General features: G+C 36.5%; 2 protein-coding genes across 5 annotated transcripts; both read right to left on the reverse strand.

Annotated features, from left to right (window-relative positions):
* Window positions 1-13092: 13092 nt before the first annotated feature.
* On the reverse strand, window positions 13093-17539 carry LOC107842480 (superoxide dismutase [Cu-Zn]). 4 transcript variants are annotated; one of them, NM_001398339.1, is made up of 8 exons: window positions 17278-17346; window positions 15955-16043; window positions 15774-15875; window positions 15592-15687; window positions 15215-15246; window positions 15059-15134; window positions 13686-13739; window positions 13093-13428 (listed from the first exon to the last, which is right to left on the reverse strand). In NM_001398339.1, exons 2-8 carry the CDS (start codon window positions 16028-16030, stop codon window positions 13406-13408), a joined length of 459 nt encoding a protein of 152 aa, NP_001385268.1. In that variant the 5' UTR covers window positions 16031-16043; window positions 17278-17346; the 3' UTR covers window positions 13093-13405. The 4 variants fall into 4 exon arrangements, with proteins under 4 accessions (NP_001385268.1, XP_047263695.1, NP_001385269.1 ...); XM_047407739.1 differs by lacking the exon at window positions 17278-17346 and adding an exon at window positions 17164-17270; NM_001398340.1 differs by having other exon boundaries at window positions 13194-13428; window positions 15955-16066; window positions 17278-17349.
* A 17622-nt stretch (window positions 17540-35161) lies between these two features.
* On the reverse strand, window positions 35162-37690 carry LOC107842475 (acyl carrier protein 1, chloroplastic). The gene is made up of 4 exons (XM_016686344.2): window positions 37380-37690; window positions 36465-36560; window positions 36125-36247; window positions 35162-35546 (listed from the first exon to the last, which is right to left on the reverse strand). The coding sequence occupies exons 1-4, from the start codon at window positions 37431-37433 to the stop codon at window positions 35421-35423; spliced, it is 399 nt and encodes a 132-aa protein (XP_016541830.1). The 5' UTR covers window positions 37434-37690; the 3' UTR covers window positions 35162-35420.
* Window positions 37691-72089: the final 34399 nt, after the last annotated feature.

A 72089-nucleotide genomic window follows, 5' to 3' on the forward strand; every position in this document is an offset into this window, starting at 1 on the left:
AACTGTTTTATAAAAATATGTTTCGATGAGATTGTAGACATTGAAAATTTATGGACTCTACAAAAAGAGAGTGCTTGGAATACTTTATCCTAAATGTAGCTTGATGATTACTCTATCTAAACCCCAAATTACGCTTATATAGAGGAGCCAAATATCCAGGCATTTCGTAAATATTCCTTTAAAAGGCATTTGAAAAGTCCCAATAAATTCATGGGATATTAATAAAGATCAAAACCCTCTCTTCTTGATAATCAAATACATCAACAAGACAAATACAGACAAATACATCAAGAAAACAAACCCATACATCAAGAAGAAAAACCCTCCTTTTATGGAGGTCAAATTCAAATGTTCCTACGTTTGAGAAATTCATATCCAAATCTTCCTACATTCGAGAAATACGCTACTAACGACCGTCGAATTAAGGAGAATCCAAATGTTCCTACGTTCGAGAAATACACCACTAACGACCCTTGAATTATGGAGAAATTCATATTCAAATCTTCCTACATTTGAGAAATAAGCTACTGATGTCCTCGAATTAAGGAGAAAATCAAGAGAGAAGAATCAAGGGAGTAATAGATTTGTACTCATATGTTTATCATAAAAATTGTTGTTTCTTCATATTTTTATTTGTGGGTGAAGTTTATTTTTCATGAATTAAATTATGTTGAAAACAGAGATTATATAAGTTTAGTTGCGAAATACATAAATCAAAAATCAATAAATCAAGAACATATAGTGCCAAAACAAGCGTAAAAGTTTTCCTCCAAATTAAGTGTTTTAGCGCCAAAATTCCATCGCTTTTTGTTTTTTTAAAGGATTAGAGGATTAATTTTCTTATTTTAATTTTTTTAATCGTTAATTAAAAAAAAAGGGAATCTCACTAAAAAATATTATAAGGAGGTTATGATTATTTTTCAATATGTGAAGGGAATATCATTTTCCAAATCATAAATACTATTAGAGGTAAAGTAAAAGTCATTCTTTTTCTAATTCTATTAACTGTACCAAGTACGTAAGTAAAAGTATAGCTTTAAGGAACTTAAGTAGAGATACGTTTTAGATTTTGGGTGAAAATTTTACAACTGTACAAGATGAGGATAATTGAGAGGCAACTTGGTGGAAGATGCATTATAATATAGCCTCACAAAAATAATTCCAAATATGAGAGGAGATGCGCTTTGTACTCATGCCTCACATTTGTCATAGTCACTAAGTTAGTTGCAGCAAAAGAGTAAGGCACTTTAAAAAGACAGTACCCTTCAGACACCTGCATTCTATGATGCTTTTCTTGAAAAAAAAAAAATAATTCAATGGCCACTCTAATTTTTCTTGTAATTTTTATCCTTTCAAGCAAGGGCGGACCTACATATAGCCCATTTCTCAGAAAATAGTATACACAACGGAAAAGACTTTCTATAATCATACTGTTTATAGTAAATTATAGACCACAAATGTAAATATGTACTTTATGTGGAGTGTGTTTAAAATTAATCAAGAAATACTTTTTGAGGCATGAGTAAATATCTTGAGGCAAGTTTGTCTTCAGTTTCGCGGCCTCCTACAGTGATGTCAAATTGACAGTTGAACTCTTTCAATACTTGAATGGTCAAATACTAAATAAAAAAATTAAATTTCTAGGTTAGGACTTAGAGAATCCTATTTATAGAGAGATACTTCTCTCAATTCGAGGAGGAAAGAAAGCACAAGCCTTTTTTTTTTTAATAAGAACATCAATGGCTTTTTTTTTTTTCCAGAAATTAGAATTTCGAGTTCTAGTTTAATATGGACATGGTAGGAATAACGAAATTAATTACTGGTGCTCCTGTAATGAAAATAATTCAAAATTTTAATTTGAATTATTCTTACCATAATACATTACAAATTATTCCACTAAAAATTCGTAATTACACTCCTCTATTTTTTAATTCAAATTTTCTCATTAACACTTACTTAACTTTCAATGTTAAGATTACATATGTAAGTTAATTTACGGATAAATTTAATATAATAATTAATTTTCTTTAGAGTAATGTTTAAATTATTTCATATGTCGGATTTATAAATCCACCGACATGGTTTACACATGAAAACTTAATAAGTTTCTTATAAAAGGCATATCACCACATCAACTAACTTATTATTTCACCAATATATAATAGTATCATCCAATCTACCAGACAGATTAACTCATCTCAAAGATCTTAGCCTTTAATAGATCAAAACATTAAATAATATATACAAATCATAATAGTTATATCAAGTTCGAGAATATAAGTACAGTTAACATTTTCGATAATATATCTTTAGCTGTCAGTCTAAACCAATTATCTCTACGGAATTACATTGAATGCATACAAAATGCACTTGCATGAGAAGCTAGAACAATACCATTTCCTAAATCAAGATAAATTACACTTAATTTCATGCTATAATCATTCTGATGGTTTGTCCGAATTTTCATCTACGATTGTGAACTATAACTCTAACTTATAAGAATCGGTGATTCAATCTTTTGTGTATAACCTTAAACTCTATACATTAATTTATCTACTATATAAGTTGAGGGCACATATATGACAAAGCAATCTATTTAATGTAACACTTTATTGAGTTAAATAAATAAATAAATAATTATTTAATAAATAATATTATATCAAAACGCATGGTTTATAGTATATCCTAATACCATTACCCTGATACGAACTTTGCATAATTATATAAAAAAAATTCAAAACATAGATACATATATCAATTCTTTTTTGTCGTAATGTTTGTTTTGATATTTTTGACTTCCATTGGAAATGTTATTATAAAAAATATACAAACATAACATGAAAGATCATGAGGTCAACACCATCTACCTTTGCCTCATTTCATAGTGTAGGAATGCTACAAACCTCAAGAACTTCAGACATATTGGACTTTGTAACACCCACTACAAAATCATCACGAAGCTCATTGCCAACAGGTTGAAGCCTCACATTCCTAATATAATTAGCAACACCCAATCCAGTTTTATGGCCAACAGGAGAGTTGCAGACAATGCCACCATTGTCCAGGAATACATCGCTCTTTTCTCTAAAATGAAGGTAAGAAGGCTAATATGATTCTTAAGATTGATCTTGAGAAAACCTTTGATAGATTAGAATGGTCCTTCATCATACAAGACCTCCACTTTTTTAACATTCCTATTAATCTAATCAGGCTCATTATGTCTTGCATCTCCTTTTTTAAAATTTCAATTCTGATCAATGGGGGGAAGACAAGCTTCTTCAACCCCACCAGGGGCATTAGGCAGGGAGACCCTGTTTCACCATACATCTTCATAATATGTATGGAACTTCTTTCTAGAAGGATTGATCATGAAGTGGACCTTCTGAATTGGACCCCCATTTCCACCTGTCCGAAAAGCCCTAAAATTTTCACTTATTTTTTGCTGATGATCTCACCTTATTTGCCAGAGCAGATGGAAAAAACTGTCAAACCATCATGAATACCCTTAATGGTTTTAGCCATCACTCTGGCCAAAAAGTAAACATCTCCAAGTCAAAGGTCATTTTCTCCCATAACTGCTACCCTGTAGAGAGAGATACTTTAGCCTCCAAAATGCAAATCCAGGCCAGAAAAGAGTTTGGAAAATACTTAGGATTTCCCATTTTCCATTAGAAACCTCAAGCTAAAGATTTCAACTTCATTTTGGATAATCTCAATACCAAATTGAGGGGATGGAAAACTAGATTCCTTGACATGGCGGGTAGAACCATTTTGGCAAAGGCTTCACTTGGGAGCATGCGAAATCACATTATGCAATATATAGACATCCCCCAAAAATCCAAAAGCTAATTGATAAGACCATTAGATATTTTATCTGGGGATCCACCAAAGAAAATAGGAGAATGCACCAAATCACCTGGAACACTGCAACTCTTCCCAAAAGGGAGGGTGGTCTTGGTATTCAAAAATCCAAGCTCAAGAATACCTCTTTGCTCATGAGTCTGGCTTGGAGATTCATACAAGACCCCAACAACCTTTGGACTAGAGTTTTGAATGCCAAGTATAACTCCAAAGGTTTAGCAAATTCTACTTCTGGCACAAGGACCTGGAGGAACATTCTGAAAGGCTGGCATGACTGTAAGGAAGCTAGTATCTAAAGTGTCAAAAATGGCCAAAGCATCAGCTTTTGGCTTGACCGGTGGACCCCTAATACTTCTTCTCTTAGGGAGACCATCCAGGGCCCGCTCAATAGGAATGAAGAGAACAACAAACTTTCAGATGTGGAACAACAACTCTTGGAATTTTGACACACTCTCTATACAAATCCCTCAAGACATTAAGCACAACATAATAAGTGTTTTCTTTACGAACCACAAAATCCAAAAAGATACCCCCCTGTGGAGACTTAATGGTGATGGTCTTTTTTTCTAGTAGTACTGCTTACAATCATCTTTTAACTAGGAATGGGAAAGAAAAGACAGTTTTAGAGGGGAATTGGACCTGGACTTCGCTATGGAAAATGCACACTCCCAATAAAGTTAAGTTGATCTGAAATTGCTCCATGACATGCTACCCACTAACAAGAACCTTGAGAAAAAGGGGATCAACATTGATCCAAAATGCCAAATCTATTACAGCCCTACAGAGGATACCAACTATATTTTTTACCACTGTACCAGTTCAAGGAAAATATGGAATGGTCTGCTGTATAAGGCTAACCAATCTACCAGTTTTAAACTCAATCTAAATGACTTTATGCCTGAGAACTGGAGGACTACCTAGGAGTTGATAAAAAACAAGCGTTACGATAAACTGGTCCTTTGGGCAGAAATCATTCCCTTTTGTCTTTGGTCAATTTGGAAGACGAGAAATGATAACGTTTTCTATCACACCATGAAGGATGATTTCTTTGATCATGTGTATGCTCATACTGTTGAGTATGCACACCTCAGCACTAAGGGCAAAATAAAAACTCCCATTACCTCTACCATCATTAAATGGGAGCCACTGAAGCGAGACACCTTCAAATTAAACATTAACGATTCTTGTTTGGGAAATCCTAAAAAAGGGAGAATAAGGGGTGTGATAAGAAATCATGATAGGGACTGGATGGTTGGTTACAACAAAATCATCCTCAATGATTCTAACAACCAGATGGAATTACTTGCCTTACTTGAGGGATTAAAAATAATCAAACAATTTAACCTCATGCCCATTGAAATCAACACGGACTCTATGAAAATTATCAAGATGCGCACTGATAATAACCTTCTATATGCTGAAATTATTGATGATTGCAGGTACAGGTTAAGAAAATTGGGGAAAGTTATATGCCACAGCTTTAGGGAACAAAACATGGTGGCGGATGCGCTGACAAAGATGAGAGCCAACTCAAATGTTTTTTAAAGTACTAGACTTTTGAAAGTTCCTCCAGTATGTGCTTGACATGCGTTATGGGCAGACACGATAGGAACTACTTTTGAAAGAAGCATCAGATGTAATATTGGTAGTCCATCAAAACTTGTCTACCAGTTTTTTGATATCAACCCAGGTTGATAACACTGGGTGTATGTAAACTATAAGCTTATGCTGCTTTTTAGTTAATTAATCTTATCCTCTTTACCAAAAAAAAAATGCCGATGGTTCGATTTTGGTTGCGTCAAATTTTTTCTTTTTACGACAATCTGCTACTTTGCCTTAATTTAGTGGGCAATTGTACATGAAACTAATTATCATTTACTTTATTTTGATTTTTCAAAAAGTTGAGCTGAAGCTGGAGTTGTGTTTGATTTTTTGAGATAATAACTATTAGTTGAATGACTATATGCGAAATCAACTCCTACAATTTTCTGCAATTGATAAAAGATTAAACTATAATTTGATTATTCACTTTATAGAAGTATTACATGACTTATGTCGCATAACTTAATTCCTTATTCTCTAAACTTATACCAAACTAATTAAATCATAATAAGGATACTTTGATACACAAACTTTCATTAAATGAGCAGTATGGGCAAAAATAACCAACCACCCTGAAATTATATATTTTATCAATATTATGTGGTTAGGAAAAATTACTTAAAACTACTCTTTAAGTTACTATATTACTTAAAATTTCAACCCTCAAAACTAATTATAAAAATCACTTTTCACACTTTTGATCTCCAACTATCTGATACATAACCCAACTCCCTATTTTAATGCCTAATGCTCTTCAAACAACGCCTAAAATCAAGGACATTATCCAGAGGATACTCTATTAACATCTTCTTCAGTTTTCTCCTTCCGTTAACTCCATCAACAAACACATTCTTGTTCCGTTCAAGTCATCACCACGAGCACCACCGTTGCCGCTATATGAACCACCAGAAATAGCCGCACCATCAGGTCCGCTAACATCAACAGCCTTAGTACGTCCATCGCTACTATTTTCCACCTCGTACTCAGCGATTTTACCTTCAGCTAAACTCCTAAAACCCTCAGATCTGATACCCGACTGATGTTGCAGATACGAGTGGTCGGAGAGAGGTCCACAACAGTGTCCTCCACCATTAGATCTTGAATATATATACAAATCTAGAATGACTCATATAAAATTCATACACAGATCTTGAATTTCACCATTAGATCTCGAATTCACGACGTCCTACACCATCACATCTCGAATCCATCCACAATGGCTTACAAAACAATTCAAAGCCATGATGAATTTTGGAGTTTAGAAATTCGTCAATGGAGGTTGAAAATGATGATGTTATTGAAGATACATAAGAATGATGTATCTTTTAAGAGAGTTTGGAGATACATAAGAATGTTGTATCTGGTAGAAAAATATAAGAAGATACATCATGCGATTCTCCACCAAATGTACAAAAGCTATTTATCTTACCGAATATTAGGTTACAGATACATAAATTGAAATTCTACAAAAATCACATATCGAAATATTTTTTGTGCTGCTAATATATAACACTTATGTATCTAAATGTATCTCTGTGATATTAATACTTAAAGAGTTATGTACTGGTATTTAAATATCAGATGGTGCTGTATCAGAGTCTTTCTATGTATTGCGACAATGAATGAAAAATTGAGATTTTACGTAAATATAAATAGTCAAAATTTTATGGAAAAAATACATAAAGTCACCCCTGAATTTGTCTGATTTTTGCAACAAGACACCTAAACTTGCGGGCGTCCTATTCCCCCCTAAACTATTGTGAATTGATATTATTACATTATTTCCGAATCAATTTTAATTTTTATAAGAAAGTGATAAACACTCATCAATTATTGTTTTCCACGTGTTAATTAATTAAAATATATTTTTATTTTTTTAAGAAAATTCTCTTTTTATTTATTTCTCTCTTATCTTTTGACTTTCTCTCACCCAATGCATCTTATCTTTTTAATTTTATTGCAAACTCAATTGTTTGTGAATCAAAGTGGTGCCCATAATTTGATCTTAATCTACAATGTAATAAAAATGTAACTAATTTCACCTTGCAATTTGATGACATATTGCTAGTGAATGCTGTCATTGGCAAAGCAAAATCGCCAAAACATCGATCAAATTTTGACAAAATTTGTGCTGACTACACCACTGAGGTTTGTTTGCGATCCTCAAACGTACCTCCCCAAGGAATTTCAGCCGACCCTATCGGCAAAAACTCCGACGAGCTACTGTCTCTGGCTGTCGGCGAAGCTACAGTGGGCCTGACGTGTGGGGGACCAATGCCAAAATGGATGCCGAATCACTGTGAGCACACCCGATCAAGAAAAAATGGTGGCTAACATACCATCTCTTTTTTACCTTCTTTTAATCTTCTTATTATTTTTATCAAATAATAAACATCGACCACGATAATATCCATCACCATCGCATTAAAAGAGAAGAAGAGGAAGAAAACAATAAGACTCCATTGATAAAGAAGAAACGAAGAAGAAGGAGTAACAAAAGAAAAAAAATAGTAAAATAGAAAAAGAAAAAAGTGAAAACACTTTTTATTACACGTGGAGTTTTTCAATTTGCTGGTGCAATAATTTTTCCCCTTCACGCACCTCCTCTTGAGTGTTAAAATAAATAGTCTGAAAATGGATCAAAAGGAATTATTTTTAATGGTCTTAACTAGTTTTGTGGGGTAATGGGACGACCGTAAAGTTTTAAGTGTCTTTTTGCAAAACTTGGATAAGTTCAAGAGTGACTTTATGTATTTTGTCAAATATATGTAACTGCATACTAAACTGTTGATATTTATGAAAATTATCCTTTTTTTTTAAAGCATTGTTCTCCATAAAGAAACACAAAATTACTTTTAAAAAAGTAAAATTATAAAACCCAAATAACTTTGAGGGATAAAAAATATGAAGATCAACAAGTGAAGATATAAATGTCAACTCTTTATTTTCAAAATAAATTTTCAAATTATGTTTACCTTCACAATGTTCTCACTTCGTAAATACCTAATAAGATAACTTGTTACTTGAGTTACTCAATTTTCATATTTCAAAGATTACTAATGAAATTTGAGTGTCAATTGTGCAAACTAGAAGACTTGACACACGACTTGCGAATAGGGGTGGCAACAAGATGGTGGGGTGTGGGCGTGTTTAAGCATATGCGATGCAGGGCGAATTGAGATAAGTGCGGTTGTGGTGCGATACGGATCAAAAGTAAAAATAATTTATTTTCTGCGGAACTGGTGTGGGTTAGGGCTTCAGATTTTTTTTTGGGAGGGGGTGAGGGGAGAGGGGGCTTTAGAAATTTAAATCTTAGAAAATGCCCTTTTGTTTTTCTTCTGATACCATAATCTGCTTCAGTTTAATTCTTCCACTTTGAGCCTTTGTGCCTCTATTTGATAAATAGCTTTAGAGTTTACGGAATTAGTAAGGGGCCTAAGGCCCTTGTGTCTGAAAAAGTGATTACATAAATTCTACTATTAGAGTTACATGCCATAACTTTTTTGGGAAAAGTAGTTCCTAGTATGTCTGCTTCCATTTCTTTGTCCATATATATAGGAGGAACTAACAAACCTTGTGGCTTGTCCAAAACTGCACTTTTGGCCCTTCTTTTATTAGTAAATCTGTAACTCTATTTTATTCTCTACATGTGTGTCTAAGATCCGAAGCTCCCAACACCTACGTCAGCCACCTGCACTCCAAAATGATGTTAGCACACATGATATATACTATTGTCTAATGCTTATAATGAACTACATGGAGTCAGTATTGATTACAAAAGAGGTTAGATTCCTATCTAAAGCAAGTTTTAAGCATTCTAGGATGGCCAGTAGTTTTTCCTAGAGAGTTGAGACGTGGCTGTAGGCTTTAGTGAAACCTATTATCCAATCACCTCTTGAGTTTCTAATCACACACCTTATCCCACCTTTACCTGGTTGTCTCCTAACAACTCAATCTATGTTGAGTTTAAAGGTTTCAGGTTCAGGGGGTTTCCATCTGACTTGGATCGTAATGGTGAGGTTCTTGCCTAAAGGGTGATTATCCACAAGGAGGTAGAATTTAGTAGTAATGGCTATAGTGTGGGCTGTAGAGATCTGAGAGTGTTTGTTGTTTAAAAGGTTATTATTCCTATTAAGCCAAATGTTCCACAAGCAGAAGGAAATGATGTGATCCCAAGTAAGCTAGCTATTGAATTGCTTGTTCTTGATAGCCTTCCAGTATTAAGCCAGTTAGCATCTGTTATGGCTGTAGAACCAAAGTTTTGGATAGAGACACTAATGCTGGCCATCTTATTCCAAAATGTGGTGGTGCTTTCATATTTAAAAAATATGTGATTAATATCTTTCTCTTGGTTAGTGCATTGAGTGTAGTGGTTATTAATGGGTAAGCCAATGTTATGGAAGTAGCTTTCAGTGGGCAGTTTCTTGTGATGGAAAAGCCAAATAAAGATTTTCACTTTGTTAGGAGCTTTGAGATGTCAAATCCACTGGAAATCTTTTCCTATAGGTCTATGGTGAGTCTGTGAGTCATCAATGGAGTGGTAAGCAAGCTTCATGAAAAATTTACCATTCTTGGTATTGTTCAAGAAATTTTCCTATTAGTATGATTAGGGATGGAGTAGTTCTGAATAATACAAGAGAGTTCAACGACAATTGGAAGGATATAAGACCAAGGTCACATTTACTATTAGAGCATATGGAGTGGACCCTAAGCTAGTCTTCACCTTTGTTGAGGGGACCCTGAATTTGGGATCTGATGGACTCCAAGTTGGGAATCCATTTATCATGAAAAACCTAATTCTATTCCCCTTATTAATGGTTCATCTAATGTTCTTCTGACAGATGTCCCACCTTGCTTGATGCACTTTCAAACATTAGAGGATATTTTCCTTCTTTGTTTGTTGTTATGGGGTCTACAGTACTTATTGTAAATCATTTTGTTCAGGAAGCTTGTGTATTGTGATACATTGTCCAAGCTAGGATGGCATGCTGCGCTTTGTTTTGGAGCTCACTTCTTTGGATACCTAGGCCACCTTTATCTTTTGGGAGAGTAAGAGTGTCCCAGCCTACTAAATGGATTTTTTTTTTCAGCAATATTACCCCAGAAAAAGTTACCACTGGATTCTATTAATAGCCTTGGTAGTTTTGCAAGGGAGACTGGTGAATTGTGAGAGGAAACACTGCCCAGGGTGGCTTTTGCTAAAAATGATCCTGCCAGTCATATTGAGCATTTTAGTTTTCCATCCTGCAAGCTTGATATGCATCCTATCAATAATGTATTGGAAACCATTATTGGTAATTTGAAGATTCAAGTATGTGTCTCTCTCTCTCTCTCTCTCTCTCTCTATATATATATATATATATATATATATATATATATAATGTCCTCACCTCTTGTTCTAAAGAAGCAAAAAAAAAAAACTACATTAAATGCTTTTGATAAAAATTATAATAAAGTTAATATATTTGTTGATGTCATACAGGATCATAATTTTAAAAAGACCAAACACATTGTCAGATATCTAAATTTGATCTAAACTTTTACTTTGACATTTAAAGTCGACGTTGTTCATTTAAACACCTAAATCAACCTCTAATTCTGTCATTTTGACATCTTTTGCTGACATGATAAAGTGAGGATCATACACTCATTTAAAGAGCGTGAGAAGCTTATTTAGACGATTTTTATTTTATTTTCTTTTCCATTTTCAGCCACCGTTTTTGATTTCCTAAAACTTAAACTTTTTCTATGGTGAATGAAGGTGTTAAGCTATTTAATGCTTCATTTTCAGCCCTAGCAACATGACTAGTACTAGATGCGCCTTTAGTACTTGAAGCACAATAATCACTCACTTTAAAAAACTTTATTATTTTTTTTGGTTTAAACCATCTAGTGTTTGATATTCGTTTTTTAGAAGTCTGACTATATCCGAATTCATTCCGTGTCGGGCTCTATTTGGGAGGAGAGCTCCCAACAGAGTGTTTGTTCATACCCAGGATCAAACGCTCGATCTCTGGGTAGGTTGGGCAGCCCCTTTCCGCTGCTCCACTTTAAAACACTTTGAATAGACGGAAAACTAGTTATTTTACAATAAACAAGTATTTGAAAAGGAAGACTATTTTTAACCGAGGAAGAAACAATTCCTTTTCCAAGAGGATTAACGAAAACACAATACATTTATCTTTCAGTTACATCCCAATTAAGTAGAAAATCTCAGAGATTGAATTGCAGTTTATTTTCTTGCTCAATTAGGGTTGTGGAAAAATTTGATTATCTCATAGCTTTGAACCATGATCCGTGTGAATTGTTCATCACAGAAGATGGATGACCACAAAACTATGGTCTGCAGATGTGAGAATTGTTCAATCGAAAATCTTCCAAAGTAAATTGTTCAATTGAAAATCTTCAAAAGTAAATTATTCAATTGAAAAATCTTTCTCTATGAAAACTACCGTAGAGGAGACGAAAGCAAAAAACACAATTTGAATTGACTTATTTGAAAAGGTGAATTAACTGCAACATGATTCATGGGAAGGGGGTGGAATTGTTTCTGCGAAAAAGAAAATAAAAAGAGAAGGTATGTTGAAGGAGGAGATTGGGGTGGGGTGGGGTGGCGTGGGGCGGGGGCTAGAAGATTTTAAAATAATTTCTTGAAGAAAAAAAAAAAGAAGTTAAAATACCACGTGAATTATTTGATTTGTTGTTTTCCACGTCATCGGATAGTGTATTTGCACTCTCCTTATTTGTTTTATTAATTGTCAAAAGGTGTTAAAATAACACACCAAACACTACTTTGAGTGTTTAAAATGAACAATGCTTAGTTGAGACATCAAATTGAGTGTTTAAAATGAACAATGCTTAGTTGAGACATCAAAATGAAAGTTGTCCCAAATTTAAGTGTCTGATAATGTATTTGGTCTTTCAGAAATGTTGTTATACATTGACACTAAATAAATTTATCTTGCTTTTTTTTAAAAAAATAAACATAAATTTCCTAATTAACATTATAAATTTCAGTGAAGTTACAATTTTTTTTTTTTTCAAAAAGGTAAGGCTGTGCAATGCATAGGTATGAGTATGGGCAAGTTTATGCAAATTAAAAGGTTCTACGGTGGGTGGGGAGGAGTTAAATTCGAGTTAGGAAGAAACCCACACCACAGCCACACCATCCCGCCATCCCTTCTTGCAAAGAAACCAATGGGTGAACTCTTAAGCATATGTTAAAACGTGTTTAGGACGCACCGATGCTTGGGGCGTAAACCTAACAACACAATCTCCCACACGAGGCCCCAGCACATTTTGCCCGATCAGGCACGAGTCCAGTCGAAGCCCAAAAAGCAACATAGTGGGTTTACAGCTTAAGCAAGGAAAAAACCTGAGGAATAGTTTTTCGACACATGGAAACTGGAATAGGTCGATTTCACTGGAGGCTACAGCAGTAAGTGGAAAAGAGGCGCCTTCTTACGCAAATTCAATTAAATTCTAGCAAGCCACGACGACAAATTTTTGTTATGGTTTTAACCAGCTGTCTCATCAGTAGATGGTGGAAACCAGCTGAGAAGCAGTTAAAATACAAACTGTCAAAGAGCTGAACTCTCCGCGTATATTACCATTTGCCATCTTAACTCATTTCACGCCAACCAACAGAGTATGATACCATTTAAATATTGCAGGCCCCATGAATTGTCTTGTTTTGAAGCCATGCAATTGAAATGACCACACAGAAAACAGCAATGCTAACGGACTACGTTTTATTACAGTTAATGATTGTCCACAAGAACTAGTACACACTGAAAAACAGCGCTATAATCATGTATGGTTGGTTCACCCTAATACAGAAGGCATCACATGATAAAAATATAGATAGGCTCAGCCGCTCCAATGAAACTTTATTCCAACACACCCTTCCACTAGCTGCTAAATCTTCACCGCACGGGAGTAATTAACCCTGGAGGCCGATAATACCTGACAAGAGGGACAATACGACATGTTACTACAAACATAATTATGGACATACTTAGATATGAACGCAAAAGAATCTTGCATGTTTCTATTTTCACTTGAAACAATTAGCCTAAAGAATCAATTGAAAGAGAACCACAGAGAGATTGAACTAATGACTATAGCTAACCTCCACTGTTAAAATGACGAAAAGCAGATCAGTCACAAAAACAACAAATCTAGTCCCAGAATGTAAACAACGGAAGACAATTAGTACTTACCACAAGCAACCCTTCCGCCAGCGTTTCCAGTGGTTTTGCTGAGCTCATGTCCACCTAAAACAGCAGGAAAACAAATTTTATGCCAGATTACGTGATAGAGGGTTTCAAATATGTGTTTAAAAGAATTTATATTCCAATCCTGTCCTCCTTTTATTCCGTAGTTTTGATGTTCCTACACCAGGCACCAGGTTTCTTTATCCTAATCTCATAATATCATTGTATGCCCACTATATTTACTGCAACTATAGTCCACTTCCCTACCTTCTATGGTAGGAAACAAATTGATACTTGCTAATGCAGATCATCGTCTTCAAATATTTGCATTTGCGGCCTCGCGATCTGCAAAATAAGGAACATCCTTCTTGCAGTCCAACCACTCCGAGCACACACATTAAAAGGATAACCTATAGGTCTTAATCCAGCCTCAACCCCGAAGGATTTAATAGTAATTTTAGATGGATAAACCAAAGGCCTCGCAATGACTAAACAGTAAGCAAAAAGAGCACTCAAAAGCTTATCTTTGTAATATATTCTTCTCATTAGTTCTTTCAATCCACCTTTCTTTCAATCAATCACACATCCCTATTTCGGGCTAAAATCAATTTACATTCAACATCGGCAATCAAAAAAACAATTTAACACCTATTCATTCCTAGAGGGTGTGTATATAGAGATCACATCCTAATTCTTCAAGGAGATTTACCATCATACAGGACTGCACACTTCCCTTCCCACTTGAATTTCGAGACAGCAATTACCTGGTGTTATTTTCTGCTCAATATACAGAGAATGGCAAATCCATTGAAGGAAGATAAAGATGAGACCTTACGGATGCCGCGAAGATGTGTTAAAGAAAATAGTGGATCCTTGCCGGTGAGTTCATGGTTTGACTAAACAGATTAGATCCCCTTTCTCTTCCACTTTGCCCAGAGTCTTAATTGAATGAACTTCATCATTTACAACAAATTTAACCGAGAACATATGACATGAACAATCAAATCTGGACTTCTTAACCTATGACGCAAACAATCACATCTGGACTTCCTACTTCTGAGATCCGTAATATTTTCAATTAATATACTGAATCTTCCAAATTGACTCTCCTAAAAGAACACACATGAAATGGAAATATGGTTTCTATACTCCTTGGACCAGCGGTGAAGTGAAAGCTTAGTTAAAACTATATGTCAAGCACTATGGACATAATGGAATGTTGTTGGCCGCAAACTAAAATAAAAAGTTGAGTGTCAAGGTTATATGTATTTTATCTCTTACTTCTTATCCTCTTTCGTCTTTCACATTCTGTTGTATTAAATAAAAGCATGCCGTACTCGGCTCATCATAAGTTTAGTTACTGGAGTAGAGAAACTAACCCTTTCCAAGATCATCAGGATCAGCATGAACAACTACAGCTCTTCCAATGATGGATTGTGGACCAGTGAGAGGAATCTTTTAAAATTCAGGTTGCAAATTAGTTCATGATCAAGTATAGGGCAAGATTAAAGCTTAGAGTTCAACAAATAATTTACCTGCTCGTCGGTAATAGTAAAAGAAGCAGTACCTGAAATTTTTTGCAATGATTTAACACCGTTAGCGATGCTAACTAATTTCAAATTATGCGAGGAGAGAAAGAGAGGGCAGGCAATAACCTCTTTGAAATCAATTTTGGCTTCATTGAGCAAAATAATTGTGTTTCAAGACAATACAACTATGGGTAAACCTTTACTGCAACAGAATTTTTTTTTTTTCCAAAAGGCAGTGGGATCACCACTATACACCATGCCAAACCAAAGTACACTAGGCATAGAAGATAATTGAAATCTTTAAATTGCAGACATTTGATTTGAAATAAAATAAGGAAAGCAACAACCAGGCAAAGTTCAAGAATTAAACAAGGAACACTAACCATCTTCTCCAACTGTGATGTTACCAAGATCACCAGCATGACGGTTCTCATCTTCAGGAGCACCATGTTCCTTACCAGCAGGATTGTAATGTGGTCCTGCAAGTTAACAAAGAAGAAATTCAAAATGAAAGAAACAATCCAAGAGTCATTTCTATGTCCCTGTCTCAAGTAGATAAAGTCACCTGTTGACATGCAGCCATTTGTGGTATCACCAAGGGCATGTACATGGAAGCCATGAAGTCCAGGTTTTAGGCCAGAGACATTTCCGGTAACTGTGGTTGGAGCTGTATGCATTACATCGATTAGAGGTCATCCATGATAAATGCATGAATAAACAAGTTTACCATCATTAAAGTAAATTACCATCTCCATCTTGACTGAAGAGGATGGTGCCACTAACACATTCACTGCTGCTAAGGACGGCGACAGCCTTCACCATTTTTGTATGTGATCTAGAAAATTATGATATAAGAGTCTGTTATCAAGACAAGACATATAAGAACCAATACGAAGCACATTAATAATTTAATATGCAGCTCACCTCATAAGATGATAGACAACATTTCCTTATACAAGTTTGAATTTATAAATAGAAAATCGCAATTAGCCAAGCAGTTAGAAACATAAAACAAGACTTTCAGTCACAAGCCAGGCAATACATAGTTCATCTCGGAAACTAGTCAATCACATAAATTGACATCCAAACGCTAGGCATTCCATTTCTTCATCTCAACAATATAAGCTTGGATATTTAAAGGGAGGCATTCCATTTCTTCATCTCAACAGTATAAGCTTGGATATTTAAGGGGGGGGGGGGGGGCAAAAAAACTTGGTCATGTTTGTTTGAAAGAACAAAGAAACAATTCTTTAGTTTTCCAAACAAGCCCAAACTGTGTTGTTTTTAGAAATAAAACAAATTTTGTTTTGAAACACTAGACATCGTATCTTTGACCCAAACATTCCCAAATCCTCAAGTTTTCCACACCCCACCCAAAAAAAAAAAAATGCAAACCAAAAAACGGTGTCCCAAAAGAAATACTCACATAAAACAGAAAGGGAACTGCTTTCTAATCCAAGCGCCATAAAAGAAAGACAGTAAACATCTACTTTAGCAGGACGTGATCATACACACGACTAATTAAAAAGGCAAACCATAAATTTATGGGCAAAAGTCCATAAAAATTGCAACAAGTGAACCCACAACTTTAAAAATACTACGAGTTGTGCTAAGAACCTAAAGATTTAACCCATAAGGTTGAAATCTTGAATCGGCAGACGAATCTTAGCAAGGTGAAGATGACATCCTAAGAACCTAAAAGATTGACTCTTTCTTTATCTTCCTAAGAACCTAAAAGATTGATCCCGTAAGGTTTAAATCTTAATGTTTACTAAACAATCAGCATAAAAGTAAGCTCAAAAGGCAGACACGACAGAGTCAAAATAGAAAGTACAAGAGAGGTCTAGATCTGCTAAATCAAAAGTTAATTCAAGACCAAATCCAGATCTAGACTAATGATATGGTACCGCGTGAGAATCAAGCGAAAACAAATCAAATGAATACTCAAAAATCACCGTGATACAACATCGGATAGTCGCATAAATCGAATATATATATAGAACAAGATCCTATTGTAAAATACTGATGCAGAACTTGTGAAGAAGAGGAATCGGGAAAAAATGAATTACCTCAGGGTACCCCTTGTTTGGCTAGAGAGAGAGAGAGAGAGAGAGAGAGAGAGATAGTGTGCTGATAACGAGAAGCTGGTTAATAGTAATTGCCAAATAAAGGGTGAAATCTCTGCCTGCTTTTATTATTGGGAGATATGACTGACATGTTGAGGGGTTGGTAGGTGGCCGGCTAGTGTATGGTTAGCGTCGTATTCCTTTTGCCAACTACCTCTACGCGCCTTGCCCCTCTACGTTCAATTCACCCGTTTAGAACTATCTAGAACGCAACTTCTAAGTTCAAACAAGGCACCTATCTGGTTTTTGTTCAGAATTGGAGATATCACGTGTGATGACCTACCACATAATCATGCCATGTGGTATAAAGTTGTCCATATGGAAGGCTTACATGAGAAGATCGTGAGTACATGGTGTAAAAATGTGAGCAAGTTGTCAAGTGTTGCGGAGAGGAGCAAAGGAGGTCTGTAACATGACGAAGAATGTCACCAATAAGAGCAAGGAAGCATTGTCTGAAGTCGTGTCAAGTGATGAGCTTACATCTCAAGAGCTATCTACCATAGAGAGGAGTAAAAAAGAAGTAGATGTCCTGCTCGAGAACGGCTCGCTTGGTAAGGAGTGACTCATAAAGGTTAATGTAGGGATAAACGTCATTGATATCTCTGTCCAACATTTGAGGAAAATGGATGGGACCCTTAACGTTCTTGAGGGGCACACTCTTGAAGAGATTGAGAAAATCTGAAATAGCTTGGAGGGGTGTATGCATGTCGAGATAGAGTTAAGGTAAACCATTACTACCTTAGAGCGCAGATTCATGGAAATATTGAGCGTTATCTATGTTACGAAAGCAAAGGTGAAAGCACTCGAGGAGCAGGTTAACGATTGCGTGACTGAAGCAGCCACAAATATCCCTGTAATGAGGGAGCTAAGATCGAGGTTCATAATCTACTAGAGTTCATAAGGGTTTGTGATGAACATAAGGTAGAGATCTTTCTTTGGCAATTGGAAAATTATTTCAAGCACGGGAAAGTAAAGGCCGATAAAGCCAAGATCAACACCGTTGTGTTGTATTATGGACTTTCATGTTGTGGTGGAGATGGAAGGTGGCAGATGTTGAGATGGGTCTATGTACTATTAATATGTCGGATCAATTTAAGGTCGAGTTCAAGCGTCAGTTCTTCCCAATTCATGTCTTGTACGAGGAAAGATGCAAACTCAGGGAGTTGAAGCAGACAGGGAACGTACGTGTAATAACCTGTTCCATTGTTATTAAAAAACACCTTATTATGAGTACGGGTTGTAGAAAGTTTTGAAAATTCGATCTTAAATAGTGTGGGACGTCACAACTAAAAATTTTGGAATTTGAAATTTTGGATCGAGCTGACGTCATCCTACTCGCGCTATAACGACATTGCCATAACGACTAGCTAGCCGCTATAGCGGGATGACGCGACCAACAACCCTAGGTGCAATATTATATATTTTTTTCTCTTCTTCAGTTGTAAAAAGGACGAGGTTCATTTAAAAACCTTCTTAGGATTACCTCATGTCTTGAGTATAATGGAGAGGAGGGATTTTCGCATTCATGTGGTAAAACCAATGGTTTTCCGCTATATTTCAGGGCAGAATTCATCTTCGCGAAGCCATAAACGCGCATTTATGCCTCCATAGTAGCTATCTGACGTCCATGTAGGCTAGGTTTAATTGAGTAGTTTAGACTTGAGCTAGAAAGTACAAATATGACATAAATCAATGGGAGATTGCATGCTTAGGTCTTCGCGCACGGGGTTTGGATGGATTAAACGGATAAAAACTCAATTAATTTAAGGGAAAATTGCTATTATTTGAGATAATGAATTTGATTATGAAATTATGTGTTACTTTATTGTTGTTGTTCATCCTTGTATGATTAATGATGATGTTGTACTCGAAATTTGGTTTAAACCTAATTAAATGCTTTTGTTAAGGGTGGTTAATAGTTATGGATTCAAAAGAAGCTATGTTGGTAACCAGAGTGATGGAAAATCAATAATGTACCTAATTGTTAGGATGAATGGTTGGAGTGGGTCATAAGTCATAACCCACATGTTATACGTGTAAATTGTAGGTAATGGTTTTAATGTAGTTGAAATCCAATTTTATGTTATATGTGCATGATAATTAACTCTTAGTATTGCTTGTACGATGCATGTTCAAGAAAAGTGTATGATTGTTTGATATCCTAAGTGTTAATCGCATACAATGAACTTGTATGAAAGCTTGTTAGATATTTACAAGTGTTATTCTATTATCATCGTGGTTGTGATTGTTGTGATATCTGCCATTATTATAGAATGTATCGATATCTGAAGACCTCCACAGGACTGGTTGATATAAGATTCGCAGACACTTGATGTCTGAAGTTTGGTACATGGACAAGAGTCCGTTTACAATAGGTCATGACTGTTGATACTTAATTTTTGCCTTCCATAACTAAGTTTAGTTATGAGTTTTCTTGATTTTAAATAAAATTATAATATTTATTTTATCATTGCATCAACATCTTCTACAGATAGCTTACCAAGAATAGCAAAGGAAATTTGAAACACCCTGGGTTTTGATCTCTAGAGATTTTCTTGAGTATGACCTTCTGGACATTATACGATTGGGGGTACTTATCGTATGATAGGGTATGGTTTAGGGGGTCTTGGTCGTATGATAGGGTACAGTTTAGTGGGTCTTGATCGTATGATAATCAGTGTGTGGTAGGTCATTCACTGTCGTAGGTACGACTAGACTCCATACGATTCGTCTAGAGATGGTACGAGTGGTAAGGTCCAATTAGTAGGTTAGACAGTGTCAACCTCTTTTGATTCTGTCTTGGTTACGGTTTATGGGTACTACTCGTATGCTATGGGTACGATTTGGGCAAAGAGAGTTGTGTGGTGGACAGTGTGTGATGTCCACTATTCTGTCTAGGATATGAGTGGTGGGTACCACTCGTATGTTGTGTATCGAGTCTAGGGGGGAAGTCGTACACTCCTGCGCACATTTTTCAGTTTTTAAATTGAGGGTATTGTGGATATTTTCCCTTTTGCGCAACTTAAAACCTACGTCTTATAACTTCCTTAGGCATTATTTTATTAGCTATAAAAAACACATCAAATAGACTCTCAAACACTCCCAAATCTTCAAGGTCAAAAACACTTAGGGTTTTCATGAAGCATATCAATTGGGGCTTTCAAGGGTGATTCTCTCCATCTACTTTGGTATCTAGGGCATGCTACTCCTCCCTCATTGTTAGTTCAACTAAATTCATGTTTTAATGAATGATTTTCATGATTTAATTATGGGTATTGTTTGGTTTTGAATTATATGTTGGGGTTTATGGTTATTAATGGTTGATTTATGTTTTCCCATGTTTTTACTTATTGTTTTCATATTATAATGGTGGTTTGTACATGTGGCTGCATGGGAATGGTCAATTGGACTTGGTTTTGGTTTTGAAAACTATATGCCCTTAACATGCTTGTTAAAATTCCTATGAGAATGCTGTTACTAAATAATTGGACTTTTATTGAAAACTTTGTATAGTATAATATGGTAATGGAACCTAAATTGGTTAGATGATTTTAATGGCTAAATGGTAAGGCTTTGGTGGCCATGGATTTGATTTAAAACCTTGTGGGGTACACGAAAATACCCCAAGTGACTTTTATAACGGAGTCTACGGGGTACATGGAAATTTCCTAAGTGATTGGCTAAGGACATTGCCTGCAAGCTATAGTCGGTATGACGATACCATTTCTTATAACCTTGGTTAATAATATATGTAATTGGTGGTTTGACTGTGTGCTAATGGTTTTAATTGGGCAATAATGGTGGGATGTGATAGCTAACTGTGAAGGTGTGAGTCTAATGGACGGACACCGAAAACTCATGTTTGCCGACATGAGGATTGGTCATGGCGACCATATACTTGTGGGGTACACGGAAATCCCCTAAGTTATACCTGTATATATGTATTATGGAGGGTGAAGGGTACACGAAAATCCCCTTCCTCTATGATATCTCCGGTTTGTGTGGCTATACGCATTGGGGCCCGTTCAGGGGGTAACACTGGACCCATATAGCCCGCGGGTGGTTCTAGGACAGTTAAGCAACACATACCCAGATTAATGGTTTTAAAGACAGGCTAAACCCAATTCCCTTCCCCGGCATGGATTATATATGTATATGTATGGTTGTGCTTGCACATGGTTGCTTACTTGGTTTCAAATGTTTGCATTATTTTATCCTTATCCTGAGTGCATGCTAGCATTCACCCGCTAACCCGTCTTCGGGCGCTGTATCCCTACGCAATGTAGGAACCGTCCATACTACTCCACCTGCTCAGTGATTGGATTCGGGAACAGCTTGTGTCAGATTGAAGTGGTGAGCTTCCATACTCCGGAAGGGTCAATTTCATGTTATGGACTTCTCTATATACTTTTGTTATTTCTTAGACTTTGGTTTTGGCTATGGTCGGGGGCATGTCTCAATGGGAAATTGTTTTACTTTTGAATAGAGTCTTTGTGGGACTACTTTGGGTTGGTATGGGTGGTGTCGGCAATGGTGTCAGCCTTGGCATTGGTATTGGGGCAGATATCGATTGATTGTATTTTATTTATGATTGCTCCATTTTGTTATGTTACATATATATATATATATATTCGAAATTCATCCAACATTGGGTGTAGGGTTGCTATGGTTGGGTATTGGGGATGGTCTTCAATCCCGGTTGGGCTTGAGGCATCAACACGACTAGGCCTTGGTTCGGGTCGTGTCAAAATTCCACTAAGAACTTCTATTGATAAAAGAGTTAATTCAAGTGCAGTACTTACTGTAACAAGAACAATGGACTTATTCTCAAGCACTTGCTGCGACAATATAGTATTCTCTTCCACGCAACCTTTTTTTGATGAAATCCTTATTTCCTTTCATGTGAATTCCCCAACGATGAATTTCAAACTTGTGGGGCCTTATCTATTCCATTTTTCAAGCCTCGAAGAAAACCCCCACCCTTCGAACTCATTTTTGGATCAATTTAAAGCCCAAAAAGGTTTTAAAAAGGTTAAAGGATCTGTTGAGCGCCTCGTGGCTATGTCATAATAGATTTGAAAAGTTGCCCTGGATTTGTTTTGTTGTTCGAATCCTTTTTTTAAAGAAGAATTTAATGGTCAAGTAAGAAATAAGAGTAGTGATTATATTTGATAAAAGAAAAAAATATAATAGTTGGAATGTGGATCCTCAAGCCCAGCCATTGTGCAGCTTCTGTATAGAAACTAAGGAGTCCGTCTAAACCCAAATGAGTTTATAACCCTCCCCCCAGTTGGGAGAAATAGGGGATATCTCAATCGGAGGAAGGAATAGGGAAATATCATATGTACACTGTCAGAATTCTCATATGAGGTCATCTTCTAGGAGTTTTGGGTCGAGACCAGATCCTAAACAACAAAAGCTCCAAAATAGGAAAATGAGCCTAAAACCCAAACGAACTATCTGATAACCAAATTAACAGTTCCGTCTAGTAATAAATGACTTGTAGCTGCTCTGTGAAGGCTTAAAATACTAGAAATGCACGCAAGTCAAGGGAATGAACTATAGTATCATTACAATATCCACTACTAAAAGAACTTTCAGCCGTAAAAGTCAATGGATAGAAAGATAATAAAAGCTCGAAGGGATGAGGTACTAGGCCCGCATGCTTTGATCACGACTTCCTAGATAGCCTCTAAAAAGAGATAACACATCCAAGGGATTTTGCCATAGGTATCCCTTTTCCAACCAACTTCCTCACTTCACTTCTCAAACAACTAAAACTTAATCTCAACCACCAATTGGCCTCCAACTAAACCTAGAAAGGGTAATACACGCAAATTTGAACCACGATACACTGATACCAGCACAACCAATCGAAGACTCATCCAATCCAAAGGCACACCAAGGTATGACTCATGCAACTAACTTCAACACCCAAATATATTCTTTTCTTTGCCTTTCCCAACCTGATATATACTTCAAACCAAGTAGAAAGTCTCTTGAGTCCTGTCCGTACAACTCCATGACACTAACCTCGAAGGACTGAAGTTGATCTACTGAGAATCCATAATTGCAAGCATGAGAATAAACACATAAGACGTTACTTGAACACACAAATGGAGATAATCAAGGTCTGCAATCAATGCCACTGCTACAACTAGTCCAAATGACCTTCAAAACTGACAAACGAAGTCTGAAGCACACACACTTACCATAGAACGATCCATATCAGGATGTTTCATCAAACAAGCATGAAGCCATGTTAAATCTAACTACTACTCTTGCTGAGTAGATTATCCCAAAATTTTGGTGAAAAACTAAAAATCAAGGTCAAGACTGAAGAAATCAATACCATGCCAATGGACTATCATCTAAATATCTAACGATTCCAATCAATCCTAACTGAAAAAGACTGAATAGGTAGACGCAAAGTATGCTTATCTAGCCAATAGATAAAACCCTAGCTAAGATAAATCTAAACACGAAAGATGCACCCAAGCTCTACAACTCCAAGATGAAATCACAAGACTAAAGCTGAATCACATGATCTCAACTATGAAAAACTACCCTGCAAATGGGCAAGCATCCACACTCCAAATCTATCATAACCTCCAAGTCGCCAGTCCAAGACGTCAATTACAATTGAGCCCATAAGTCTGAACTAAGGCTAAATACCCAAATTTACCTTACTATATGAGTCAGACATATCCTACTAGATCATGCCAGAGCTGAAATCAGAACGCAACTGAAGAACAAAACCGTAATGGAGGATATATCACCTACTGAAAGCTCAAGCAGTCCACTCTATATTTACTTGAGGGCATGAACTACCAACGCATACCCAATAACTCACCACGGTTGCAAACTATATTAGTAATAGTCAAAACTCTAATAACTTGAAGAAATGCAAATTTAACCAAAAACTGGTCAATCCAATACTTCATCTAGGGAAAGAATATCTAAATTGCCAACTTAAGAAGCGATCACAGAAAATATCACCTATCTCCATCTGCTATAATTCCATTAACACAAGAACTACATCACAGCAAGAACAGAGTACCCCACTCTGCATTGATACTAAGATTAAATCTATCACCAGGAGACGAACCCAACAAACCTGAAAGGTGTATCCAAGACCTCTCGACATCAACATCAAGGCCACTACCGGTGATGAACTAGACAAATCAAAAGAGCGAATCCCAAACTGGTTAACCTAGAAGACAGGCTATATATAGAGAAAAGGGAAACTAGTACTAGAATCTCAATAAACCAGAAGGCAAGCCCTAGAACCTCAAACTCAGAAATAAAAAATGAAACTGAATATCCAACTCTAGAATCGTAGAAGACCACCCTACATTCTCTTTGATAGCCTACTCAACAACCGATTGACCCTCGCTAACAAGAGAGAAAACAACCAACCTCGCCTCGCTATAAGAGAGAAATCATTCAACTAAGCTAACCGCCCAATCCAATGAATAATAATCGTGAGGAATGGAATTCTATCTAGATAACTTTATCCTAGCCATCCCCCAAGTGAGGATCGATAAACATCAAACAATGATAATAATAACAACAATAATAGAAACATCAGTATCAGGAATAGGTGGTATCAAAAATGAAAATCAATATCAAGTACCACTCTAGGGCTATAAGAAGGCCAATATGCCCAGGTAAATGAGAATTGAACTCAAATGCTACACCCACAAGGAAATACCAAAACTAATTCACTTTATACACTACTAAAAGAAATTATCTACAAGGGGAAGTCATATAATCATGAACTCTATATCAAGGCACACAACACCTAATATAAATCTACCAAGGTACAATCATCGACGGGTATGAAAACCCCAAAACACTCAAATAAAAGGGTAAAGACAGAAAATAAAGAGAGCATCTATCATGGTGGAATTCAAAGTCACACACCTAACGTGCGTGAGAAAGAATAAATTTGGGTGGGTCCAAACTCGGACTGAGCGCCTGAATTATCAACTGAGGAATTAAGTGCACTACCTCTAATCGAGGGGGCCAAAATACTATAAGACGAATCTGGATGAGCTAAAAAACTAATGATTCTATATTAAGGACACTCTTTGGATTAATGAACAATGTCTCTGCAGTCGCAGCAAACCCTGAAGCCCTAACCTGGCAAGAAATACGAGCTGACCCTAAGTGGCTGACAGACTGACGTTAAGGGCACTCCATAACATCCCTCAAGAGCTCTAGGCTGGCGGGGGCCACATGCCAACTTGTATGAGCAACCAACTCACGTATGAGGCACTTCCTAGACCAATAGCCAATCTCACCACAACTATGACAAACTCCTGAAATACTCTGAGGTACTTCACCCTTTGATCCTGAATGGACACCATGGCCTAAAGACCCATATCAAATACTCTATAAGTCCTAATAAGAACTCTAACCACTGCGATTATGATAACTGATCTGAGAACTACCCCTAGTCTGAGATGCAAGTTATGGAAAATCGATAGGCTGTAAGTAAATCTTACCTTTGTCGGGAGGATCCTTATTCCCAGATGGAATATCAGTAGCATCATAATAATGACATAACCTCTTACCACCAACTCCATAAGTCTTAATACATTCTCCCTTTGTGGCCCTTACTTGGTCAATAACCTGAGAGAAAGAAGACTCAGCTGATATCAAATGCTCCGACACCAAATGAAGTGGTAGAGCTAATCCTCTAACAAATCAACACACCATATCTTGCTCGAAAAATATTGCATAGAAATACTTCTGATCCACTCAAGAAACCTAATCTCTACTCTGAAACCGATAATAAATCCTGCTGAACACCAACAAACCCAAATTTAACCTGAGAATTGCTCGAAGAACCTGATGCTGTGAGGTATCTACAAAAAGACTTGGCATCCTAATATTGAATTTCAAAAGACTGAAGCAATCATGAGCTCCACCGGAGCTTGAGTTGGCCCCGAATCCTCTGACTGACATTGAAGGTCTTTGACATCTATCCCTGACTCTTTAGTTTGATGTTATGCTGAAGCTCTGGAAATGTATGTCAAAGTCAAGTTCGTATTTATCGATAACCTCACATCATTCATTTGGGACAGAATAGAATTAAAGAATGTACTTGAGGCTCATAGGGATATGAACACACGATAAAGAGTCAAGAATAAAATTTTCTAAAAATGCCTTATAGCCTTCTAAAGATAGATTATGGAAGTCTCGCACTGATCCGTAGGACTCTACTAGACACTTAGTTCTTGTACCAACACATCGGTAATCCTGACTCTAATACCATTTTGTCACGACCTAATTTTTCAGGTCATGATGACGCCTATTATAACCCACCAGTAGGTAAGCCAACTCGTAGTCTGGAATTACTAGTAACGGACTACCAAGATAAATGAATAAAGATAGCGGAATAATTATAATAAAAGACTAAAATATATAAGGCAGTCCCAAAATCTGGTGGAATGATACAAGTCAAATGGACACCTTAGCTTTCGATGACATCATTCAAAGTCACTACGTGAAGAGTCAAGCTTTGGTCGCATGAAGGGCCCGGGATCATGCTTGGAGGGCCATCTTGAGCATGCCATTAAAAACACCCAAGTGTGGAAGATTGCTTGGAGGCTTGAAGACTTGAAGACTCTCGGGTTTGGGCCACACTTAGGGGTTCACGATTTTGGTTTCCTTTATTAAGGGCACTTTGGTTAGCCTTGAGGGCATTTTGGTCATTTAGATTTATCTAAATAACACTCTATGGCCACCTTACCTCATTAAGGGCATTAGAGTTATTTTTTTCTTTCTTTTGTAATATACTATATATAGTCTCTTTTAGGTCTTTTCCCATTAGTTTATGAAGAATGATATTTTAAAACATTGAAAATCCTCTCTCTTGAGAGTAGAACACCTTAGTGTAGTTCTTAGTTAGGGATTGGAATAGCCATTATAGTTTAGGGTTTGGAAAAGCTAATATTATTCTTTGCTTGGAAATAGTGGATCTTGAGGTGAGTTGATTCCCTTGGCGGTTACCGTAAGAGTGTGGTTTTGATTATTACATTCATTAGGGGTTAGTGCTGAAATACACTTGGTTCTTAACATTGTAATGATCTTGGTCTCACTATTTATCCTTTACTTTCTTGTAATATTATTGTGTTGTTCATATTGCCTACTCTCAGCCTTGGGGTGTTCTTGTACCCGGAGTTGTTGTTCTTCTTGTTCTTCATTTTATGTGTTGTTAATATAGTTTGGTTGGCTGGAAAATAGGTGTTAAACACCTTGTTATCATCTCTTTCTTTTTCTTATTGTGAATCTGAGAGTGGTTTTCAAATAGGTCCTCGGGTTCTTGAACTTGTGGACTGATTTTGGTGTGTGTTTTGTGCCTTCCATTGTTGTTTTTGTGTCATGGAATGAATATAATAGCTTCTAACATAACGATAAGATTACAAATGAAGCATTAAATAAATATATAGGTACAACCCATCTCTAAATACAACATAGAGATTAGTCTAGTATATAAGAGGGAGAGCTCACCTTAAGTTCCGAACCATAGATACTCTGCATGATGCACACAATAACAAGGAGAAACCGTACTATGATCTGCAGGCTGCAGAAGTGTAGTATGGTTACCAAACAAGTGTTAATCAGTAGGCAACTACCGATTGAGCTCCAAAGATAATGCAAATATAAATAACAAACAAGAAGGACTATAAACTATACCCAAATGTCTAGGAAACTAACATAATAAAACTAATTAGGCAATAAGAATTAACTATACCATCCTAGCCATACTCAGGAGCCTAATAACTATATCATATATCGTTGGCCAATATACAAATAAAGAGCCGCAGAAAGATGTGTATAGTAGTATACAAGGTAAAAGAATGGATACACAACTCAAATGAATGAAGAAAGGGCTAATATATGGTAACACGATAGTTATACATACACACACACACATATATATATATACAAGACTATCTTAAGGGTACAACCTAAGGTTGTCATACTAGCATCTTAAGGCCTCCTAATCATAGTAAGGACTAGTGCTAACATAATCAAGATCCCTAATCCATACATCTATACATGAGATGATTATCCATAGTAAAATAACCGTAAAAGAGAAAGGATTAGAATTATACCTCCAATCTTAGTATCAGTCTAATAATAAACATGTCATGAACTAATCATAATAACTATAATATAGTAATCGGCTAGTCCAGACAAATAATACCTAAACCGAGCGTCATACCCAAAAAGTCCAATCAGCACACAACACACAACAAGCAATACTCATCACCTATACCTATGCAACCCCTCATAAGGCTGATAAATCTAAGGGATACTGGTGATAGGCAATGCACATGTAAGGATGAATGCAAAGTAAAATCCATACTACCATAACCAATCTAATTGTCATAAAATAACCCAGTGTATACACCTTGTCCAGCTTGACGGATCGCAAAGCCAAGACATACAACAACCTTTCTTCTACTAGGGTGCTCTAAAAAGTGAGGCATTCTGATACTGAAAGAAGATTTGACAGATGTTTTTCTTATACTTATTATAGATTTGGAATTGGAGAGGTACATTGATGCCAATATGGTGGAGGTAGCTATTAGTGGATAATCTATTATGCATGAGAAGCCGTAAAAAAGTTTTAATCTTGTTAGCGGTATGAGCTTTCCATACGAGATTAAAGTCTTTCCCTTGGGCCTCGCCTTGGTCAGTATTTTTAAGATAGGAGTACATGCTCCCAGTGCTGAAGACATCATTGGTTGTATGGTCCCAAATGGGTTTGTTTTTCTCATTACAGTTTTAGATAAAATGGATAATGAGAATCATGTTTTTGATGGTAGAGGAGAGCTCTATGGAAAGTCTGGAGAAGTCCCAAGTCCCATTGATGAAAGATCACTAATGGTTGTGTTGTACTCCTTGCTATTCAAGGGTCTATGGATGATACTTCTGAGGTTTCCAAGGTGGGGAATAAAGGTATATTCAAGGAAATTGACCTTTTTTCCTTTACCTATTCTCCACCTGATGAATTTAGTTCGTTTTTCAATCCTTTACGAATATTTTTCCAGGTTCTAGAGGCCCCTTTTTTGCCAGGGGGTTCTCTAGTGGGGATGTAGTATTTAGAGAGAAGAACTTGTCCCTAGAGGCCCTATTTCTCAATTCACTTTTGTGAAGCCCAATACCACCTTTGGCCTTGGTGTTGGTCAGAACTTCCTCGCTAAGGAGATGAAGCTTCTTCTTCTCAGCGCATCTACCCCATATAAAGTTTCTTTGGATATTATTAATAGACTCATTGATTTTGCTAGAGTTCTTAACATAATGCATGATATGGGTAGGGATTCTACTCAGGGTAGATTTGGTAAGAACAGTCCTCCTAGTCATGTTAAGGAATTTAGTTTTCCACCAAACTAACCTGACATTCATATTGTCCAGGATAAATTGGAAGTCACTGTTCTTGGGTTTTTTTTAGTAAAGATAGAGTCGCCAAGGTATTTCCCAAAGCTGGTACTTGGCTGAACGTTGAGAATCTGATAGCACATAGAAGAATTAGCAGTGGTATAATTCTTAGAGAACACCACTTTAGACTTGGTATGATTTATGGTTTTCTAGAAAAGTAGCTGAAGGTCTTGTGAATGTTAACAATGGTGTGACAGTTGGGAGCATTTACTTTAGCAAGCAGACTTAGATCATCAGCAAAAAAGAGGTGGGAAATTTTAGGTCCACCTGTAGAGATACTGATGGGGGTCCAAATTTTGGCATGGACTTTGAATTCAATTCCCCTTGAGAGTCTTTCCACGCACATGATGAACAGGTAGGGGACATGGGATCCCCTTGCCTGATCCCCCTAGATGGTTTAAAGAAGGGAGTTTTCCTTCCATTTACTAGGGCAGGAATGGAGGTGGTAGTAACACAAGACATGATGATCATGGTGAGGTTTTGAGAAAAACCAAAGGACTAAAGAGGGTTCTTGATGAAAGAACATTGAATTTTGTCAAAAGCTTTTTCTAGGTGTCTTAAGGATTATGTTGGAGGATTTGCCTTTTATCTTGCATAAGTGAGTTATGTACTCGTTAATGATGATGGCATGGTCAACAACTCTTCTATTAGCTAGGAATATATCTTGATTGGGACCTATGATGGTAAGTATATAAGGCTTAATTCTATTGAAATTTTAGTCACTAATTAATAACTGGTATTACACAAGCTTATAGGTCAAAGTTCTTCAAGAAGATGGCATTCGTGCATTTTAGAATGAGGCAAAGAAGGGTGGCATTGCTATCAGAAGGCATGGTATTTCTAGAGAATACCTCCTTGTAAAAAGTTGTTGTTTTTTGGCCAATCCCAACCCAGAATTTTTTGAAAAAAAAGAATGAAGTCCATCCGACCCAGGAGCTTTGAGAGACTTGAATGATTTAAGGGCCAAGAAAAGTTTAGAATCTTACAGTGAAGCTGTCAGATTACTTCTCATTTCCTCAGTAAGGACATTAGTGGAGTTTGGAGGGGTGAAATGGCTATTGGGGCAGTGGGTTTGCCTAGCATTATAGAAACTGGTGAAATGGTCCAGGACATGGCAGTTTATGCTTTTCTCTCCAACTATAGTATTGCCTATCTTATCATGAAGTTCAATGATTTTATTCTTTCTTCTTCTATTGATAGTGGAGGCATAAAAGAAGGAGGTGTTGGCATCTCCCTAGGTGACCCGGGTGATTCTAGACTTGGTTCTCCAAAAGTCTTCCTCACATTTGAGAATTCCTTCATATTCATAAGGGAGGTCATTTTCAAGATTTTGAAGGAAGAAGCTAGTATGGTAGTTACTAGACTTTTGGATTACATCAAGTCTAGCAATAATCTACTTTTTTTTAAAGATATTTCCAAAGACATTGTTGTTTCAGTCAGAGGCTTGATCATGGAAGTTCTTTATAGATTGTTAGAGGGTATTTAGAGGGGTGAAGTAGTCATCTATAATATTTTTGAAAGTTGGGTGGCTGCACCACATGGGCTCGAACCTAAAGGGTTTGCTATTAGAACCATGGATTCTTTTAAAGAGAGAGACAAGAAGAGGACAATGGTCATATTTAGTTTTGGGGAGGTGTGTGACAAGGGCCTTATAGAAGTGGTTTATCAATGAGTTCTTTGCCACACATCTATTTAACCTTTTCAGAATAAGGTTGGTTCTATTTTTGTGTCTCTTATTTGTCTCAGTATATTTACACCCTCTAAACCCTAAGTCAATCATATTGTAATAATTCAGACAATCCCATAACCTATTAACTATATTATTATTTATGGGAGCCTCTCCAAGTTTTCATTGGCTTTCAGGACTTCATTGAAGTTCCCACTAATCAACCAATCCCTTTTAAAAGTAGTTGAGATATAACATAGTTCATCACATAAGATGGTACATATATTAAGGTCACGACTAGCATAAATAGTAGAGAGCATCCAGGGTTTAGGGTCTAAATTTACCTTGACAATAGTATGGATGCCTTGAGGAGAGATGGAGAAGTTTTGAAGTTTCACAATGTCCTCTTTCTACATAATAACAATACTCTCCTTGAGGCCAGTGGCACTTGAATCTAGGTGAGAATCAAAGTAGAGTAACTCAGTGAGGTTCTTATGATTAACCATTTGGTTTCAAGAAGAGCAACCATAGCAGGGTTATGAGTTTTAATAAGAGAATCACATTGATGCCGGAAGAAAGCACTATTCGCCTTCCGGCGTTCCAAATTTTAAAGTTCATGAGTTCAGATGGGTTGGGGGTGGACAATCTAGTGACTTTTTCCCCTTGTCCTTCTGGGGAGGCTTCTCTTGGTATGAATAAGGGCTCAGCGAAATCATTGTACTAGTCTAGTTTGTCATGTTCCTCAGGCATAGATTGAAGGACCTCATCTCCTTTGGACATAGTATTGTAGTAGTTGTGCTGTAAGGCTCTTCATATTCTTTTCGAAGGGTTTTTTCAAGAATGGAGAATTTGGTTTTGGCTCCCCAAACGTTGCTAGGAATTGTTCAATCTCTGCATTTGTCTGCTGTATTTCCTCTAGCATTATAGGTTTTTCTTTTCCTTGGCCTTCGACTACGTTGACTACCACTCGTGTTGGTATTAGGATGGGATTGTTCGATGGTGGTGTCCATGGCACAAACTTTAGTGTCTCTAGTTTTTAGAGGTAAAGAAAGTTAGGGTAGAATAGAATGCTCTTGAACATGTGAGTCATAAGCGAGTTTAACTCGTTGGAGTTTATCATGTTCAGCGTTCCTAACGTTTGGGCTTGGAGCACTGTCTGAGCCCAAAGTTGGTACCCCAGTCCCTCGGCTATATGATCCACACCTTCTTTTACTATTTGTGTCATCCAAATAGAGTTCAGGATCACTAGAATTATTGGCTGGTCTCCTATTATGACATAATGAGAGATTGACTTGCCTTTGAGTACTAGTTCTGCCCGTGAGGTTGGAATCCGATAGGGAAGATGTGGTTTCTATACAAAGATCGGAGGTTCCTCCAATGAAGATAGTGTCGAGAAAGATGAGTTTGCTATTTTGGGATGTTGGTGAGACTGGCAAATGAGAATTGGGGCTTTAGGGATCCTTCATTTGATTAGGGATAAAGTGGGTGAAGGATTTAATTGACATAACTGTGTTGGTCATGTCAACCGTCTCAGGGTGATGATTAGCCCTATTAGCGACGGGATTAATCTCTCTAGAATATGCAGAGACGGTCTTCATTGGGGTCTTTATTGGAGTCTTTATATTATGGTGGGGGTGGGCCCCCTTGGAGCCGTCGGCATTAAGAGTGACGTAAATATTGTGTTTAGTGGAGGAGTGAGGGGGTTGGTGTAATTAACCCTTTCCCCTGCAAAAGAGCGGGAGTTGACTTTAGAAAGGCTGCTTTTAGCAGTTTCTTCTTGGGCAGTAGGGCCTGTAGGTCCAGTTTCCACTTTCTGTTTCTCCTTTGGGTGTACTCAAGTGTTATTAGAGTAATTAATATTTTTTATTAGCACATAATTAACCGTGTTTTGGGGGGAGTTGGAAATGAGGTTGAAAGAACTGTGCCCAAGGAACTTACCTGCAGAGGTGTCATATGTTTTTACCTGGGTTGATCCTCCTTGTTGGTTTTGTCTCCTTTCATGGATAGGGAATTTCTGGTATGAGATCTCCGTTTGGTGAAGGAGACAGTTTACCACTCTTCAGTTTTTGATTTTTTTTTTTGGTTGGTTTACAGGTGGCGTTTCATTTCTTTTGGTAGGTATACTGTGCAAAAAAACATAACTCGATAGAGTAAGCCCCAGTCTGCCGCATTCCGTGCATAGGACACCCTGCCCTTCATAGACCACTTTTTGCTTATGACTTCCAATTATTACTTAGGTCTTAACCGGCATATCCAATGGTACTTGGATGCAAATTCTGGCATAGCGTCCCCTAAGGATTCAGGATGTGTAGGTATCAATCTTCAACAATGCTCCCAGCTTGTTACCAACTTTTTCCAGAATTGCTTTGTCGTAGAATTCTGTTGGTAACTGTGGAAGGTGTGTCTAGATAGCCGCATAAGTTTGTGTGGTAAATTTGGTTCCCATTATCAAACTGTTAACAAGCTTCCAATTACAAACCAGGGGCCTCCATGAAGTGTTTTTGCCAAGTTTTCTTGTTTGTTGAATTTTGCCATGTAAAAGTCACATTCTAAATCAATCAAAGTTAAGAGTTCAGTTGGTTTCCAAAGCTGCACTAACTTTGATTTCAGATAATTCCAAAGCTGCACTAACTTTGATTTCAGATAATTGTGAGTTATTCTTTTGGTAAATAGTTTCACGATAACTGCAAATTGCCATAGCTGGTAGATTCTCTTTATGTCTTCCCTTGTTAGTTGGATAGCCTCCTCTTCATTAGTTTGCTTTTCAATGATTTTGCCATTTAAATTATTGTAGCACATATTTATAGAGCTGCTCTTATTTAAGAGTCTCTTTGAAACTGTCTTCTAGTATGTCCAAGTGGGAGTTGTCTTTTCTATAATGGCCATTGGGTCTGGTGGTTCCGGTAGAGTTGGTGGAATGAAAGGCGAGGTTCCTGATGCCCGCGGTCGGACATGGACATTCTCTAGGAGTTGATCTTTCTTCTAGAGAGATCTTTTTTAAAGCAATTGGATGAATAGTTATCTCCATACACTACTTTGCATCTTGAAAATTGTGCATGTGCCTTTTGATACTTTCGTACCCCGACGACACCTCAATGCATTTTGTCGACACCTCACAAACGCCTTTTAAAGCACTAATTTTAAGTGTTCAAATAGCTTTTAAACACTTTTCTATTATTTGGATAAAATAAGAAGTATTTTCAGGTCTCTTGGTTTCAAAAAAATAAATAAACCACTTTCTTTTTTGATTAGTTTAAAAAAAAATAATCTATTTTTTTTAATAATATTTTAATTTTAACATTTCACATAAGATGTTTTTTGAACCACAAATTAAAAAAAAATTTGATACATTTAACATAACTTTAATTTAAAACCACAAGATTTAAATTTTTTTTTTATTTTCTTAAATTATGTGTCAAGTCAAATAAATATTTTTCATAACTTTAATTTAAAACCACAAGATTTAAATTTTTTTTTTATTTTCTTAAATTATGTGTCAAGTCAAATAAATATTTTTTTTTTAAATGGAGGGAGTAGCTTTTAAGTCAAAAATCATAAGCTAAAATTCTTTAACTATCCAAACAGGCTCATAATATTCTCTCATGGAAATGATACCTGGTATTTTCTCCTCCTTTTCTTTACCCAAGTTATTTTCTAGAGGCAAAAGGCCTGCAGAATGGATCGGGAGCAGGTAAACATAGATAATACAAAGGATGACCTTAAATACGACGAGTCTTACAGAACATAAAACAAACAAGCCATGAATGAGAGTTCCTCTCAGATGAAAGAAATCCTATTATCTAAGACAAAGCTCATTGGAACAACACTGCAATAGACTCCCATAAAGAGAGACATATAACCCATCAAATGATAATTGACTAAATAGATGAGAAAACTTTCAACCAAAACGAGATCCTCCCTTCTACCAGACCTAACTTGGCTACTACAGCTCAACTCTCTCTCAACATTTCTTGGCAACGAGATCCTCAATCAAGTCAGCAGCATCTTGAACTGTTGCAATAGTCTGTGCATTCTCTTCTTCCACGGTGATTCCAAATGCTTCCTCAAGTCCCATGACAATCTCAACCTGGACAGGATGGACAGGATCAATAACTAAATCAATTAGAGCAGAATTCAGAAATGACAAATCAGCTGCATTCCAAATAGAGCAGAACACGGAAATGACAAACCAGCAGCATTCCAAAAATAACTAGCACAATATTCTGAACAAGGCAGAATTTTATATGGAGAAATGATTTTTGGTTGCAGGAAGAGCATGAATTAACTATTGAAGGTTCAAATACCAGACGAGAAAAGAAAACAAGCAGCTAAAGGTACTTTATTATAGCTTAGGAAGTCTTAGTAGCACAAAATAAGAAAAAAGTTTGGAATCTCTTGCATACTAAGGTCATAGCTGCATTTTATCATATTTTAAGATTTCAGGTCAAAAATTCTGAAAATGATTTGACATACGGCAGTAGTCACAGTTTTTAAATGAAAGCACCTAATTTACTTTTACATTCCTGCAATCCACATTATTATTAGAGTTCAATATATGTTTTAGCGAATCCATATCCACACACTTCTAATGGTTTCAAGGGCCATTCTGACCAACAAACATTGCAGGACTTGTCACAGTAAAAGTTTGTTCTAAACTCAACATACCGTGTCAAGAGAATCAGCACCAAGTGCTGCAAATTTTGACTCTCCGTTGACTACAGAATCACCGGGAAGAGCCAGTTGCTTCTTCACAATTTCACACACTTTGTCAACTGTCTCTGGTTTAGCCTGCACAATACAGCTCTTAATTGTCATTAAACAGCCCGGGGTTAATACCTTTCACTGCAGAATCACTAATCTCTTACAACAAGTAACCAAAACTAAGCCCAACTAAACATGCATTACTAGTGACGTAAGGAGAAATGCTAATCTCCCTCACAAAATAAAAATAAAAATAGTTGAACAGCCTGGATTATAAGTCTGATAAAAGGAAGCAGAAACATACCGCACAGTTAATGCTGAGGCGGCGAGTAGCTGGCTTCATTCTGAGGGAAGGAAAGCTTATTCCCTTGATCGGAAGGGAGGAGCTCTTCAAACATATCTGCACGATTCAAGGGAACAAGCTCATTAAGGATACAACAAATCAAAGACAGAGGAAAGTAAAACACATCGATAGAGGATTATATAAGCAAACTTATTTGTATTGACAGAGGAAAGTAAAACACATCGATAGAGGATTATATAAGCAAACTTATTTGAATTTGTTGGTAGAAAATTATGAGAAATCAATCTCTAAATGAGGCAACAAACACCCCCCTTTCCTTTTGCGGTTCACATACACCTTGGCTTAAGCAATTTTCATGACAGTTCTGGTATAATAATAACTTGATCAACCATACATATAATTAATTGGAAAAGACACTTTAAGACACATAAAAGTAACATACATCGTATTCTAACAAGTTTTTCCAACTCAGGAGTCTTTCACAATAGTAACATAAATTACAAGGTTCGGACTATATTAAAGCTGCAAAATCCAATCTTCTATATCACCAAAGAAAGATTTTTTTTTTTTTTTAAAAACCCATTAGTCTATTGCCACAGAAATCGTTAAAAAGACAATTAAAATCACTAATAGAACAGCAAAATCAAGATATATTCCCGCACCAAAATGTATTCCTAAAATAAATCGACACATAATAATAGCACTAGCAGAAAAACAAGATCGAAAACACTTCAAATCACATTATCAATTTTTTTTTTTAAACTAAGCTCTTCCACACCCCAGCAGCTCGAAATTTATACACACAACATCAAAAGAGTGGTCTGAAACATAGTAAACAAGAACAGATCAAGAAAATCAGAACCCAAGTAAGATTTCAAACAGAAAACACAAGATAAACAACAAAAGAAGAAAGACCTGGTTGTGCTTGAAGGAAGAGATAGCGAAGGAAGATGCAGTAATAGAAGCCATTGATGGGATCTAAGGAGAATGGATCTGAAAGAGAGAGAGGAAGTGGCGGAGAACACAAAGAGGAGTAAGGAGAAAAAATGATAGTAAAAGGGTATACAAGAGTGCTTGCCTTTTATAGACCCTTTTTCATCTTGGGTTTTCAGATGATCTCCTTTGGTACCATCGAAATTTTGGACTCTTTGTTTCAACTTCTCTAAAGTCTAAACTTATCATTTCTAAAAAAGAATTTAAGGGGACGTTTGTTTGAAAATATTTTCAAAAAAATTGTGTTTTCACTATATTCACGTTTTTTTAAAATTTTGGAAGAACAAAAAGTTATCGTCACTTTTTTTTTTACATTAAATTAGTCATCAAAATTTAAAAATAACTTTAATTAATTTCATCATTAAATTATTTTTTAATAATGAAAAAATATTTTTTTCTGTTTTTGACCAAATGCCTATTAAAATTTCTTATTTTACTCTCACAATTTTAATAGACGTTTGGCCATGCTTCATTATGAAAAATAGAAACAAGTAATTTTTATTTTTAAAATAAAAATAATATTTAAAAATTGAAGCTGTATTTGACCATCAAATAAATTAGAGTTATTTTTTGAATTTTTATGAATAATCTGAAGTGAAAATAATTTGTTATTATTATTTTTGAAATTCTAAAATTTTTTGAAGAAAGGAAAAATATAACTTTTTAAAATTTTATGATCCAATGTATTTTTCAAAGTTCAACTCTAAAAAAAGTAAAAATTCTTTATGGCCAGACGAGCCACTAACTTACAATGCTTGATACCTAGGAGTGGTGTTCAAAGACATTAATAAACAACACAAATCGAAAAATTGAATTGGATTAAAAATAAATTAGTAAACTAGTTTGTTGTTGAAGAAACAAATGTGCTCATAATTGATTTGGTTTTGATTTCGATTTTAACTAAAAAAAAAATTCAAATTGAAATCAAATCAAACCAAACCAAACCAAATCAAATAAAACCAAACCAACATATATTTATACAAATTTAATAAATTTTATACATAGAATATGTATTAGAATAGAGTTTGTAAGTATTGTTTAACTTTTTCATAATTCATTCAAATTTAAACTTACAATATTTGATGGTACAATAAGTTTTAGAGAGCTCATAAACATCTAGTAATTCAAATCACAGTATGTTTATTTCATTAGTTAATAGTACTTGTTTTACGGGTGATTATTGTTTTTTCTTTTGGTGACATATATTTCAGCATAATGATATAATGATATGACTTATTTCACTTTTTTAAAAATTTCGTTGAAAGCACAATATGATTATTGTATCTTATTAGGACAAAAATATTTGCAAGCATTAGTTAGGATATTTTATGTTGTGAAGATTTTATCGAAAAGCCTTCTAAACATTGAATTAAATCGATATTTTTTTTTTAAAAATATCCTTAATTTGATGTGACAAATAAAAAAAACTTAACCAAACCAGCCTATGTAAACTCCTAATATTTGATTAAACAAGTAGGAAAAATATTTTTTGAAGAAAAAGAAAACTATGAAAAATTATTACGAAAAGAAAAATTTCTCCCTCAAAATTGGGGCAAGTGCACAAAAAGTTGTATTTAGAAGTCCTAGTTAACGAATTATCAATATTTTAAAGTTTAATCACTTCATGATTCACTTCATACATGCAAAATTAAAGTTAGGAATCGTTTGAAGTTTGAAATTTTAGAAAGACTGATTTAGGTTGGGAATTGTCAAACTTAGTAAAAGTTTCACGATATAGTCTATTTGAATGTCCTAATTTAACTTGTACCGGTTCTTAAAAAAAAATTCAGCTATTATTTAATTTAGGTGAATTTCAGACAATATCATTTTTCCTCTGCTTATTCTTGTTCTTCCACTTTAAAAGTTTTGTTTTGTATCGATTAATAGAAATTTCATAACCTAATATGTCGTAAATCCCATAATTTTTATTTATTTTTGAGTTAATTTTAGACTAAAAAGAAATAAATTAAACTAAGTTGTATGAGCAAAATAAAATGAAGGTATCATAAGTGAAACACCAAGCCAAAGTAGATATATAGGTACATGAGTGAAACACAAAGTTATCTCACGATTCAAAATTAAGGGAACTGATAGAACCTATCTACCCAAGCCAACCCAAACAACATACCAAAATATGAATAGAAATACATAGAAGATAATCATTTCCACATATCAAATCATACTCAAACTCCTTTATAAAATATTTAAAGAAAAATAAAAAATCATAATAATCTAATCGCAAAACCTAAAAGTCACTAGTACTCTACGAGTATCAAGTACAACAAAAAATTATCAAGTATCCCAACATAAAAAAAGACAAAAAAAAAAGATAGAAGAGATCTATTAAAGCCATGGATCAACCAATTGCTACCTCGGGATCTCAAAATGAAGGTCTCAAAATCACTACAAAATTAGCCCCTGGAGGTACTAGTCTCAATACTTGCATATAGGGTACAAAAAATAAGTAAGTGTACGTACTATTCGATGTGTACTCAGCAACATCATTGACTGACACTATCCCAAAACGATAATGAGATTCGATCCTAAACTGTCTGAATCTCATAAGGTAATACTACACATTTGTCTATTCACGTTTTTTAAAAATTTTGGAAACAACAAAAGTTGTTGTCACCTTTTTTACTCTAAATAACTCATCAAAATAAAAAAAAAAACAACTTTAATTTATTTCATGACTAAACACCTTCATTTTCAAGTATCACTTTTTAATAATGAATTTTTTTTTTCTATTTTCACAATGAAACATGAAGAAACGCCTCTTAAAACTTCTTATTTGACTCTCACAATTTTAGTAGGCATTTGACCATGTTTCATTATGAAAAGAAAAAAGTCATTTTTGTTTTAAAATAAAAATACTATTTAAAACTCGAAGTTGTGTTTGACCATATAATAAATAGAGTTATTTTAAAATTTTTATGAGTAATCTGGAGTGAAAATAATTATTTTATTATTTTTGAATTTTTTGAAAATTTTTGAAGAAAATAAAAATATATATTTTAAAATTTTATGGCTCAATATGTTTTTCAGAGTTCAACTCTAAAAAAGTAAAAACATTTATGGCTAAATGAGCCACTAAATTACAATGCTTGAGACTTAGGAGTGGTGTTCAAAGACATTAATAAACAACATCCTACATGTTAAATTTATTTTTGAGTTAATTTTAGACTAAAAAGAAATAAATTAGATTGAGTTATCATGAATAAAACAAAATGAATGTATCACTGATGTGTCATGGTTTCATGAAACTTACGATACTTAAACTTGAAGAATATGCATGTACTTAAGGCTATTTTGTTGGATTTGATGTGTTTTTAGAGTGATGACAAGAAATTAGGTGTTGGAAGCTAACAGGAAGAAAAGGCGAAAAATGACTACATATTAAGGCATCTATGAGGCGTAGGTGGGCCAGTACGTGTCAGAAGTTGAAATTTCAGAGGCCAAAATTTGAGGACTACCTACGTCCCCTCACCTAAGGGGTGTAGGTGCCACTACGCCCCGTAGGTGGCCATCGACACAATTTTTCTGGATCATTTTGAAGTTGTTTCTTAGGGTTTTCATGTAACCTGTATACACCCCAGTGATGTTTTTAGTCATCATTATGTACATTTAGTCAAGTTTTTCTCCTTTGTTTAGAATTTGAATTCCAGGGTTTCTTTGTAATCTATAAATACCTTTTTTACGTTTTTAGTGAGAGTGTGCAGAGATAGGTTTTTTGGGGCTAAGTTTACACAACATATACTCTTGTGTTCTTGTTTTTTTGGTTTGTTCTTTAATTTGAGACTTTGAATTTTCTTCTTTCATTAGCGTGAGACTGATTCTATGATTTTTTCTGTGAATTCCATAAATTATCTCATAATTATGATGAAACACCCCGAATTTTTAGTTTTTGAAAATTTCTGAGTTTCTAGACTTACTGTCCATATTACGAATCTCCTAACGAGTCGTAACGCACTATTACGGATCTTAAGGACCCAATCATAACCTGGCCAGTATGTCAGCTTGGATTTTCTATTGTGACTATGGCTAGGGGTCACGAGTCGTAATGACTCCATAAGAGTCTTATAGTCCCATCCGTAACCAAACCAATGTGATGCCCAAAATATTCTATCTTGACTACACTTGGACACTATGAGTCGTAGGGTCTCATAACGAGTCACAAGATGTCAGTCGTATAGTTACCAGAGGGGGTTTCCCTTAGCTACTGTCTAGACTACGACTTGTGGTGACGAGCCGTAGTAAGTCCTTACGAGTTGTACAGTAACCCATAGTCACTGGCGGTAATTTTTCAGCTTTAACTAAGCGCACTTTGGACATTTTTCTCTTTACCCACTTAATACCCACGATCATAAAAATACCCCTGAAATGTTATTTTCAACACTTTAGCATTCGAAGTACTCTCTCAAGCTCTCTAAATTCTCCAAGGTCAAGATTCTTAGGATTTTCAAGAAGTTGATCATCTAAGGGCTCAAGGGTTGATTTCTTTCCATAAATCTTGGTATTTTAGGTATGTTACTCTTTCTCAATTCTTATTTTATAAAAAATATGTATTTTAGATGATTTAATTGAAGGTTTAATTGTATGATTTTGAATGTGAGTTTTGATATGGTTGAGAGTTTTGGAATGATTGATCTTTGAATTATTTTTCCATGGTTTTTATGAATTTTTCATGCTTTGAAATTGATGTTTTAAACTAATGGGGTGCATGGGTGTGGGAATCGGAATGGGGGTCAAGGTATTCCCCCAAGTTGATGTTTTAAACTTGGAATTGGTTTTGAATAATTGAGTTTCCTCAACCCGCTAGTGTAAACATGGATTCAAAACATGAAATAAATATTCAAAATTGTCACTTGGTTTGACTTACTCACCTACATTATTGCATCACATAAATGGTTACACAATAAACATAGATTTTGAAGGCCTTGTTAGCTATGTCTGATTTAATGAACAAAAGGGGTCGAGACAATCCCCTAGGTTAATGTGATTGTTATGGCATAGAGGTAGCTTGCAAGTGTAAGGGTGTGATGATACCCATGATTTCCCTTAACGGTTGATTCTTTGGTTAATAAATGGGTTATGTGAAACTTGCTTTAAATTGGGCTTAATGGGGGTTATGTAGTGCGTCCGTGAAGGTGTGGATCTCGGATGACTTACACTAAAAATTCATATTTTTTGATGTAAGGTTTGATCTTGATGACCATGTGTATGTGTCAAACTTGATATATATATATATATATATATATATATATTTTAGGATGACTAGTTGCCTTGTTCGTTTTAGCTTCCCCTCAATTTTTCTCCGGTACGTGAGACTAACACGCATTGGGGCTCTTTCAGCAGGGGGAGCTGAACCCATATAGCCCATGGGTGTCTTTTATGATGGTTAAATTACATATTCCAGGATAATATTTTACTATAAGTTAAGCCTTGTTCCCTATCCCGACATATTATTTATGTATGAATATGATAGTGTTCGCATGGTTTTGAATTGGATTTGACTTAGAATTGTATTATTCCCTATCCCTGACTTACATACTAGTGCTCAATCCATTACTCTTCTTTGGATGATATATCCCTACGCGATGCAGGCATAAGAGATACTTCTACTTTTCCTGCACAGTGTTAGGGGGATTGGCTCGGTTTGTCGTTCGTTTGCTGCGAAGTGGTGAGCTTTCATTCTCCGAAAGACTTGATCATTCCATCAGTTTCCTTTCATAAACTAGAATTGAAGAGTTCACATTAACATTATCATTATCATTGTCTTTGTTAGGGTCCGGGGCATGTTCCGACTTAGATTATTTTTAGATTAGTAGAGGCTTTGTGGATATTACTGTGGGATGAGTATTATTGTAGACATTCTTAGATGTCTTTGAGTTATTATCTTTCTATCTTGTTATATATTCGAATTTTGCCACTGCTAGGTATGCTATGTTCTGTGTGGTTAGGCAAAGGGGGTGGTCTCTGGTCCTTGGTGGACTTGAGACACCCGTCATGGCTGGGCCCTGGTTTAGATCGTGACATATGAGCGACTAATTTACTTATCTAGGGCTATGGAAACCATGACAAATTAACAAAGTAGAAGAAGTGCCAAGTTATTCTAGATAAAGATTCTTGCATCTATTATGATTTTCTTCCATTTGATTGTCTTCTTAACGGGTGCACACATTTGTATTCACTACGAGCCTGACCGGGAGGTAGAGATTGGAAAAAGAAGAGCATAACAGTAATTTGGAGTTAATTATCAAAATAAGCTTACTTGCATTATCTTCTTAAGACAATTATCTTTCATCTAATAGCTCGAGACTCAAAAGGTGATAGTTAATTGGGATCTAGGATAAGGGTTAGTAAAGCGACATCTAGAGACTCTAAAGGTAAAGGGTGAAATCCTTCAATGAGTTCACAAAATAATTGATGGTACATAACTTATCAGATTCTGGATGTAAGATATTAAAATAGTTTGACAGTACATGATAAGTCTGCGAAGTTAGAAGCCAGGAAAAACACAAGCCTAGTATTCATTTTAGATTGTTTACAACCAAAATCATCTAGTTCTTGTTACTCTTCACTATTTTAGTAAATCCCCTAAATTTACTGTCTCTACTGCTTGGTGATTTCAACAAGTTCAAGCAAGATTTTTGGCTTATTCCTTGTGGGATAGATCCCAACCTAGTTGGGTTATTATATTTTGACAGTGACCGCTTTATCCTTCAATTGAAAGTGTAGCTTGGATGACATCAATCACGAGTGAGACACTAATTCAAAGTAGGTATACAGGTACCACAAGTGAAACACAAAGTTATCTCACAATTCAAAATTTGGAAAACTGATCGCACCTATGTAATACCCGAAAGATTTCTAGCAAATTTTGTCTCAAGAATGTCTAGTATTAGCTTCTAAAGTGAATTATAATTATTCCATGAGGAATTTCAAGATTTTCACTTTTTCTTCATGTGAAAAATTCAATAAGCTTTCCATCGATATATGATTCGCTTAAATCTGATAACCGGGTAAGAAGTTATGACTATTTCAAGTTTCTGTCGTAAAACAACGCCATATTAGTCAGTGGCGTGCCTTACCACAAGAGAAAATGACATTTGAAAATTTCCAGTAGATGTCCGCGATTATGGCACATCGCGCCAGCACTCAAATTCAGAATTGTCCCTTTTTCAGTGTCTCAGTACGATTTCCCCCGCGTCGCGCCAAAGTTCCAGGTCACGAAGGAAGGGGCAGCGCGATGACTCCGCATTGCGCCATCCCTCAATTTCTCAATTGACAATTTCCAGTGACACGACGCGATAACACCGCGTTGCTCTAGGGGCCCAGTTCGGGAAAATTTTACTGAAATTAATGATGCATCCAGGATTAAAAAGGTCAATTTTCCACCCCTATTTAAGCCCTTTAACACGTGATTCAACCACTTTCATCCAAAATATACTATTTTCTCTCAAGTTTCTCTCAAGAACAGGCTAGGGTTTCTATTAGGGATTCAAATTCAAGAAGGTTTCACCATCAATCTTTACAAAATCACGAACTAAGGTATGCATAGTGTTCATTCATGGACTCCTTTCGTCCATGAAGCCCAAGAATCCCTTTTCTAAATTCAAGTTATGGGTTTTCTTATGAATTTCATGATTGGGCTGCTTTTGTTCATGTTGATAATGAGTAATTGAATTGTATTACATGAATGAGTGTTAAATTCCATATGGGTTGATTTGTATCGGTATAGATTCATGAAACCCTAGGACTAAAACCTTGAATGATTAAATTAGAATTGAATAACGATAGTTAATTATTGTATGATGTTGTTTACACATTCTATGCCTACTATGTGTTTGGTTGAATGCCTAGATAAAGGGAAAGTGTCTAATTAACATGATATCATGAAGTCCCCATGAACGTACAAGCTGATGCTTGTCATATGTTTGATGAAATGCTTCAGTAAATGTCTTATGCTTGTCATATGTTTGATGAAATGCTTCAGTAAATGTATTATGATGATTATTATGGATTTAAGTAAGTCATGCTTTGTCAGTTTCCTTCCATCGAGTCCCGGGGGTACTTGTACTCGAAATATTAGTTGTGTACCTAGAGCCATGTCATGTTTTCACGATACTCTCAGTCAAGCTATTAGTCCTTAGACTTCAGATAGTCTTATGACTCAGAAAAAATCTCTATGATCTCATGACTCAGTTAGTTGTCAGATATCAATAGTATTCCTCCAGTCAACGGAACTTAGTTACTTAGCTTATGTTCAGTTCAGTAAATCATGTTCAGTGTCCATTCAGATGGGAGTAGGAATTAGCACCGAGTAAACCCAAGGATGGGGACACACACTATTAGATGACGGTGTGATCCTTAGAAGTTATCCTTGCGTTCCAGAACTATGTAGCCAACATATGTTGAGACATCAACACTGTCCGATGAGGGTTGATGAGGTGGATAAGCACTGTCCGATAAGGGCCCACCATTCTCTTTTGGGGACACTATCAGATAAGGGTCGCCCACAGCTTGTCCTTACCAGTGGCGCGGTATTGACACCCTTCCAATTGGGGTTACAGATTGGGCCCCAACTCAGCCATAATGGCGTATCAGAGGTATGTTGGTTAAATACTACCTCCCATAGTTTCAGTACCAGTCTCAGTAAAAGAACTCAGATAGTTCTTCAGATTCAAGACTGCCAGATACAATCGACTCAGATATAGTAAGGAACTCAGATATTTCCATCAGATTTAGGACTATCAGATACAGTAACCCATATTATCAGTTACATTCAGATATATCTATTTATGCTATCAGTTATTAGTATGTCATGTCATCAGTATTCTTATTCAGTAATTATGATATCACAGCGTCAGTTACAGTTATGTATTTATGTATGTATTCCCGTATTCATGTTAGACAGTCAGCTAGCATTATTCATGCATGTTAACCCTTGCATTAGCCTACCTCACGTGTATACTAAGTATATTCCATTGTATTGATGCATTTGCGCTATGGTGCTTTCTTTTTATGTTACATCATAGGTTTAGAGACACGAGTTCCAAATCAGCAGTAGATTCCAGTCTCAGCTGTCAGAATAGAAGTGAGTCCTCATCCTTCGAGGACATGATTATTTCTCCACTATTTCATTGATAATTTATTAGTTAGAGTTAGTTGGGGACATGTCCCATCAACTTTTTATTCAGATTATTCAGAAAGTAGAGGTTTTCAGATTAGATGCAGACTATTGTGTTTTAGAATTCAGTGTTTACAATTTTATTTTGGATATTGTATTACCCCACAGATGTTATCTCATCTATGTTATGTTTAGTATTGAACCTTATGGCCTTTCAGTGCATGTTTCTGCATTATTTAGTATTTTATGCAGTATACAGGTACAAATATTAGTCATGGGTTAGCTTATGGTCCTTTGGGGTCATGAGCACCGTGTAGCATTTCAGTTCAGCAAATCGGGGTGTTACAAACTTGGTATCAGAGCCTAAGGTTCAATAGAGTCCTAAGAAGTCTGAAAGCCGCATCTAGTAGAGTCTTGTACATGGGTGGTTGCGCACCACATTTATGTGGAAGAGGCTATGAGATATTTATGAATAGTTTCCCATCTTTCAGAATTCATGTCGTGCCAGTGAGCATAATCACAAGTCAATTTCTCAGTCTAATCCACTTTCTCTCTTTCAGAATATGCCTCCTAAGAGAAGAAATTAATTAGTCCCTCAGCCTAAAGAACCTTTGGGTGATCATGTTTCTTATGTGGAGTTTAAGACCGTATTTACCACTCTTGCTCAGTTAGTAGCTTCCCATAATGAGTGATCAGCTGTCGTTCCGGCCAACCCAGTGGCCAACTCAGCTACAACTAGGATTTGGGACTTCAACCAAATGAATCCTCCGTCCTTCCACAGGTCTAAAGTAGATGAAGACCCTCAAGAATTCGTTGATCAAGTTCAGAAAGTGACAGACATCATGGGGGTGACTACTATTGAGAGTGCTGAGTTAGCCGCATACCAGTTGCAGGATGTGGCCCTACTTGGTTCAAACAGTGGAAGTGAAAAAGGTCAGATGATGCAGGTCCTATAGAGTGGGAGGAGTTTGTCACTGCATTCTTAGACAGATTCTTTCCCCAAGAGCTTAGAGTGGCTAAGATGATAGAATTCATCAACCTCAGGCAGGGCGATATGACGGTGAAAGAGTATTCTCTAAAGTTTACTCAATTAGCCAGATATGCCCTTCATGTGGTTGCGGACGGCAGAGCCAAGATGAGTAAGTTCGCTTCAGGGGTAAATGATAGTGTGGTTCACAAGTGCAGATCCGCCATGCTAAATAGTGACATGACTTTAGCCAGACTTATGAACCATGCTCAGCAGATAGAAGAGCAAAATATTAAATAGAGGGAAAAGCAGAATAAGAAACCTAGGACAGGTAGCTTCAATTTTAGTCAGCCTAAATCAGAAGGAGGAAATCATTCTCAGTTTCATCCTAAGTCATTAGTTCCAGCTTCTTCTTCAGCTAGTTCTCCAACTCCTAAGTTCAGAGATAGAGTGCCAGGCTCTAAGTCTCAGGGCAGTGTTAGCAATGCCCAACTAATCCCCTTTGTCAGACTTATGGTAAGAACCACAAGGGTGCTTGCAGAGATGGCAGCGATGTCTATTTCGATTGTGGCAATACAGGCCACAGAGTCAGAGACTGCCCTTAGTCAGGTTATCAGAGTCATCTCTGCTTCTCAGCTTAGTTCAGTTGTCCGAATCAGCAGGGTGCCACTACCAATGCTAATAGCGGGCAACACCCAAATAGACTATATGTTCTTCAGAACCGACAAGATCAGGAAAATTCTCCTGATGTAGTTACTGATACGTTACAGATCTTTCATATGTATGTTTACGATTTGCTAGATCTAGGAGCTTCTTTGTCTTTTATTACTCCCTGTATAGCAGTTGATTTCAAAACCAGTCCCGAAATTCTAGCAGAGCCCTTCTCAGTCTCTACCCCAGTGGTAAAAATCATCATAGCCCGGTGGGTATACAGGAACTACCCGGTTATGTTATTTGAGAAAGTCACCTCAACAGACTTAGTCGATTAAAGATGACTGATTTTGATGTCATTCTCGACATGGATTGGCTTCATTCCTACTATGACACAGTCGACTACAGAAATAGAATAGTCCAGTTTCAGTTTCCAAATAAACTCGTCCTTGAGTGGAAGGGTAGTGTATCCACTTTCAAGGGTCAGCTTGTTTCCTACCTTCGGGCAAGGAAAACGATATCTAAAAGATGTGCCTATCATTTTGTTTGAGTTAAGGACACTAGTTTTGAAACTCCCAGCCTTGAATCAGTCCCAGTAGTAAATAAATATTTAGATATCTTTCCAAAAGATCTTCCATGAATTCCTTCTGAAAGGGAAATAGACTTCGGCATTGACCTTCTTCTAGATACTTAGCCTATCTCTATTCTGCCATACAGAATGGCACCAACAAAATTCAGAGAATTTAAAGAACAGTTGAAGGATCTTTTAGATAAGGGATTTATCAGACCCAACATTTTCTCATGGGGCACACCAGTCTTATTCATGCGCAAGAAAGATGGTTCTCTCAAAATGTGTATTGACTACCGTCAACTCAATAAGGTCACGATCAAGAACAAGTATCCTCTCCCCAGAATCGATGACTTGTTTGACCAACTTCAGGGTGCCAGCTATTTCTCTAAGATAGACCTCAGATCCGACTATCATCAACTCAAAGTTAGAGAAAGTGACATTCCAAAAATAGCTTTTTCTACTCAGTATGGTCACTTTGAATTCTTAGTCATGTCATTTGGTCTTACCAATGCCCCAGTAGCTTTCATGGAATTGATGAACCGCGTGTTCAAAAAGTACTTGGACATGTTTGTCATAGTCTTCATAGATGATATTCTGGTCTATTCACGCACTGAGCACGATCATGCAGACTATCTAGAACAGTACTTCAGACTCTCAGAGATCATCAGCTATTCGCCAAATTTTGTAAGTGCGAATTTTAGCTAAGGTCAGTAGCATTCCTTGGTCACATCATTTTCGGTAATGGCATTAGAGTTGATCCTATAATTCATGCTCAAAATTTCAAAAGTTCCAAAATATTTTTTTGATATCTAGAACTAAAAATGAATCTTTAACTAAAAATGAATCTTTAAGTCAATACGTACGATCGTTGTCAAGATATAGTAACCAAACAAATATTGGGGTCGAATCCCAAGGGAACACGTGACTTTGCATATCTTATTAGTTGTATTCAATGGGCCAAACAAGAAAATAAATGAAGGGTTTTGTTTGTAGTAATCTCGAGCAAAAAACAGTATTAACTTGGTTGAAATTAGCCGTAAGTGAACACTAGGATTGTGTTCCCTCTGTCTTCTCAACTCTGTAGGCCTATCGTGCATTGTTGAACCAACCCAATACCTTGCATGCCGAATCAATAAGTTGTGTACCTTCTACAGTCTTTTGGACAAGTAGAAGGATTTCACCCTTTACCTTTTCTGCAAACCATACCCAACACAGATAAAATAATTCATGTCAACGTAGGGATGGTCAAGAGACACTCACGCTCAACAAATAAGTTTCAGTTAATGCATGTCAAATACCATAGGCTTGCCCTTATTTTCTTTACCTTAGCATTCAGATAGTCACGTTAGGATCACTATAGGACTTTTCTCGAATTATAATGTAGGTTTGGTTGCTGGTATAGTACATATGAACATTTAGAGTGACTAATCCTCCTTGGCACTACACTAACTATGGGGTCTCACTTATTAACCATTTTGTACTTTATTTCCGCCCTTATTCTCCCTTTTTATTAGAGCACATTCAGGTTGGGTGTGGTCTTTTATTCTTTTTTTTTTTGCTTTTTTCCACAATTTTTCTTTTTTTTTCTTTTCATTTTCTACCACACCCAACCCTACTAACTTTTTCTCTTATTTTATCCTTCTGCATACCCATCTTACACTATGCACCCCTATGATAACCACCCTCAACTTAGGTATTTTGCCTATGTTGAGATGCACAATATCCAAAGAGGACCAGGTCCAAAACTGTCTCATTATAATCTAAATGAGAAAGTGAGTGGCGAAACAAGAAAAATAGGTATCTAAGGCTCAAAACATGGGATCAAGGGATATAATGCACAAATGGAAGGTCATTTAGGCTAAAAATGATTTAAAATAAAAAACGGAATATGATCCTTTCCTAACTAACTATCCTTCAACCTAGGCAAGACTAACCAGGCAAGTTCTGAATTTAATATACAAAAGGAAACTAGGTAGTATCTCACGCACCTATGTCATAGATTCTATATCAGTAACTACTACCTATCCAGTTCATGCAATTATTAGTAAGTGATTATCATATCCCTTATCCTAATGCCATAACAATATCCATAAAATTCACACATATATACATCAAAACAGTTCTAAAACACAAATTTTAGAGGGGTATCAAAAATTAGTCAAAAAATGACTACTGCCCTAAATACTTAAATATCTCCTAGTTACACAAAAACACACAATACAAAAATAAAACACAATACAACATAAAATTATCCTGGATATGCCAGTTCGATAACCATATCACGACTAAAAGGAAAAGAAGCATGATAACAAAAATATACGACGGCATGGTATGGCCACCCCCCAACTAAAAACTGTGGACTGTCCTCAATATGCTAAAACAAAGTAAAACATAGGGAAGTGAGAACATATCTGGGATGCACTAGGTGCTTGAGTTAGAAACATCCCTAGATGAGGGCATATCAGTTGGCAGAGGTGGTGGTAATGGTAATACTCTACTAGTGGATGTACGTACTGTAATATAAGCACGCTTCTGCTTATCAACAAATACAGTCTCTAACAAATCATGCCTGACCCTTTGAACGACCTAGTTATATGCCATATCAGGATCCTTCAAATTATCTAAATGACCTCTTTTAGCCCCAACTGCTAGGACCTTCTCCTCATTTTATGCAAAAACTCAAAGTGTCTTAGTGCACATAGAGGTGATATCTGGACTACAAGGGGTATTACTGAGGGAGTGGTGGCTACACAACTCTCTAGAAGAGAGTGTACCTCTGCTCATAGTATATCAAAATCCTCCCTTTTATGTGATAGATCTGATGCACCTGTCTCTATATATTGGGATGTAACCCATCTCTCTAACTCATCGAGTCGTGTCTAAAAATTAGCACGTAGCTCGAACAACACAAATCTTTGAACAACTTTCTATCTAGCTTTTGTCTGCTCAAATTTGGTCCTAACCCCTGATCTCATCTTCCTAGAAAGGGTAGTCATCTAAATATTGACCACCTTCAACCAAGTAGCTGCGACCCTCTGGATATCCACTAAGCTCTACAAAAACTCACTGGATACAGTAACTATACCTGTCATAGGAGCTATAGTGTATGGGCGAGTAGGCTCTGTAGATTCACCAATCGGCTCTAAGGTTGAAGCCAGGGCTAAAGAAGAAGTAGAATATGTCCCCCTGCCTTGCGTACTCGAATCAGAAGCCTCTTTATGCTCCCTTATCTCCATATCAATACTAACACCCGTATTATCATGATGTGCTTCATCAGTCTCTGTGGAAACTGCTAGGCCCTCAGACTCGGCCTATGGTACTACTGTCTGCTGTCTTAATCTCTTAGAGGTGCCTGAAGATGCTAGACCCTTCATGGACCTTATCTGTGTAGTCCCCGTAGTAGGTACCCTCTCATCTATGCCTGGTATCTTAGGCACTCCAGCCTCATCACACAGCCTCTGAATCTTGCAAGGAAAGGGAAGATTAGTCAACTCTCCAAATGCTCTATCATGCAATTAATGGAAAATAATAGTAGCAAAATAAACATCATAACAAACCATCAGACAGGCCACCAGTACAAATCCCCCCACATCAATGTACTATCTGAAGTAGTGGGCATTAGTCTGTATCTAATTAGCAACCACCAAAAGTTGGCCTCTAATATCAATAGACTCTTCTTAATCACAACTTGCCCCTCAATCCATAGGGTTGCATCACCCAGTGGTGAAATATAACTGGATATCCACTTAAATATCTCAATCCTCTTTTAATTGTGTTCAGCCTCCCGCATAATATGTCAATCATGTACCATCCTTAATCCGTGGTTGTACTCAGCTGTAGATGTAAGAGTGATATAATCTGGGTCAAAGATAACTTGGAGGATAGTCTCCTCTATAATATCAACTCTGACCCCTCTATTCAGTGTATGATCAAGTTGTGTCTGCCGTCTAAATCTGACAAAGACTAGATGATGGCGTATAGAAAGAATTATAGTAGGTCTATAGGATGCATAAAATTCTCGTACCATAGCCGAGCTGTAGGAACCGAGTGGTCTGGTCATCCACTCTAGCTGATATTTATTAAATATTACCCATAAATTTGGTACTCGATCTAGCCATGTTAAGTCAATCTGATGCTTCTCATAAATATATATCGTTGGCCTGCCTAGCTTTCAAACATAACTGTCAAGCTTAAATATATGTTGTATCCCTTCCACACACCACCTCAGATGTCCCTCTTCGGGAGGTATATCTGGGCATGTGCGGGTGAGGGTGTCTATTACTACTGAATTGATATATTATGTGAAGGCTACTCAGTACTCCCCTCAGACTAAGGTACCTTTATCTACTACACATGAGTGGCGGTACCCTCCTCAGACTAGGGCACCACTGATGTCTAATCCTACTCTACCTCATCAGATAAATCCTAGGACCCCTCCTAAGACTGGAGGTCCTGAGCAGCAACCTTTGGAGTAGACTTAGATTCTGTCTCCTCCTTCTTATCATCTCCATCAAGTGGAAGAGTGTGGGGGTGATATCTGTGAAAACTTCATCCTGGGATAGGATGCAGAATTCTGAGCAGCCTGATGAGTTTGCCATTTCATAACTCTATGTGTCATCCCAATATCGCTTCTCTACATTGCTGCCTTGGGTACTTCTCCACTGAACTACTAGGCTCGTGAGACTCTGCCTATCTCCTCAAAGTATCATACTTTGTCTTCTTCACCACTTTAGGTGTCATATATACCTGAAAAATTAGTTGTTAGTTTAACAAAAGTGAGGGGTAGAAAAATTTGAAGAAAAACTCAAAATTTGAAAAGTTTGATTTTTTCCTCAATTTTGACATCCCTATTATCTATTTGAAATCTCAACAAGTCCAATGTGTACATAAAAATCTTGAATCTTGAATTTCAAAGCAAACAAACATGCTCCAATTGTAGTATTGCCCTATTTATTCAAGTTCAATTTCCATGTAGGGCATAAACTTAGAATTTTAATTCAAAACAAGGCCCTACATTATGATTTTAGGCTACTTCAAGTCTCCAACATTCAAACATGATACATTCTATATATTTTTCAGTGGAATACACATTCATCTTGTTTACACAATACACAAACCAATATATAAACATTAGGAGCCGAGAAAGTTACCTCTTTTAAGAAGAACCGAAAGTGAATAATGAAGAAGTCAAGAAAAACCACAGTTTAAAATTATTTTTAGTGTGTTGGGACAAGTTGGTATCTCATCCTGTATCAAATTAGCCTTTACTTAAGTGTGGGGTTAGTTTATGTTTTAACATGGAAGTTTGAATTTGAAGAGAAAAGTAAAGTTTTGAGGATTTGAATAAGTTAGAATGAGGGTATAAGAATGTTTTTATATAGGTGAGGGACTTTTTGAGGTCATATTTAAATGTTGGTGGGCCAAAAATTTTAATTAAAAAGTGGGCCCCAAAAGTGACCTAGCCACGGTATCAACTTCGCTCCACACTTGCAGCCAGGCAGTGGGCGTAGGTACTACCTGTGGCCTGCAAGTGTTGGGTGCAGGTGTTAGGCCAAAAATTTTTGCCCCTTTTTCTTCTTTGGACTTAGTGTTTTGATATTTTTTAGATACTTATAGTCCTGTAACCTAAGTTTTAGGTCCCAAAGTAAAATTAGATGCCAAAGTCTATAACTTACCATTTTTCATCCTAAATTTTTTTAGCTTTTTGACTTATTATTCAACTTACCGTATGGGACTTGTGACCATGACTGGCTAATCATACAACCCCATTACCTAAAAATTGATGAATGTAGCAATTTTTACCGTATTCTGGGTAAGATCCAAGAATTAAAAACCTACAAAAAGATAAAAACAACAAAAATATGAACATTAAAATAGTGGGTTGCCTCCCACTCAGTGCTAGATTTTACGTTATGGCACGACTTAATTGTGTTGGTTACTCATACATCACCAATAAACCCATGGGTTGCTTCCCATACAACGCTTGATTTAACATTGTGGCATGATGCAGGTATCTTGACTACTCAAAATTCATCAAGATACCCATAGGAGTATCCTCTAGAATCATCAATATAATCAATCACCGACACTACCCTTATGTTGGTTGGCTGCTTTAGTGATTTTGGATGTTGAATATTATCTCGTTACCCTTGAATCTAAATTTCAGCTCATCTTTTTCCATGTCAACCATAGCTCTACATGTGGCCATGAACGGTCTTCCCAAGATAATGTGCATCTTAGTGTCAACCTCACAATCCAAGATGACAAAGTCAGTTGAAAAGATAAAGTTATCTACACTCATGATCACGTCAAATGAGATTTCCATAGGTTTCTTCACTATGCGGTCAACCATCAATATCCTTATCGAAGTAAATTCTGGAGGATTCAAGTCCAGTTACTTGAATACGTCCAGTGATATCAAATTAATGCTAGCTCCTAAATCATACAAGGCCCGGGAAAATTGAGATAACACAATAGTGCATGGTATAGTGAATGATCTGGGATCACCCTTTTTCTGCACCAAAGACCTTATCGTGACTGCACTACAGTGGTGCACACCATTAACATCCTTAAATATCACTCCTTTTTATGTGACCAATTATTTCATGAACCTGGCATAATCATCCATCTGCTCTAATGCCTCAAGAATAGGTATGTTCAAGCTTAACTCTCTCAGCATATCAACGAACCACTTAAACTTACCGTTCTCTTTCTTTACTTCAATCTCTGATAAAAAAGTGGAGGTGGTCTCAAAATTTGTCTAAATTCAGGCTCTATGATTGGACCCTTAACTTTATCTTCAGTAGCTTTGCCTTTATTAACTGTTACCTTTTTATACTAAAAAACATATGTCTTATCATCAACGGATTTTGTAGTAGGTAGTGGGAGATCCATAGTAGTGATACCAATCCTCATGGTAATATCAAGTACATGACCATCATTTCTCGAATTTTGCACTATGTTGCTCAAAAGGGCACCTGGCTACCTCTAGTTCAGGGTTGCTGATATCTGCCCAAACTGGTGCTCCAAATATTTGAAGGCAGTGGCATTTGACTCTACCTTTTGGGTAAACCCTGAAATATCAACCATAATCTCTTGAAGGCTAACCTCCTAATTTTTTTTAACCTTCACTAACTTAGCCAGCATTTCTTCTATTCTGGATTCTGCACCGCGTCTACTAGGTGGAATGTACCTATCTCCTTCTCTTTATAGTCATCCTTCTTTCTCTAGTTACTATCTCGCTTTCTGCTATGGTCTCTATATCTATCATAGTAGTTTCGACCTCGGTTCCCTTGTCCTTGGGCTCGAAAACTCGCCATCTGATGATCAATATATTTAGTTTTCTCCTTCAACTCTAACTCATATGCTTTGAAAGCTGACCTCTGTGCTGCTACTGCATTCACTTTCTCAGAAGTCACTGCTATAAACTGCTTTGCTAGCATCCCTAAATCAGTCCTTAGTAATGCAATTTCTTACATTACTTTATCATCAGCTTCTCTCAGGTCACAGGAGGCACCGATAGAATATGTACCAGACCCCCTCTTAGCCTCTCGAGTTTGCCACCCTCAGTTAGTGAGTGAGATCTGCTCTAACATTTTTGAAGCTACCTCCCAACATAGTCTTATAAAAGATCCTCCAGAGATGGTGTCTGCCATGGTTCTAGAGATGATGGTCAGGTCTCTATAGAATATCTCTCATAAGCTCGTCCCTGACAACTAATGATTTGACATCATGCTCATCTTCTTCTTAAACCTAAACCAAGCCTCGTACATGGACTCTGACTGTAGCTTCCTAAAGTTATAAATCTCATCCTTGAGCTACAACATCCTTGATGGAGGAAAGAACCTATTTAAGAATTGCCTGCGTAACTTGTTCCACGTCGTGATAGAGCCTCTTGCCAATTCCCTTAACCATAATGATGTTTCTCCTATAAGTGAGAATGTGAAAAACCTTGGTCTAAGTGATTTTTTGATCTGCCCCTGGAATGGTGTAAATTTCCAAGGTGTAAATTTACATCATTTGTAGGCAATCCTGCAAAGATACCCTTTGAATTTAAAAGTTGAATCATCGCACTAGTGATGCCAAATTTTATGCTTGGGGGGCAAAACAAGAGGTACTATGGCTCCAGCCTCTTTCGGCTCAACATATTCCAATTCTTCTTCATCATATATATATGGCTGCACATACTGATATGCTGGGATTACTTGAACACGACCACCTCTAGCTCTATTTTGATTTCCATCGAGTGCTGCTCGACAGTTTACCTCTTGACTTTGTTCAATTAGCTCTGCCTCTCTAGCTACCCTCTGAGCTTCTTTTGTTGCCCTCTTCTTGGCTTCATCTTGATCTATCAGATCACAGTCTGATAATTAATAATATCTTGCACTCCTTCAGGTGAAGGGCGAGGTACAAAATCATGAACCCCTTCAGGATTATCAACTCTTTTTAGCTCAAACATCCTACCAGGTGTTTGTTGGATGCTCTATAGATTAGGATTCACTGGGAGTAAGGGTTTGACTCAACTCCTTGTTCTAGGCATACTCTGGCGTATGCGCAACTAAGAACAAAAATAAAAATATAAACCCAAAAACTGCAACAAGCTCAAATCATAAAATAACACTGTGTTCCCCAACAATAACGCTAATTTCTTGATAACGTCCAAGCAACACTTTCTTTAGATGATGGTATAGTCATTGTCAAGATATTTTAACCCAACGAAGGTTGACGTCGAATCCCAAGGAAACACATGACTTTGCATATCTCAGTAGTTGTAGTTAATGGGCAAAACAAGAAAAGTAAATGAGGAGTCTTATTTGTAGTAATCTCGAGCAAAGGACAATATTAACTTGGTTGAAATAAGTTGTAAGTGAAAACTAGGATTGTTTTCCCGTTGGCTTATCAACTCGTTAGGGTTATCGTGCTTTATTGAACCAATGCAATACCTGGCATACAAAATCGATAAGTTATGTACCTTCTACAGGCTTTTGGACAAGTAGAAGAATTTCACCTTTTTATTTTTGAGTCTTAGGATGTCCCCTTACTAACCCTAATCTTGATCCCAGTTATGTATTACCTTTTGAGTCTCTAGTTATTATATGAAACCTAACCATCTTACATAGATAAAACCTAGAAACGTGGTTCGACAGTTAAACTCCAAATTACTACTGTCTTTATGTTTTTCTGTTCACTACTCCTCTTTTGGAGTAAGTAGCAATATCTTGGTGGGATCCTAATATGTGCATCCATTAAGAAAAAATCATACCGAATATAAAGCAATGTATGCCATGGGTATCGTTCCAGATCAACAATCGCACTTTCCCTACTTCGTCAATTTACTAGAGTTTTGACAACCCTAACTATGGGTTTTAGTCGCTTATGATTGTAAAGAGATCAATAACATTCATAATACAAAGCATAGATGAAATCACAATAATAAGATAAATAAAAACCCACAACCATAACTGAATAGATCAACTAAAGTCAATACAAGAGAATCCCAAGATCAAAGATGGATCTTGAAATCAAAGTATGTTTCTGAGTATCAAAGTGTGTAACCTCTACTAAAAAACACATAAGGGGTATTTATAGTACAAAAGGAAACCCTAAAAACAAAGCCCAAATAGAACAGGAGAAAATTGGGTCAGAGGCCATATTTGGCCCATACTTGAGGTCTGGCACTGGGCGCAGGTAGTACTTGCGGTATAGTTACCCAGCGCAGGTATAAACTGCAGGTACCCGGAGCAAAAATCCTACAAATTCAGCTCTTGTGATTTTGGACTTCTGGTACTTCCCCTGCCTAAATGTGGTTCATAGGTCCTACGTGCGGCCACATATTGACTTTGTAAGTGTCGAGAGTCATTTTTTCATCCTTTCTTCAATTTCCAAACATGCTTTGATCACGAACAAGCTGAAAAACATCATGAATCTCCATAATTGCTCTAAAAAGTAGCCAAAAACACATTTTTTCACCTTTTTCACGAACTTAGCATACAAAACATTATTTTCTGTAAAACATACCTAAAATAGATCATATCTAATAAAAAAGCCTCAGAAACTTACATCTTTTCCTCGATTTAAGCATTGAAAGTGATATATTTCTATAACATATCAACCAAAGAACACAAAATATTAAAAATTCATCCAAAACTCATCAAAAACCTCTTGAATACAAATTAAATATGCCACTAGACTTAAAACTACATTCAAATCTAATAAAATTATCAAAACGTCAAATCAGGGGTCATTTTGATTGGATATTAATTGAAGTTAACTCTTAACTCAAAAGTCTCCAAATCTCCAAATAATGACTCAAAAATTATCCAAAAGCCTCAAGAACTGGACTGTAACAACTTAAAATTTTGAGCTTAAAAGTTAGACCAAAATTGTCATGATCCAAAAAATTGAGGTCATAATGGTACCTCCCCCGACCCAATCATGGTAGGTAAGTCTAACACTAAAAGAAAATAGATAATAAAAATAAGGTAAATAATAAGCAGAACATGAGACTTTAGGATAAAGTTAAACTAAATAGGATAACAAGATGAAATTATGTAAGATCTCATAAAATTCTAAGCTTAACTCAGTCCGTTAAAGCTTGAAAAGAGGTCTAAGACTTAAAAATTTCAGCCAAGGGTTTATACTTAGAATTATTTTAGCCTTCATAAGTTGGCGATCCTATTTTAAGACCTTGATGACCTTAAAACATTGATCCTTGAATTGAATCATTATCAGGTGTGTCAATAGGTCACTCCGGGTGAGTTTCGGATTTTTCAGACCTCGTTTGAATCATATTCAGGTGACCGAAATAGTGGATCAACACGATCTTGATGCATCACGTCGCCCATCACGTCGATAGATAATTTTTCCCCAGCTTTCAGTGCAATTCTAGTTAACCAATGCAAACTCGACGCAGCGCGATGGTCATCTCATTGATGCCATTGATGCAACGCGTTGGTAGGTGCGTCATTGGGCATGCTTTTCAATAATTAAATCAGCATCCAAAGGGATATTTTGGACATTTTTCCCACTTTTATATAGCCCCAAAACATGAGATTAAACCCCTCAATATGAAAACTACTCTCATTATTCACAAAAATCCTCTCAAGAACAAACCCTAGTCCATCAAGTCAAGATCAAAATTCAAGAAATTCACCATTAATCTTCACGAATACAAGTAGCAAGGTATGTTTGGTGTTCATCCAGGGGTTTCCTTACACCCTCAGAGTTCAAGAACCCTTTTCATATTACAAGTTGATTCTTTCACAAACTTCATGTTGAATTTAATATTATTCATAATTATAATGTAGTTGGGTTTATAATCTATGATTAATTGTAAGTTTATTGAGAAATAAATAGCATGTGTGTGTTGTTATATGGTTTCATATTAAAAGTCCTTGAATTTGTGAGTTTGAAATTTTGATCATGATGCTTACATGTTACAGTATTACCACGTTTATAAATTATACTCCCCAAGTGTTTGATGAATTGTTCATGTGAGTTAAGTAATGAAATCATATCATGTTAGCATGTATACAAGTTTATGCGATACAAATATTTGCTAAAATACGTCAATGAATGAATTGGGGTATCTAATACCCGACAATTTAGCTGTTCACCTAGATTTACAGTAGTTTTAGAATAGGCTCAGTGATGTCATGTTAAGTAGTATTAAGTTAGTTACAAAACTCAATAGTATTCAATCCGTTATAAAACTCAGTGTATTCAGTTAGTTAATAGAATTCAGTGTACTCGGTTAGTCAATAGAATTCAGTGAACTCAGTTCAGTTTAGTTAGACAGCACGATTAGTAACAGTTCAGTCAAGCCTAGTACACTCCAGAAATCAGTTCAGTGTCTATTCAGTTGAGTGTAGGAATCAGCACTGAGTGAACCCAGGGATGGGGGCTTTCCTATTAGTAAGGGGTTTGACCCTTAGTATCAGTCCCTACATTACAGAACTACGTATCCAGCCTAGGTTGAGATGTCTTCCTTCCAGTCTAGGGTTGATATATCTTGTACGAGTTTTCCTACTAGCGAAGGTTGACGAAAGAGCTTCCTGTTAGAGAGGGTTAACCCATAGCCATTGTTAGTATCCCTTGGCAAGGTGTTAATACCCTTCCAACTAGGGTCACTGGTTGGACCCTAACTCAATTCATAATTGGGGTATGTCGGTTAGATGAACACTCTCATAGTTTTGTTTTTATTTTCAGACTCCGTATAAAACCTCAATTCGATTTTAGAATCATGGCTTTCAGATACAGTCACCCAGCTTAGTATAGAACTTAGTTCAGTTCTACAAAATCAGGATTACTAAAAACAGTTACTCAGTTAACAGTAATATAGTATCAGTAAACTCAAATATCAGTAATTCAATTTTTAGAACTCATTATCAAGTGTTAATGAAATCTTAGTTACAGTATATGTATTATGTGCATAGCATTGCATAATCAGTATCTATAGCAGTTTTAGATATACATGTACTCTCATTCAGTTATATTCATGCCATTCAGTTAGTTATTGTTCATGCATATGAACCCATGTATTCAGCCTTACCTCACCTATCATGCTAGTACATTCAAAGTACTAACGCATACCTTTCTTTTATGCTATGATGTCTTTCATCATAGGTTCAAATGCACGGGATCCTGATCGCTCTTAGCAGCCCAGATTATCAGCAACAGAGTTAGTGGTGAGTCCTCATAGTTTGAGCATAGAGTTGATATTTCAGTTTCAATATTTTTTTAGTTGTCGGAGTTAGTTAAGGGCTTGTCCCATCAACTCCATATTCAGATATTTAGAGGATTTTCAAACTATACTACTTCAAATAGATGTTCAGTATTTACATGTTAGTATTTGATTTAGTTTTGAACCTTATGGCAATTTTCCACCTAATTTTCGCATTATACAATGTTATTATTCAGTGATTGCAGCAGATACCAATCATGGGTTAGCTTGAGGTCCTTCGGGATTATGAGCACTGTGCGACGTCTTGGGTACAGACTCAGGGTGTTACTAACTTGGTATCAGATCCTAAGGTTAAACAGGGTCCTAGAAAGTCTGAAAGTCGCATCTAGTAGAGTCTTGTGCATGGGTATGTAGCACGCCACACTTATGAACAAGATGCTATGAGGTGTTTTAGGAAAAGTTTCCCTTCTTTGAGTATTCATATCATGTGAATGAGCATTATCTCAAGTTACACTCTCAGTCTAATTCTTTTCTTACTTCTGTTTATAGAACATACCTCCCAAAAGAATAACGAAAAGAGAATAGAAAATCAGCCAGCACCTCCGCCCGTCCAGCCAGATCCTCTGGACGAGCATGTTTCCCATGAAGAATTCTGAGCAGCTTTCACCACTTTAGATCATTCTGTGGCAGCCTAGAATGAATGCCCAGCTGTCGTTCCGACCAACCTAGTGGCCAATACTGCTGCATCTTGAATTCGGAACTTTATCTGAATGAACCCTCCAGCTTTTACTGAGTCTAACTCAGAGGAGGACCCATAGGAATTCCTTGATCAAGTACAGAAAGTCACATATATTATGGGGGTGACAGCTAGTGAGAGTGCTGAGTTGGCCACATATCAGTTGCAGGATGTGGCTCACTATGGTTCAAGCAGTAGAAGGCATAGAGAGCTACAGATGAGGGGCCCGTAGAATGGGAGAAGTTTGCTACTGCTTTTTTAGATAGATTCTTCCCACTAGAGTTGAGGGAAGCAAAGGTTTTGGAGTTCATTAATTTGAAGCAACGCAACCTGACAGTGAAAGAGTATTCTCTTAAGTTTACTCAATTATCCAGATATTTCCCTCATGTGGTAGCAGATAGTAGATCTAAGATGAGTAAGTTCATGTCTGGCGTGTCTAACAGTGTGGTCAAGGAGTGTAGAACCACAATGATGATTAAGGAGATGGACATATCCAGGCTTATGGTCCATGCCCAATAGATTGAAAAAGCTAAGAATAAGAAGGAGAGAGAGAACAAGAGAGCTAGAACAGGTAGCTTTAACTTTACTCAGCCTAAGTCAGTGGGTGGAAATTATTCTCAGTTCTACTGTTCTTCAGTTATAGCTTCATCCTCAGCCAGTGCTTCAGTGCTGAAATTCAAAGACGACAATAAAGATAGGGCACCAGGCCCTAAACCTTAGGGTAGTGTTAGAAGTGCCCGAATGAATCCCCTCTGTCAGAAGTGTGGCATAAACCACCAGGGTTTTTGCAGGGCTTGCAGTGATGTATGTTTTAGATGTGGTAAACCAGGCTACTGAGTCAGAGAGTGTCCTCAGGTATGTTTACAGAGTCAACATAATAGTCTTTCAGCTTAGTCCAGTCGTCTGAATCAGTAGGGTGTCATTTCTAGTGCCACCAGTGGGCAATGCCCAAATAGGCTTTATGCACTTTAGTCACGACAAGATCAAGAAATTTATCCTGATATGGTCACTGGTACGTTACAAGTTTATCATTTGCACATTTATGCTTTACTAGATCCAAGAGCTTCTTTGTCCTTTAAAAATCCTTATATATTTGATAACTTCGGAGTCAGTCTCAAAATTCAAGTAGAGTCCTTCTCAGTCTCTACCCTAGTAGGTAAATCTATCATAGCCCGATGGGTATACAGGAACTGTCCAGTTATGGTATCTCAGAAAGTCACTTTAGCAGATTTAGTAGAATTAAAGATGATCGATTTTGATGTCATTTTTGGTATGGATTGGCTTCATTCATGCTATGCTTCAGCTGATTGCAAAAATCATGTCATCCATTTTTAGTTTCTGAATAAACCTGTCCTTGAGTGGAGGGGTAGTACTTCAATACTTAGGGGTCAACTTGTTTCCTACATCAGGACGAGGAAAATGATATGTATGGTGTGTGTTTATCATCTCATTTTAGTTGAAGACTCTAGTTCAGAGACCCCTAGTCTTGAGTCAGTTCCAGTACCTTGTGAATTCCCGGATGTGTTTCCTGAAAATCTTCCAGGAGTCCCTCTCGAATAGGAAATTGACTTCGGAATAGACCTACTTCTAGATACTCAATCTATCTCTATCCTTCCATACAGAATGGCCCCAACAAAACTCAAAGAGTTAAAAGAACAGTTAAAAGATCTCCTAGATAAGGGATTCATCAGACCCAATGTATCCTCTTAGGGTGCACCATATCTATTTATGTGTAAGAAAAATAGCTCTCTTAGGATGTGTATAGACTACCATCAGCTAAATAAAGTCACGGTTAAGAACAAGTATCCACTTCCCAGAATCGATGACTTTTTTGACCAACTTCAGGGTACCAGTTACTTTTCTAAGGTAGACCTCAGATCAGGCTATCCCCAGCTCAGAGTCAGATGTTGTGACATTCCAAAAACAATTTTCAGAACTTGATATGGTCAATTTGAATTCTTATTCATGTCATTTGGTCTTACCAATGCTCCAGCAGCCTTCATGGACTTGATGAACCGCATGTTTAAGCAATACTTGGACATGTTCGTCATAGTCTTTCTTGATGACATTCTTGTCTACTCCTGTAGTGAACATGATCATACAAACCATCTTAGAATAGTATTACAAACTATTAGAACCCATCAGTTGTTTTCTAAATTCAGTAAGTGTGAATTTTGGCTAAGGTCAGTTGCTTTTCTTAGTCATATAGTTTTCGGTGAAGGCATTAGAGTTGATCCTCAAAAGACCGAAGCAGTGAGAAACTAGCCTAGACCCATCTCTCCATTAGATATCAGAAGTTTCTTGGGTTTGGCTAGCTATTATTGATGGTTTGTTGAAGGATTTTCATCCATTGCATCCCCATGTCCAGATTGACTCAGATAAAAGTCAAGTTTTAGTGGTCAGATTCTTATTAGAAGAATTTTTAGGAGTTAAAGACTCGACTTACTACAACCCCAGTTTTGACTTTACCAGATGGATCAGATGGGTTTATGGAATATTGTGATGCTTCCAGAGTGCGTTTAGGGTGTGTTTTGATGCATAGAGGTAAGGTCATAGCCTATGCCTCTAGAAAACTTAAGCCTTATAAAAAGAATTACCCAACTCATGATCTTAAGTTAGCAGCTGTTGTATTTTCGTTAAAGATTTGGAGGCATTATTTGTATGGGGTACATATAAATGTGTTCACAGACCAAAAGAGCCTTTAGTATGTGTTTTCTCAGAAAGATCTGAACCTATGTTAAGAAAGGTGGTTAGAGTTATTGAAAGACTATGACATGACCATCCTGAATCATTTGGACAAGGCCAATGTAGTAGATGATGCTATCAGTAGGATGTCTATGGGTAGTGTTTCTCATGTGGAGGATGGTAAGAAGTTAGTTCAAGAAGTTCATCAAATTGCTCGACTAGATGTTCGCTTAGTCGATTCAGTAGAAGGTAGTGTGTGGGTGTAGAATAGTTTAAAATCATCTTTGGTTTCCAAAGTAAAGGAAAAGCAGGACAGAGATCCCAGTTTAGTCAAGTTGAAAGAGTCAGTTAGAGATTAGAAAGTAGAGGTTTTCTCCTAAGGGGGAGATGGTATATTGCATTGCCAGGGTCGGCTATACATGCCAGGTGTAGATGACTTGAGGCAATGAATTCCTACAGAAGCGCATGGTGTACGCTACTCTATTTATCCAGGGGACATTATTTACCACAATTTATGGGAGATCTATTGGTGAAGTGGGATGAAGAGGGACATTGCAGAGTTTGTAGCTAAGTGCTCTACGTATTAGCAGGTTAAGATTGAGCATCAGAAGCCCAGTGGATCTATGCAAGAGTTTACTATTCCCACATAGAAGTGGGAGGAAGTGAACATGGACTTTGTGATGGGTTTTCCCCTTACTCATCGTCAGCACGATTCTATTTGGGTCCTTATAGACAAGATGACCAAATCAGCTTACTTCTTGATAGTTCATACCTCTTATTCAGTCGAGGACTACATCAAACTCTATGTCAAAAAGTTGGTTAGGTTACACGGAGTCCTAGTATCCATTATTTTAGATAGAGTACCCAGTTTACCGCTTATTTCTGGAAAGCCTTCCAAAAATGTGTTGGTACCCAAGTTCACCTCAGTACAACCTTTCACCCTCAGAAAGATGGTCAAGCAGAAAGGACCACTCAAACTTTGAAAGATATGTTAAGGGCATGTTCCATTGACTTTAAGGGTAGTTGCGATGACCACTTCCCCCTAATTGAGTTCACATATAATAACAGTTATCATTCTAGCATTCAGATGGCTCCGTTTGAGGTGCTCTATGGAAGGAGATGTAGATATCCCATTGGTTGGTTTGAAGTGGATGAGGCCGCAGTGGTAGGGCCTGACTTTGTATTTGATACCTTAGAAAAAGTTTAGCTGATCAGGGAAAGGCTTAAGACAACTCAGAGCCGACAAAAATCGTACGCAGATGTGTGAAGAAAGGATCTCGAGTTTGAGATCAGTGACTTTGTGTATTTGAAAATCTCTCCCATGAGGGGAGTGAAGAGATTTGGCAAGAAGGCGAAACTCAATCCCTGATATGTCGGTCCTTACTGAATTCTCTACCGTTTCTAAAAAGTAGCTTACGAGCTTGAGTTGCCTTCATTCTTAGCTTCAATGCACCCAGTGTTTCATGTCTCCTTATTAAAGAAGCGCATAGGTAACCCAACGGTTTTAGTCCTGATAGAGGGTGTTGACGTCTAGAACAACCTCTCTTATGAGGAAATCCCAGTCGAAATTCTCGATTTTCAGGTTCGTAGATTAAGGAACAAAGAGGTTCCTCTAGTCAAAGTTCTTTGGTGGAATTCCTCCATTGAGGGAGCTACTTGGGAAGCAGAAGTAGATATGCGGACCAAGTATTCTTACCTCTTCGCTGCAATCACAGACTCAACTCAAGGTAATGGTTTTCCTTGAATTTACTCAGTTCTATGCTAAGATTACCTTTACAACTCTGTATCGGTTCAGTTGCATAGCATTCTCATATCATGCATACCTTCATGAAACAATTCATTCATATGTCATGTTTTTACAACTTAGTCATGCTTCAGTTATGCATGTCAATATGATAACTCAATATATCAGTACTTTTAGTCATGTAATCATGCTTCAGTTGTGCATGTTCAGTATATATAGATTCAGTCTATCAGTATTTTCAGATTAGTCAGTCTCATTTGAGGACGAATGTTTCCAAGGGGGAGATATTATAAGACCCTGCAAAATCCTAAGCATAACTCAGTCCGTTAAAGCTTGAAAAGAGGTCCCAGACTTAGAAATTTCAGCTAAGTGTTTATACTTAGAATTATTTTAGCCTTCATAAGTTGGCAATCCTATTTTACGACCCTCATGACCTTAAAATTTTGATCCTTGGATTGAATCATGATCAGGTGTCTCAATAGGTCATTCCGGATGAGTTTTGTATTTTTTGAACCTCGTTTGTATCATATTCAAGTGACCAAAATAGTGGGTCAATATGATCTCAATGCATCGAGTCGCCCATCGCATCGATAGATAATTTTTACCCAGCTTTTAGTTCAATTCCAGTAAACCAACGTGAACTCGACGCGGTGCGATGGTCATCGCATTGATGCCATCGATGCAATGCGTCGGTAGATGCGTTGCTGGGCACGCTTTTCATTAATCAAATCATCATTCAGAGGTGTATTTGGGATATTCTCCCCACTTCTATTTAGCCCCAAAACACGAGATTAAACCCCTAAATAGAAAAAATACTCTCATTATTCACTAAAATTCTCTCAAGAACAAACCCTAGTCCATCAAGTCAAGATCAAGATTCAAGAAATTCACCATCAATCTTCACGAATTTAAGTATCAAGGTATGTTCGGAGTTCATCCAAGGGTTTCTTTCCACCCTTGGAGTTTAAGAACCCTTTTCAGATTACAAGCTAATTTTTTTCACGAACTTCATGTTAAATTTAATTGTATTCATGATTATGATGTAGTTGCTTTTATAATCCATGATTAATTTTAAGTTGCTTGAGAAATAAATAGCATGTATGTGTTGTTATATGGTTTCATGTTAAAAGTCCTTAAATTTGTGAGTTTGGGATTTTGATCATGATGCTTGCATATTATAGTATTGTCATGTGTATAAATTATGCTCTCCAAGTGTTTGATGAATTATTCATGTGAGTTGAGTAACAAAATCATATCATATTAGCATGTATACAAGTTCATGCAAATGTTTGCTAAAATACCTCAATGAATGAATTGTGACAAAGTATCTAGCTATAATGTTTTCAAGATTGTTCTTTGTTTTACAATTTATGCTATCGAGTTCTGGGGGTATCTAATGCCCCACAATCTAGTTGTTTACCTAGATTTACAATAGTTTCAGAATAGTCTTAGTGATGTCTGTTTAGTAGTATTCAATTAGTTACAAAACTCAGTAGTATTCAGTTAGTTACAGAACTTAGTGTATTCAGTCAGTTAACAGAATTCAGCTTACTCGGTCATTCAATATAATTCAGTGAACTCAGTTCAGGTCAGTTAGACTGCACGATTAGTAACAGTTTAGTCAAGCCTAGTACAGTCTAGAAATCAGTTCAGTGTCTATTCAGTTGGAGTAGGAATCAACACCGAGTGAACCCAGGGATGGGGGCATTCCTATCAGTAAGGGGTTTGAGACTTAGTATTAGTCCCTGCATTATAGAACTACGTAGCCAGCGTAGGTTGAGATATCTTCCTGCCAGTCTAGGGTTGATACATCTCGTATGAGTTTTTCTGCCAGTAAGGATTGATGAAAGAGCTTCCTGTCAGAGAGGGTTAACCCATAGCCATTGTTAGTATCCCTTGGCAAGGTGTTAACACCCTTCCAACTAGGGTCATTAGTTGGACCCTAACTCAGTTCATAATCGGGGTATGTCGGTTAGATGAACACTCCCACAGTTTTAGTTTCAGTTTCAGACTCAGTATAAAACCTTAGTTCAGTTTCAAAATTAGGACTGTTAGATACAGTCACCCAGCTCTGTATTGAACTCAGTTCTGTTCTACAGAATTAGGACTATCTGAAACTGTCACTCAGTTAACAGTAATACAATTTCAGTAAACTCAGATATCAGTCATTCAATTTTTAGAACTCATTATCCAGTGTTAATGAAATCTCAGTTACAGTATATATAGTTATGTGCATAGCATTGCATAATTAGTATCTACAGCAGTTTCAGATATATATGTACTCTCATTCAGTTATATTCATGCCATTCAGTCAGTTATTGTTTATGCATATGAACCCATGCATTCAGCCTTACCTCACCTAGCAAACAGGTATATTCAAAGTACTGACGTATACCTTTCTTTTGCGTTATGATGTCTTATATCATAGGTTCAGATGCACGGGTTGCTAATCGCATAGGTTCAGATGCACGGGTTGCTAATCGCTCTTAGTAGCCTAGATTATCAGTAGCAGAGTTAGTGGCGAGTCCTCTTAGTTCGAGGATAGAGTTGTTATTTCAATTTTAGTAGTCAGAGTTAGTTGGGGGCTTGTCCCATCAACTCCATATTCATATAGTTAGAGGCTTTTCAGACTAGACTATTTCAGACAGATGTTCAGTATTTGGTATTTACATGTCAGTATTTTATTTAACCTTTGGCAATTTTCCACCTAATTTCTGCATTATACAGTATTATTATTCAGTGATTACAGCAGGTACCAATCATAGGTTAGCTTGTGGTTCTTTGGGAATATGAGCACCGTGTGACATTCAGGGTACAGACTCGGAGTGTTACAAAATATCAAAATAGTACATCTACAATTTCATAATCTAGTGTCATCAGTATGAGCAACTCTAAAATCGATATAACTACAAATACATAATATCTGTTTCTAAAATAAAGTAAAGACATAAGATAACTACGAGAAGCCGGGAAGACATGCTCTGGATGGGAAGTTTACCCTGACTTCAGAATTCCAAAGTTCTACGAAATCACAATCCATGGGTAGCACTGAAACTAGGGTTTACATAAAAAAGATACCAAAACGTAGGAGTGAGTACGGTCCACTTGTATTAAGGAGGCATCATAGGTAAAGTAAACTACAATAACACATCCTCCCAGCAAACATAAAATAGCCCAATAACTTAAGTCGTACAACTCCTAATAGTATAATAATACAACTGTAACAACAATATTAGAACTAGCAACACAACATAAAAAGAAGTCCAATTCAAAATATCGTACACATAGAAGGGATGGAAAAGTAGTATGATACAATGATATGATAAGTATGCAGTGCTAAATGTTCATTTTGTATACACCCTCCGAGCTTAATCTTTCTTGAAGATTCATAGTGAGTCACAAACCATATACTAATTATGATCTCATCAATCGACCTTATCAACACTTTTATTAACTAAAATATTTTATAAAGTGGAATATTTTCTTTTGTAGAGAAATCTAAGTTTCATAATAATATTAATTTCATAAAAATAAGTGACGTATGAGTATTCATGATTATGGCAATATTAACAACATCTAATAATCAACTCATCAATGGCATAAATGAACTCAGATCACCTAAATGTCAATAAGACATTATATAAGCCCTTTCATGGCAACACAACGGTGAAAAATTGTATAAGATATTAATAATATCAATTCAAGCCCCTACACAGGCATCACAATAATGATAAACAATAAATAATTCTCAAACAAGACCAATATTAGCCCCGCACGAGTATCTCAATGTTAATAATCTCTTATATCAATAATAATGGTTCATATAATCCCACGCACAGACAACATGATAGTTTTAAAAGATGAAAACAATGATAAAGTCCCCAATCCCTAACACTCTTCACATGAATGGTTATCTACCCCATTCGTTCTGAAGAAAGTTAAGTCATATACTAACTCAAAAGTTAAAATACAATCCTGGACCCCTCAAAAAAAAGATTTTACCTTCCAAGTGGCTTTAAAATATTCGTAATCTATTAAAATGGTATGTACACGTAGTAAGGTGTCTATTGATAACCATGTTGACATACTTTAATCTAAGCCCAAAATCACTTTAGAAATCGACCCCAAAAAATAAATGGATAAAACTAGAATTTTAATGAAGAATCATATTATCCATACTTTAAGGATTTTAAATATGAAAATCCATGAAAATTGAGTAGAAATTGGATTAGAAATCAATGAAAAAAAATACATTTTTCACTTTACCGGCTAAAGCCCAAAATTCTAAATTTAAAATTCAACTATTGAAGATGTTTTAGCAATAAATCAATGGATAATGGTAGAACATAGGTTTAAAATCTTATCTTTCATGACCCAATTTACGAGTTATGATGACACCTACTCTATCTTGCCAGTAAGTAAGCCAAATCATAATTTAGAGATAAACGCAATGGGTTAACTTGGTGGAAATGCCCCAAAAGGGCATAATAAGCAATCCAACAAAATAAATAAGGCAAAGAAATAGTTTAAAGGTAGTCATGACATAAATACCATCCTATGACCAGGTACAGCCAGTTAAGAGCATCTAGTATAATAATACAACTCAAGTATTTAGAATAGTCTATACATCTGTCTTAAAATAAAATATTGTATCATAAAAAAATAAAGGGAAATGGGTGACTCGGACTCCAAGAGCTCACCCTATCTTTGGATACCAAAACAACATGAACATGAATCAACAACGACAACTAGTACTCAAATCGACACTAAAAGGGTACAGAAGTGTAGTATGAGTACCAAAACAACGGGTACTCAGTAGCATCATCCGCCGACCTGACCTAAATCATGATATAAGAATGATAAAATGTAAGATAACAAAACTAAATCTAGGTAGGAACGAACCTGTATTGGCATCAACATCACTGTATATAAATAAGTAAATACCCGAAGTAACAACATACAGGATTAAACACATGCAAATATAACTACAGAATTGACTCTCATGCACCAATTGGTTCGAAAAAGTAAATAACCCATCGTAAGCCTCCATAAGCCTGTAAGGTACAAACAAGATAGCATAACCCACCACCGTCATTCATCAACTCTCATAATACCATTGGAATTCATCCAAGTCATACTGCACTATAACCATTGATTGTCTGTACTCATCATTTATCGATTATTCAACACTTATCAACTATTCATTTTGTAGAAATTAATTTTCATACATCACTAAATCATCTGTCATTGACTAAATATCACTTATTAACTAATCATTAATCATCAACTAACCAATATTGACCAACTAATCAACATTTATCAACTAGTATTTATCTCACTAGCATCTAGTCATATTTTACCATATTATAATCATTTCTTCATTTTCAAACTTAGATAGGTTCACTCTGATCAACTCACACCCCAAAGTCCTCATATCATAATAATTTTATCATTATAGTATAATAT

The sequence above is a fragment of the Capsicum annuum genome, chromosome 1 (assembly GCF_002878395.1).
Source record: "Capsicum annuum cultivar UCD-10X-F1 chromosome 1, UCD10Xv1.1, whole genome shotgun sequence".
In the NCBI taxonomy this organism is placed as follows: Eukaryota; Viridiplantae; Streptophyta; class Magnoliopsida; order Solanales; family Solanaceae; genus Capsicum; species Capsicum annuum.

Coding starts and splice junctions, on each gene's coding strand:
- LOC107842480 (XM_047407739.1), bottom strand. CDS start 17,189: ATGCGACTATCCGATGTTGTATCACG. Junction 15,135..15,214: donor TTACTATTACCGACGAGCAG/GTAAATTATTTG, acceptor GAATTTTAAAAG/ATTCCTCTCACTGGTCCACA. Junction 13,740..15,058: donor TCCTGATGATCTTGGAAAGG/GTTAGTTTCTCT, acceptor CTGCTGTTTTAG/GTGGACATGAGCTCAGCAAA.
- LOC107842475 (XM_016686344.2), bottom strand. CDS start 37,433: ATGGCTTCTATTACTGCATCTTCCTTCGCTATCTCTTCCTTCAAGCAC. Junction 36,561..37,379: donor CTTCCTTCAAGCACAACCAG/GTCTTTCTTCTT, acceptor TGAATCGTGCAG/ATATGTTTGAAGAGCTCCTC. Junction 36,248..36,464: donor GCCTCAGCATTAACTGTGCG/GTATGTTTCTGC, acceptor TGTATTGTGCAG/GCTAAACCAGAGACAGTTGA.